Raw genomic sequence first — 69,997 nt, 5'->3', positions numbered from 1 at the left:
TAGGGTGTGGGCAGGCCCCTCCCTTCTGGGTGGGGCGAGAAGCAGGTGGCCAGAGTGGCCCCTTTGGCTGTGCTGGCTGAGGTCCAGGCATCCCTAGACGTGCTTTCCCCTTGGGGTCAGGGAATCCTCCCCAACTTCCTTCCAGGCAACGTCCAAACAGCTCAGGTTTCAAAGCCAAAAAAAAAAAAAAGGATTGAGAACTGAATACAACAATTCCACAAAATCTGCAGGAATGGAGGTCTCCCCCAAACCAAGTTCCTGACCCTGAGTTTGTGGGGCTGACGTGAGCCAATGCCCCCTCCCCGAAAACTAAACACGGGACCGAGCACCTCAGGAAGGAAAGGAAAGGTGGTCGTGAGGGTCCCGTGAACTCGGAGGTGCTGAAGACATTCACGGGACGGAGTCCCCTTCCTCCGGCTCACCCACTGAACCAGAATCGGGTACCCTCTGTCCCCCCTCCATGGGCTTTCCCTCCAGATCCCTCTGCAAGTCCGTCCCCGTGGCTGAGCCGAGGCCGGGACCCTCTCTGTGCAAAGCCTGTCGCGAGGGAACAGAGGCTTGTTGTCGCCCTGCGGCTTCCAGGGCTGAGCTGGCCTCACGCACCAAGTGGTCCTGCTCCACAGACCTTGGCCGCCTGGCCGCCGTCCAGCGGGGGACAGAGGGATCTGTGTTGGGTCAACAGCACAGCACAGCCACGGCGGGAAAGCGGGGCGGCCGTTCCCAAAGCCCTGGATTGTGTGAACGAGGTTTCTTTTTCCGAAGTCGCCAAAATGTCGGTCCACGCTGAAAGCTCACCGCCAGCCAGGGTCACTGCAGTTCCATCTAAAATAAAAATACTACAGAACCAGAAGCTGAGTAAATTCTTTTTTCTTACTCTCCTTCAACAAAGCTGAATGGAATAATTGAGATCAAATCCTCCCCTTCAAAATCACATTTGGCTGAGAACCATCTGTGCCAAGTGTCAGCCTGAAATAATCCTTTTGCTGACATTATAAACCCTGTGAAAGAGCGTGGACCACAGAGATGCTGACGCCACCAGAAGCGCGGCAGGACAGATGAGATGTGAGTTCTCTTCAATTTTATTCTTAAAGTGAAAGAGCTTGTGGGCAGAGCTGCATCTAAAATGAGTCATGAAAATGCTGTGAGCAGTCAAACAACCTACTGTCAGGATTTTACCCTCCAACGTAAAATAAAATTCAAGCGCGGAGATTAAAATTAAAAGTATTGAATATAAAAAGCCATAGTTTCATGATCAAAAGAAGAAAGCTCAAGACCTAAAACGTACATTCCTAGTTACATAAACGCCCGTGGGTGTCTCAGCGTCACACCCCCTCCTGGGTCCAGCCCCGTCTGCTTTCCTGAGCAGGACAGCAGCTGCCCCAGTGAGACTCCGACGGACCCCAGCCTCACGCTGCTCCCCTCACCATCTGCCTTTGTCCATTTACTGTTGGGGTCATTTACCGTTGCTTCAACTTTCAGGAGATGTCTCATCACCTTCCGCATCTACTTGTCAAAATCTGCTTATGTCTTAGGAGGAGACCGAGTCCCCACCCAAAGTGCTGCCTTAGGACACCCCCTGGAACTCTGTGCCTCTCTTCTTTGGTCTTAGGTTGTGATTGTTACCGTGCTTCTAAAAAGGAAAAACAATCCCCATTCACCGTGGTTCTCCGGCTCTGCCTTGTTACCCACCAGCACCCGGGGCTGCGTCTCCTTCTCGGTTACTAGCCGACTGCTCAGGGCTCCACACGTGACTCTGCTGACTTCTCTGAACACCTGCTCCCTGGATGGACACTCCAGTTCTCACAGTTCCACAATAAAGGGTCTTCTCAGCTGTGGGGCTTCTCTGGGGTGTATCCCTAGGGCTGTCGTTCCTGGGTCACAGGGAGTGTGCATCTTCACTCACTGGGCATTTGCGCACTGGTTCCCGGGCGGCCGCGCTCGCCTCGCGCCCCGGGTCCTGGCCGGTCCCCAGCACCGCCTCGCCAGCCCCTCTCATGCTGCATCTCCTTGGGTGCGTCTCCTGTGTGTCTGCAAGCTCAAGCACCTTCTTGTCCCTTCCTGCCCTGCGGGCTTCCTCTCTTGGGCGTTGCCTGTGCATAAGCTTTCCCCATTTGGGGTCATTTTCCTTTCTTAGAGCCATGTAGAATTTCTTTACATTATCAGACGATGCTGGTCCTTTTCCCATGATGCTCATCGTAACTATTTCTTGGCTGAGTTGTGGCTTTTATTTTCAGCTGGTTTACAGTGAGACTTTTACAATGTTATCGAAACGTGTTGGTGTCTCTCTGGCTTGTGCTTTTTGTGGACTCATTAGGAAATCCTTCCCTATCCAAAAGTCACAAAGATAGTCTCCAATTTTTTTGACTTTAAGGTTACACTTTGCACGATTAGCCACTCATTCACTTGTGGGTTTCGTTTTTGAATGTGGTAAAATAAACATAAAATAAAATTCACCATTTTAACCATTTTCAAGTGTATGGTTCAGTGGCATTTAGTGCATTCTCAATGCTATGCTACCATCACAGGCTCTTTCTTCACCCCGGACTCATTTGTCTTCTAAACCATTTATTCAACAGACCTTATCGAGCCTCTCATAAGGGCCGGCAAGATGCTGGAACAGTCAGTGAAGAAATTAACAAGCCTCCCTGTCCTCAGGGGGCTGACCCTGGGGGACACGCGTCAGTGACAAGGAGCCGGAGCAGGAGGGCCAGGACGGCTCTCCGGCTTTCCCGAGGGCCGAGATTTGTCCCCTCTGACCTGTGAGGTGACGCGTGGGGCCATCACCCCAGCCACGCGGGGCGGCCCGCATGCGCACCGGACGCGGCCGCATCTCAAGGAGCTTCCCCCAAAGAAAACCTGCTGAGAGCACCTGGTGGCAGAAACCAGCTCCCGGGCGCCGTTGACGAGGGTGCCTGTGGGCAGGAGATGACGCTCCTTCCGTGCAGGTTTCAGATCTTCTGGAGCAGAGATGGAACCAGATGAGCTGGTGAGAGGGACCCCTGGGGGGGCGGTGACGGCCACCGCCCCAGCTTTAAAGGGCTCATCCTGGAGGGAGGCAGACAGCTGCTCTGTCCTGTGCGGAGAGCAGCTTTCAGGGTGTGGTCGGCGTCCTGGCCCAGGGTCGGGCGGCAGGAGGGGTGGCTCCGAGAACAGCCCAGCCCTGGGGTCCCAAGGGGTGCGGGCTGCAGGGCTGGGGGGCCCAGGATGCCCCCGGCACCTTCTTCACGTGCAGCCGGCAGGGCCACAGCGCGGCCGCGGCTCCCCTGGGTTTGCCGACGGCACGTCTCCTTGGCACGGGCCTCGGCCACGTGTCCGGTGGGTAGCGGGAGGGTCGGCCTGCAGGGAAGCCGCCGGCTCGGGACGCGCCCTGGACAGAGGCACAGGGTCGGGGGATGGCTCAGGACCAGCTCAGGGTGCGGACAAGAGGCCCCGGCCGGGTCAGCCCCCTAGTCCGCAGCCAGGCTGGTCCTGACGGTGTCACTCCAGCCGCCCGAGGCGTCACCGATCTTAACACGTCTTCTCCTGAGCGGCGAGTTCCATCGGTAACAGAGCCACCAGGGAGCCGTCCCCAGAGCGGTGGCCGAGGCAGGCCACTGGGGTGCCCTTCACATGACGGCACTCAGGACTGGGGAAGAAGGTGACCGTTCTGTGCCTCACGGAGTCTGGAGCTTACACAACTGCAGGTGCTTTCTTTAAGGAAAAAAGTGTAAAATTACAATAATAGATTAGGATGACACTGGACACCTGTTTAGAATGAGAACAGAAATGGGCACATATCACAAACATTTTAAAGCTGCAGGACAAGGTCAGATGTGGGAGGAGTGCCCACCTTGGGGCCGCACCCTCTCCGCTCCCCAGCTGGTCCACACCTTGGACACAGGGAGTCCAGAGCCCAGCCAGCCAGGCCACACTTACTGACAGTTTAGGAAAGTTTCCTTCGGCTTTGCCCTGCGGAAGGGCTGCCCTTTTGAGGCAGGAAGGGGGCGGGGCACAGCCTTTAAAAGCACGACATAGCCCGAGGACACGACAGAAGCTGGTTGGAACAACTAGGTCCAAGATGGCTGACAAGCAGACCTCCCCCAGACCTCGAGCCTCAGTACTCGCTCATTGTAACACATCAGCTACGTGACTCACCCACAGGTGCCAGGAGAGCTCTGAGGGTGAGCATGGAAGGCCAAAAGCAGGCGAGGCCCAATTCCCAGAAACCTCCCACCCCTCCAGTCCTCCTACTCACGAGCCTATGAAATTACCCGGCCCTATAAAAGCTGACAACCCCGTACGCTGGCTCTTTTGGTTCCTTGCCTCTCTCACCTTCAGAGTGTGTTTCTCCCTGAATAAACCTTCTTTCTCTTTACTACGGCTCGCTCTTGAATTCCTTCCTGTGCGAAGCCAAGAATCCACACTCGGTGGCCGTCCCAGGGACTCAGATGTGACCCGGGAGGTGACCATCCTCTCACGCCTCACTCTCTTACCTGCAACACTTGGACCTCAGCTGTGCCAACTTCTTACCCTGCCTCAGCCTCCGGGGCTCGGCCAGGTCCTGGGTGCCCCAGGGGCAGCAGGGGTGTCCTGCTTGGCTCTTTCTCCTTGAGGGTCACAGAGGTCCACGTGGGCCATGGGCCCTGGGGGGTGGGGAGGTCACGTGGAAGCCAGGACCTCACCCAGGGGAGGGGGCACCCCCTAGGCCTCCCCCCACATCCCAGAGAACGCTCTGGAAGGGTCAGGAAAGAGGGGCCCTGATGCTTGAGGGTGACTGGGCCAGGGGGTTGTGGGTGAGGACGGACATCACGCTATGGCCAATGGGTAGAAGCACCTCCCGGGGATGCTGTGGCAGTGGGGTGGACACCTGGCAGAGGTCAGTCTCCTCGGGCCTGACCCCGCGGCTTCCTGGCAGAAAGAGGAAGGAAGAGGGTTTGCTTCTCCGACTTTGACACTTTCTCACTGTGTGGACGGTTAGAGCAGAGGCACCGGGCTCCGGCACTGCAATTGTCATAGTTGTCACCTGGGCCCCCTTGCTGTCCCCTCACCGTGCTCTGTGGCTCACTCCCCTCTGCTCATGGGGGACCTCGGGGCCCCCACGAGTGCTGTCACTTCCTTCCTCTCACCTCGATCCCCTCCAACCCAGCCCCCAAGGGAGTGCCCTCCTGGTCCAGTGCTGGGGGGTGACCCCACTGCCCCTCAGTCTCCCCCTCCTTCTTCCTCTCCGGGGCTGCGTCTCCTCCATGGACACCGCCGTCCACTCTGCCTCGTTCCCTCTGTGTCCTGGAGCCGCGCCAGACATCTGGGCATCCCTTCCACGCTTGGTGGAGAGGAAACAAATTGGCTTTGAGGATCTGAAAGGAACCGCTGCCAAAGTAAACCTTAGTGTCCCCAACAGTGACAAATACCACGGTTGGTTACTCAGACAACCGAGATTCTAACGTAAACGTGTGGGTCCCGAAGACGCCGTGGGGTGGTCCACAGTCAACCAAAGAAGAGCTTGCAACACCAAATGGTAACATGTCCACAGATTTTATTTTCTACTGAATCTCCCTCCTATTACTACAAACTTTCTTTACTACTGGGCTAAAAAAAAATTTTTTTTTTTAAGGATTAAGATAGAAAGATTTAAGTTGGAGCCTAAGAAACTTGTTACATACAGCTTGAGGGATTGACAGAAAAAGAAGAGGGAAATGGCAAGGATGTTACAAGGGTAAATCTGCAAGTCTGTTCTGCCTGCAGATTTTACTGAGAGCTTTATATCTCAAGGTAGAATACCATTCCAAGGAAAGAAATCATTTCTGGAAGGACCTTTTGAAAAATGTTTGACTAGTTCACATTCTCACAGTGTGTCTTTACATTTGGACTTTGGATAAACTAGAGGAGTGGCTGTGTAACGTACCTGTGTCCCCAAGGATCCCGTCACAGGCGTCACCTGACAAGGGACTCCACCTCCGAAACCCTCGGGGCGGGTCTGTCCTCTTCTCTCCAAGCCCTAACCCTGAAGACTTAATTGCTTAGACAGCAGGCCCAGCAAATACCTGCTTCGCATCATTGGAATTCAAATTCACTGGGCATTCTTTTGGTTTGCTTGTTTTGTTTTGGTTTTTTAAGTTGATATGTTGTATTTTCACTTTTATTCAGTTCAAGGAATTTTTTTTTTTTTTTTGGCCACACGGCCAAACCTAGTTTGGCCAACCAGGGATCGAACCCGCTCCCCCTGCAGTGGAAGCCTGGAGTCTTAACCACTGGACCGCCAGGGAAGTCCCTGGGCACCCTTTTTGGGTGTGGGGAGACCCATCCCATTGCCCAGTGTGGGAGCTGCAAGGAACTGCATTTTCACACTTCACGCCTGTGAAGTACGACCGTTGCTGCAGAAATAGCTGGGGGAGCAGACACAAGGGCTGCACGGGGTTCCTGTGTTTTTACCCGTGTTCGCTTCATAGGGTGGGTCTTGTCACCATCACACCTGTTGGGATCCTACAGGAATTCTTCGTGGTTGCTTAGCCACATGGGACGTATGTCCTTAACCCCGGGTCGTGCTGTGCACCCGCGATGCCCTCCCCCACCTCCGAAGAGGCGCTGGATGCCAGGAACGAGGAAGTGGCCCTAAACCATTTGGTTGAAGTCACTTCATGAATCATAATGACGGTTTAGAACAATAAGCCACATTGTGAACACTGCATGAGTTCACCTCAAATGTACCGTGCTGCTGTATGCAGCCTTTCCCCGGATTTCTTTTTAGAAAGGGAAGACAGAAGACCTTACTGCCCACCCACGTGTGATTCAATGTCCGTTTGTCTCGGTTGGTTTCATATGCGGAAGGTGGGTCCCTCTGGTCGTATTGGGGGCTCCGGACCCCACCCACCGTCCCCCCCAGCCCCTCCCCCAGCTCACTCCCCTTGGGACAGGACAGGCACGAGGCTGGACCATTTACTTAGTGATTACCTCCTTAACCCTCCTGACAACCATCAAAGAGGAAACAAGATCTGGACGCAGCCAGTCCCATGGACTCCAGTGAGAAAAGGGTGGAATTAGAATCCAGGCTTAGACGTGGCCTCCTTCAGCCCCTGTCAACTTCAATGTCTCACAAAAGCACAGCATGCCTGTGAGAGTCAAACGTATGAGTTAACAGTTTAAAATAAAAGTCCACATCACATTTAGAGACAGGAAACAACCTGCAATTTAAAATAATAATAATAATATGAATAATATTATAAGAAGACGACAGAGCATCGGCGCAGTTTGTTCCTGGGAGGCTGTGGTGTGGACGCAGACCCACGGTCACGAATGCTGAGCAGCACTTCACGTTTAGGGGTGGGAGCGGCTCACGCTCTTCATGCCGATGCTGACAGTGACCATTCGTTAAGAACTCCCTGCGAGCCCAGCTTTTGCTAAGGTTGGACATGAAGACGCTGTTTGCAGTGACCCTTGAGACACGCCGTCCCACTGACCCCCTTAACTTGTCCAAGGTTCCCCTCATGGCAAAGGCCACCCCGAACCCCACCTCTCGGGCAGCCCCTGGGGGGCAGCCTCTGTTCCGGTGCCCTTGGTCAGCAAGCGTGTTCATATGTCTAAGTCATGTCACTGTGCACACGTGCTGGGGATGTGTGTCCAGAAAAATGCGTGTGCGTTACACAGGAACAAACCCAAACTGTGAAAATGAAGAACGCAGGGCACATGGTCAGAGTAGGACCCATGTAGCCGCATGTGAATGTGGAGGAGGTCCTTTGTTCAGAGAGAAGGTGGGGAGATGCCCACGTCGGAACACGCCACCTCTCCTGTAAGAATCGGGACTCTCTACTAAACACACGAAGTTGGCAGTGCTTTCCCCCAGTAATCCAGTCAGCAGCAAAAATCACATCCAACTTTCCACAAAACCCCGTTTGCCGTCCAGGACCCAACTCTCAGAGAACTGGGACTGATTCCCTAACCTTCATGAAGCAGTGGACGCATTGTGTTTTCCCGGCCACATCAAAGCAAACTCTACCGAGAACTCAGGGACGTGCTCCTGTCCACCCCAAATTCCCGCCTCTCTGTGCAGACAGCACGGACTCTGGCGGACGAGCGCTGATGAGCACCATGGGGGCTTCAGAGCACAGGCCATGCCAGGCGCCCTTCCACGCCCTTCCGCGCCCTTCCACGCCCTTCCAGGCCCCTCCAGGCACCTCACCTACGCTCACTCGGGGCTTCACAAAAACCCTGCAGACAGGTTCAGCCCCATCCTTATTTTGCAGATGAGGAAGGAAAGTGAGGCAGACAGAGGTGGTCCCTCCCAAGGTCACGGCAGAACCCATGTTCCTGACCCCACTCTGCTGTCTTGCTGTGTCACAGAATGTAACTCCCATGACTAAAAAAGACTCGGGACTTGGGTCAACTTGTCCCAATGGTGAGATCACCATTGGTTACAAGGGGGTTTCCAAGATAACCCTTTAATTCTGAGCCCGGAGGAAAGGAGAATTGCTGAGACCATGGTCAGAAAACAACCCCGCTCATATCAGACAAGTTTGCCCTATCACGGGGATTGGCACAGCTGAACGGTATGAAAGTATTTCCTTTACAGCTTGAAGAATACAACTGCAGAAGAATTGGGTTCATTTTGGGTTTTCAATGCCTGTTCTAACTGGGGGTCATTTGGGACTTCCCTGGTGGTCCAGTGGTTAGGACTGTGCTTCCACTGTTGGGGGCGCAGATTCCATCCCTGGTCGGGGAACTAAGATCCCACATGCCACGTGGCAAGGCCAGAAAAATGGGGGTCATTCTAAAAACACACGATGAAGTGAAATATATGCTGTTCAACTCAGACTAAACACGCTTTCCGGGAACCAAGGGCTGCACGCCCAGTTCTGAGCGCAAAGTCCTGACTCAGGAGCCCTTCCTCAAACCCAGGAGCTACTTTCCACCCCTTGTCTTAAGAGATACACCCTCCTTATTGAGTCACTAAAATCAAGTGGCTTGTAAAAGCCCTATGCTCCAATACGAGTTCCCGGTCTTATCAATTTAAGTGCTGAAAATAGGCACAGGGCTCCTGTCATGACCGACACCGCAAGGTCAAGGAGCCAGATCACGTGATTCTCTGCAGCCTCTGGTCTCGGAAACCAAGTGCCCCTGCTCGGGATGACACCCCGTTTGCTGAAGCAAGAACCACTTGTACAAAGTGAGCCCCAGGGCTGCCGCAGCCGGGGTGCCAGTGCACTGTGGGGGACGGGAAGAGGACAGGTGTGCAGGCAGGGATGTGTGCAGGTGTGTGTGAACAGGTGCAGGTGTGATTGCAGGTACAGGCTGGGAGCAGCACACCCCGGGGTGCCCATGGCTCCACGGCCCAACCCATCCACACCTGCCATGCCTGCTCACTTCCAGGCGTGAGTGAGGGATGGGGCACCACCCGCCTGTGTAAAAGGTCTTGCTGGAGACCCGGTGCCCAGCCCTCGTGTCCCCAAGAGAGGACTTCAGGGAGGGAGGGGGCAGACCACCCCCCCCCGCCCCCCTGGCACCACATGCTGCAGACACCACGGGGCCCGGAGTGGCTGAGGTTCTCACCTCCTCACTCACTACTTTCCTCCTGGACCTCTTTCCAGACTTTCCCAAATGCCCTCTCCTCCTTGGAGACCTCCATGACCTTCCAGTAGGAGTTACTGCTCCCTTCCTCAAGCTTCTGGGCCTTTCCAGCCCCTCTTTTCCCCCAGGCACCTGCTGGGCCCACCTTTGCAGGTGTTATCCCCCAGCTCGGGGCAAACCCACATCCTTGCCCCAACCTCCCGGCCAGAGCTTAGGATGTACTAAGGGTTAGTCAATCATGAATATGAAGATTTAAGCCACTACACCCATCTAGAAGAAACTTTTTGCTTCTCCAAATGAGTCTATTCTCTCTCTCTCTCTTTTTCAAACAATAATGTTATACAACCAAAATGTCTCAGGAGCCTAGAGCGAAGGTGGCACCTTTGAGAAACATCTCCTGAATCCCTATGACGTTCTAGAGCTTTGAGGCGAATAAAAAGGTTCGGGAGATGTCAGACCACCAAGGGCAGGAGGCCCTCCTGACGGGAAAGCAGGGTGGGCTTTGAGGAGTGAAGTGGTGTGGGAATGGGTGGAGGGGGGCCAGGCCAAAAGGTCCTGTAGAAATTGGGATGAGAAACAACAAGGTTGAAGAGGAAGCGGGCGATAGGCGTATTCAGAGGGGCTTAAAGGGGCTTCCTAAATCTATTTCAGAGCACAAAGATCCATACCTAAGTCTATTTTGTCGATACAAAAAGATCAAAAACATATCTCCTTGGGCTTTGCTTAGGTTTTGTGGGGTTCTTTGTTTGTTTGTTTTGTCTTGTTTGTTCTGTTTTTGCTTGGGCTTTTTTCAGTCCAAGCATCCCTAGTGGCCTATATATTCATTAGGATTAAGTTTACTTGCAAGTAACAGAAAAACCCAAAACAATAACAACTTAAAGATAGAAGCTTACTTCTCACAACCATGAAGGCCAGCGGTAGCCACCCAGGGTTGGGAGCGTCCTCCACATGGTCTGGGACTTGGGTTCCTTCTCTCCTATTGGTCTGCTAGGATGCCTTCCACTCCCAAAGTTGTTTCATGGCTCAAGATGGATGCTGTAGCTCCAGCCATTACATTCCCCTTCCAGACAGCAGAAAGGCACCCTCTGCTTAAGGGAACTTCCCAGAAGTTCCACAAATCTTGTGCTTTTGTCCCATCTGCTACTGGAACTTAGTCATATGACCACAACTAACTGGCAGATTGGTTAGGAAATGCAGTCTTTATCCTGGGTGGCCGTGCTTCCCTGTGAAACGTGCGTATTCCATCACGAAGGAGGTGAGGATGGGGGTGGCCTGGCCTCTACCCCCTCCTCACAGTGAACCTCCTCCTTCAGGAATATGCCCTCTTCCGAAAAGTGAGGTCGCTGTTTGCAACTTTGTAAAAATAATTCGACACAGTATTTCTCAATGCCAACTGGAAACAATTACTGTAAGCAACTTTTTTCATAAAAGATCACTCCTTTGAGAATATATTTTCATATTTGTGCTTTCTTTTGACATTTTGGGAAGCAAAATTACATGCAAACATTTGTTCTGCAAACCCAATGTGTGAAGAAGCTGTGCCTCTGAGTTCCAAAATCTGTTTAGTTTGCACTGAGGCCCACGGAAGAGCATCATCTCAGCTCATGTTCCACCCCAAGGATCGTTTTCTTAATGCCACAGAAAATGGAACACTGCTAAGGGGACACTGCTAAGGGAGGGGCCGTGGGATGACGAGACTTTAAACCCTGGGGGCCCCTTACACCTGCATCTCTGTGTAAGTGGCTTCAGATCACCAGCGTTACCCCACGTGGGTTGTAAGTGCTTAACTGAATATTAAATGACAGTCAAAAATTACACATAAAATATAGAAAAATGTCAAGTATGTAGATCCTTACTTGATGTCCAATTTCTGTATCTTTGAGGAAAATGGTTTTGTCTGGAATCCAAGTGTTATAAAAATAGGACCTCTCTCTGGAAGGCCACCTGCAGAGATGGATGACCACAGGGCAAGTCCATCCTGACACGTGAGCTGAAAGAACGACGCCTGGAAACACGGCCGCGGCCTTCGCTGGTCCTGGCTTGGATCTTGACCTCAGTCTCTGCGCCTCCACTTTTCTATCTATAAAATGGCCCTACTTAGCCCGAGTGTGAGGGGAAGGAGGAGGGGAGGGAGGGAAAGAGAGGTCGGGAGAGAAGGGGGAGGCTGGGGAAGGTGCTGATGGGGGCGGATGAGGTCAGGGGAGCCGCCAGCCAAGGGAGAGCGGACAGAGACTCCAGGGGCGTCTGGGAGCCCGAACAGTGAGGTTGAGGAGGGGAGTGGTCAGTGGTGAGATGCCCTGGAGTGTCCAGACGCCGACGGACTGGGACCCAGCAGTGTGGGCCCCGGGACCGGCCGTGGGAAGGTGAGGAGCCCGGGGTGGCAGCGGGCTCAGGGCAGCCGGGGGTGTGGCCGCTCCAGCCCTCGGAGAGGACGGGCACCTCGGGCCCCTCTGCTGTCCTGCCACCTCCAGAGGGTTCTGGGCCCTCCCCGGTGCCAGAGAGCAGCCCGTGCTGAGGGCACCAAACCAACACAGGCGAGACAGGGACGCTGCTCAGGCCACCAGCTCCTGGGCAGCCCGGCTCCAGCCACGGCCCTGGGTGGAGCTGGATGCCGGCAACGAGACTTCCGCGGGCGCGTCCTCGCCTCTGCCAGGTCTGAAGAGGAGGAAGGGCTCTGAAATCCTCCAACGAGAGGCCAGACCTCACCTGTGTGTGCTGGTGGGTTAGCCCATGCTCACGGAGACACAGGAGTGAGCTCCACCCAGAACCTAGGAGACACCGACACAGCCAGGTTTTCTTTAAGGGACCGCGTAACGTAAATTCCTGAGCATGCAAAAGCAATATTTTCTTTGTGCTTCTATGCTGGATTGTGCACCTTGAATCTAAATTGAGTACAGAGAAAATGACGCTCTTCACTGTGTACTAGACAAACCCTGCGTAATAATGCTCACCTGGCTGACGTTCATCCACATTATATTTTGATAGGTTGAAGTCCCCAAATAGGTAATATTTTCTTTCTTTTTTTTCCTCCAAATTGCATCAGTGTTGGGTTGAATAAGAAAGCACGACGGGGGATACTTCACGGCCTTAGAAACGCGTTCACACACACAGTCCCCTTCTGTCCACGTCGACACCTGTCCCCTGCACTGGGGAGGGACCCGGGGGAAGGACACAGGCCCTGCAGCCCTGTCCCCACGGCTCACGGGGGCACTGCAGCCAGGACCCCTCCCCACCCAGAACCCTCCAAGGACTGGACGGGCAGCGGGTGCCCGGAGCAAGAGAATCCTCAGTGAACTGGGTGCTTGGGTATTTTATGGCCAAATGTGTATGGAAAACTTTCCCAAAGGGATCAGCAAGGAAATGTAACAAGGAGAGTGGCGGGCGTGCAGTGAGACGAGGCCCCAGTGCAAGTGGGGCCACCAGGCCCACAGAAGAACTTGCTCCAGGGCCGGTGCAGCTTGTGATTTCCTGAGCCATCCTTTGCAGACGCCGCCAGGTTGCTTCTGGATGTGGGCGTTTTGGCTGAGCTGCTTCCACCGAGGTGATAACCCCCAGCCCATGGGAAAGGGAGCCCTGAGCCCTGACCTCTATGGGGTGATGGAGGGGACAGAGGCTGTATTTTATCTTTAACATCTATTCACGGATTTTGCCAAAATTGCCCAAGATTAGCTGGCCATAGTGGGCTGGATCATGCCCCCCAAAAAAGATGTGTTTAAGTCCCGACCCCTGGTACCTGTGGAAAGAGCGTGACCTTATTTGGAAACAGTGTCTTTGCAGATATGATTAAAGTAAGACCTCCAGATGAGACCCTCCTGGATTTAGAGCAGGCCTTCCACCCAATGACTGGTGTCCTCCTAAGAGAAAGAAGAGGACGATTGGAGACCCACAGACACTGCCCTATAGCTATTAAAGAAACTGAATTTCAGTTAAAAACACTCCGAGAAAGAAAACTGCACACCCAGATGGCTTCATGGGAAATTCTACCAAATATTTAAAGAAGAGAAAGTGCCAGCTCCACACACACTCCTCCAGAAATTTCAAGAGAACTGAACAACTGCTTCTAAAGGCTAATATCACTCTCATTCCAAATCCAGACACGGATGTTATAGGAAAGGAAGCAACATCCTGCATGAATACAGAGGCAAATTTTCTTTTAAAATGTTTGCAAATAGAATCCAACAACGTAAACAAAGGATAATACATCATGCCTAAGTGGGAAAAGACAGGGGTGTCCACGGTCACCACTTCTATTCAAAAGTATACTCAAGACTCCAACCAGTAAGAAAGAAAGAAAAGACATCCAAATTAGAAAGGGAAGGAGTAAAACTGTCTTTATTTGCAGAGAACGTGACTTTCTATGGAGAAAATACAGATACTAGAACTTGCAAGTGAATCTAGTTCACGACATGAAATCTGTATTAGAAATAAATTGTATTCTTATATACTAGCAGTGAACAATCAAAAATGGACATTTTTCAACAAGGATTTACTCTATAGCACAGGGAACTATATTCAATATCTTGTAATAATCTATTGATACAATGAAAGAGAATCTGAAAATATATATTATATATACACACATAAGTGAATCACTTTGCTGTACACCTGAAACTAACACAATATTGTAAATCAACTATACTTCAATTAAAGAAAAAAATAAAAAGGGGCATTTTTAAAGTATTGTGTACAGTAGCACCAAAAATTTAAATACTTACTGATAAATCTGACAAAAGATGTACAAGATTATACACTGAAAACTACAAAACGTTGCTGAGAGAAATTAAAGCAAACCTAAATAAATTGAGAGATAAACCATGTTCATGGATCAAAAGACTCAATATTGTTAAGATGCTATTTCTCCCAAAACTGATGTATAAAAGCAACATAATCCTAACCAAAATGGCAGAAGGAATTTCCTGTGTAAATTCACAAACTGATTCTAAGATTCACATGGAAATGGAAAGGACCTAGAATAGCTGGAACAACTTCCAAAAAGAAAAACTAAGTTTGAGGACCAATGCTGACTGATGTCAAGACACATTATAAGGCTCTAGTAATCAACATGGTGTAGAATTGGCATCAAAATGGATAAATAGATCAATGGGCAGAATAGACAGTCCAGAAATAGAAGCACATATATGTGGTCAGTTAACTCCTGACAAAGGTACAAAGGCAATTCCGTGGTAAAAGGATGGTCTTTACAATAAATGGTCTGGAACCATGTATGCCATGGGCAAAATATTAAAAAGCCTTATATATATATATCTCACATCAAATAAAAAATTTGTTCACAATGGATTATATACCTAAATGTAAAATATGAAATTATAAAACTTCTTGAAGAAAACAGGAGAAAGTATTTATGACCTTGGCTTAAGCAAGAATATTTTTAGATATAACACTAAAAAGCAGGATTCACTTAAAAAATGATAGATTAAAAAACAACCATGAAAGACAGAACTCAAAATAAATATAAATATGATCAAGTGGGGGTTTATCCGGAAAAACAAGGTTGGTTTAAAATTGGAATATCAACCAATTTAATTCAACATATTAACAGGATTAAGGAGAAAAACTATATGATAGATCTTTGACAAAATGGCAAAAACTCTCAGCAAACTGGGAATAGAAAGGAACTTCCTCAACTTTATTCAAGGTGGCTATGAAAACCCACAGCTAAGGTGGAGACAGAATCCCTTCCCCTAAGATTGTTAACAAGGCACCACCTCTGCTCAGCATTGTGTACTGACGTCCTAACCAGTGAAATGAGAGAAAATAAGAACAATAGAAGACACACATGTTAAGGAGGAAAAAGTAAAACTACCTTTATTCACAGGTAGCATGACCGTGAATAGGGAAAAGCCTAAGAAATCTACAAACATGCTATCAGAACGAATAAATGAATTTAGCAAGGTTGAAGCATACAAAGTAAACACACAAAATTCAGTTGTATTTCTCTATACTAGAAACAAACCTCTAGAGACTGAAATTAAAAATCAGTCCCGGGACTTTCCTGGTGGCACAGTGGTTAAGAATCCGCCTGCCAATGCAGGCGACACAGGTTCAAGCCCTGGTCCGGGAAGATCCCACATGCCGTGGAGCAACTAAGCCCGAGAGCCACAACTACTGAGCCTGCACTCTAGAGCTCTCGAGCCACAACTTCTGAACCCATGTTCCACAATTACTGAAGCCCACGCACCTAGAGCCCATGCTCCGCAACAAGAGAAGCCACCGCAATGAGAAGCCCACACACAGCAACAAAGAGTAGTCCCCGCTCGCCGCAACTAGAGAAAGCCCACACGCAGCAACGAAGACCCAACACAACCATAAATAAATAAATAAATAAATAAAAACAGTCCCATCAGTGCCATTTGGGAATTCCCTGGCTGTCCAGTGGTTGGGACTCTGCGCTTTCACTGCCGGGTCTGTGCTTTCACTGCCAGGGCCCAGGTTCAATCCCTGGTCGGGGAACTAAGATCCCACAAGTCAAGAGGAAAAAAAAAAAAAACAGTCCCACTTACAACAGCATCAAAACATAAAACAATTAGGGGCAGAATTAGAAAAACGTAGGTAAGACCTATAAGTGATAAGCAAAATCATGAAACATTGCTGAGAAAAATTAACGAAAACCTAAATCAATGAGATATATACCATGCTCAGGGATAGATAACAATATTACTAAGATGTTGATTTTTCCAAATTAATCAGTAGATTCCACACAATGTCATTAAAAATCCCAGCAGATGTTTTTGAGATATTAACAAATTGATTCTAAAATTTATATGGGAAGTGAAAGGATCTGGAAGAGGAACAAAGTTGGAGGACTTACATTATCTAATTTCAAGGTTTAACACAAAGCTTCAGTAATCAAGGCGGTGTGATGTTAGCACAGGGGTCGATGTACAGATAAATGAAACACTACACAGGGTCCAGAAATGGACCCCATACTCATGTCACAAAGTTGCCAAGGTAAGTCAACGGGGCAAGGATGTTCTCGTCAATGATGGTGCTGGATATCCAGAGAGAAAACAATATAAGCCTCTGTCTCCACCCTCACCACAGGGCTTCACAAACATTAATTTGAGACGGAATCTAGACCTACAAGGTTAAAGCTAAAACTATAACACTTTTTTAAATTAATTAATTTATTTATTTGGCAGCATTGGGTCTTCGCTGCTGTGTGCGGGCTTTCTCTAGTTGTGGTGACCAAGGGCTACTCTTTGTTGCAGTGCCCGCCTTCTCATTGCAGTGGCTTCTCTTGTTGCGGAGCATGGGCTCTAGGTGCGCGGGCTTCAGTAGTTGTGGCACATAGGCTCAGTAGTTGTGGCGCACAGGCTTAGTTGCTCCATTGTATGTGGGATCTTCCCGGAACAGGGCTCGAACCCGTGTCCCCTGCATTAGCAGGCGGATTCTTAACACTGCACCACCAGGGAAGTCCCTAAAGCTAAAACTATAACACTTCTGAAATAAGAAAATCTTAATGACCTTGGTGTAGGTAAATACTTCTAAAGCAGGATATCAAAAGCATGATCCATCAAAGAAACATATAAATCGGTCTTCATCAAAATTTGAACCATCCGTTTTGAAAAATGCTGTTGATACTTACAAACCATGCCAACACTCAGGGACTGAAAAGCACATGATTCATTGTTTCTCATGATTCTGTGGTTTTCCTGGGAGGTTTGTTCTTTGCACATGCTGGGGTCCCTCATTCAGCCATGTCCACCTGGGGCTGCATCCACCCGGGGGCCCATCCACCTGGGACAGGAACCTCTTACAGGGCCTCTCCTCCCCTGTCTAACTTCACACAGTCTTGAAGAGCAACACAGTCAGTACTGTTCCTCCAGGTGAGTCAGGAACAATTAGAAAAAGTAATAAAAAACAAGATTCGTTTATTTTACTACTGTAAAATCACAACTTATCCAGGAATTAATCTAATAAAATGTGGAATCTTTATGTAGAAAAAATTTAAATGCTATCAAATTAAAAGAAGACCAAAATAAATGGAACATCATATTGGTGAAAAATGATGCTTAAAATTGCAAAGTATCTGTATCTTCTGTATTCATCATGTTTTTTATTTTCTATGTTTTCTGATACTTTGACATCTTGGGGTCTTGCTGACTCTGAGGGACAGCCCTTGGGGCTAATTCCCTGGGAGCTCACCCTTCAAATGCAAACCGGCCAATCCAGAGCCCACGTCCAACCCTCTCCCCTATGGGGCTCTCAGACTCACGGCCACTGGCACAATCAGGAACAGTCCCGACACTCTGGAACCCACTGAAGTTATTCACACTAGCCAATTCTAAGCCTGTTTGCTCTGTCCAGCCCATTCCCACCGGTGGAGACCACAGGGAAGGGTCCTGCCCACACTTCGTCCTCGCCCTCTGCCTCCTGACTAACCTGGTGCTTCCCAGGGGCCCCCAGTGGCTTGTCACCACTCCTGTCTCTAGGGTACTGTGAGCAAAACTTCTTCCTCTGTGACCATCTTCCTGGATCTGGGTGTCTTACCGCAAATTAAAACAAATTCCTCTTACCAAAGTAATCTATACACGTCATGCAATTCAAAACGAAACTGCCAGTGGGAATTTTGAGTGACTGCACAAACTGATTCTATAATTTGGAAGGAAAAATTAAGTTCTATGAATCATTAAGACAATTCTTTTTTTTTAATTTATTTTATTCTTGGCTGCATTGGGTCTTCCTTGCTGCGCGTGGGCTTTCTCTAGTTGTGGAGAGCGGGGGCTACTCTTTGTTGTGGTGCACGGGCTTCTCATTGCGGTGGCTTCTCTTGTTGCAGAGCATGGGCTCTAGGTGCGCGGGCTTCAGTAATTATGGCACATGGGCTTCAGTAGTTGTGGTTCGCAGGCTCTAGAGTGCAGGCTCAGTAGTTGTGGCGCACGGGCTTAGTTGCTCCGCGGCATGTGGGATCTTCCCGGAACAGGGCTCGAACCCGTGTCCCCTGCATTGGCAGGTGGATTCTTAACCACTGCACTACTGGGGAAGTCTGATTAAGACAATTCTTGAAGCGCCAACCGGAATTCATCCTACTGGTGACTAAGGCACATTAATCCAAAGGTATAGAGGTTAGCACCGTGTGGTACCAGCACAGGAGCACACAAACCAATGGAATAAAATAGAGCATCCAGAAATAGCTTTATAAACACTTCTCTTCATGCCCAAAGAGAGACCACAGGTGGAAGACACAGATTGATCAACGGTGTTGAAAATATCGGGTCACTGTGTAAGAAGAAAAATCTGTAGATGGGTTAGAAACAACCATGAAAGGCAGAACTAAAAATAAATATTAGAAGAAAATGAAAGAATGTCTCTTCCTCTCCTGTAATTAACTCTAGAATTCAAAAACTAAACAAACCAAAACTACCTCACCATCCAGGAAGAGGCAGGTACCTCCTGCGCTCCGTGCATCTGGAGCGCGGGAAGTGGTTCTCTCTACATCCACCTTCTCCAAACCGAGCACAGCAAGAGCGGGGAGCTGCAGGGACACAGCTGTGTCCCCAGAGCACAGCCAGCAGCTCCTGGGTCCCAGTGTCCAGGGTCCAAGGGTTCCTGGAGATTACAGGCGACGGGCTTTAGTGGTTAAAAGACCCACCTTGTGGTTTTTCCAAAACCGAGAAACAAAGGCCCAAAATGATTGAAAGCTTTCTTTCTCCTCTAGCAAAAGAAACTGCTTATAACTGCTTGCCCAAGACCAGCTTCTCCCAACCAAGCTTCCAGAGCCCTCTGGGACTTCCAGAACATTCCATCACACTATGAAAATTGAATCCTAGGTGCGAATGACCAGTGCGAGCCAACAAGCTTCCCAGCCCCTCTTCCGAGCCGGCAGCACCCTCCCCCCAGCCCCTACCCGGCGTTCTCAGTCCCCAAAACTGACTTCCCCCGGCAACTTCCCCCCACACGGAGGACCCTCATCCCCAGCGGGTAGCTGCCCTCCTTTCCAGCTGTAGCAGAGAGGGCTCCCCAGCCCGTCCCAGCCCGTCCTGTCCCTTCCCCTGATCCGGGATCCTTCAGGACTGAGATGGGGCCACAATGGGGGTTTCAACGTCCCCTGTAGGGCTGGCTTTTTGCCTCCTGCCCCCAGCCCTTCCCCAAAGAGACAGACCTGGATCCGAACCCCTCCCCTCCCCAGGCCTCCGCTTCCCTCCTGCTCCTCCATCACCCAGCTTGCCCCACGGCCCACTGCAGGCCGGTCTCCACCGTTGGCTACTGCTACTGAGTGCCCATCCCAGTTCTATCCTGGTCGGTCCTCCTGGGGGGGGCGACTCCAGAGAATCACACCTCTCTCCCCGGCCCCGCTCTCCTGGCTGTCTTCTGCCCTCCTCGGCCACTCGGGGCCCACCAGGCTTCTGCTTGTTGTCAATGAGTGGAGCATCCCTCCCTCACCCCTTTCCCCTCACACTGCCCAGCCCTCCGCACCGTCCCACCAGCTCTCCCAGACGTCAGAGCAACTGACCACCGAATGTCCAGGAGGTCAGCAGAGGGCCAATGGCTTCAGAGGCAAAGGAAATGGAGCCCACCAGTGTCCACCAGCAAACAAGGTCCATCATGACCCCCGGAGCTTTCGTGTGGTCACAGCATGGTGGACAAGGCAGGCACTGCTCGAGTTGCCTTTTACAGATGTGACAACAGAGGTTCTGAGGAGTGGTCACTTGCCCAGGTCGAGCATGAGGCTTTGAAGAAGTTTGGACCCAGCCTTGCACTTTCCCTTCTGTATTAACAATGCATGCAGGATGCTGGAGACGTCAGGGGGGACCACCGGCCTCCCTTTTGGCCCTCCTTCCCCCAACGACTCTCTCTCTCCATCAAAACACAGAAGGCCCCTCAGCATGGCAAGGCTTCACCACGTGATCCGTGAGGGTATTGGCTGGGTTATCAGAGGGCAGATCACTCCCTGACGTGCTGCCCAGGAGAACACAGATGCCCCAAGAGCCCAGGGCTTTGGAGAAGGTCAGCCGGGCAGCCGCAGAGCAATGCGGGAAGAGCTGGGGCTCCTTCCCAAGGTTTCGGGCGTCCTTCCTCACCCACCACCACTGCCTGGTCCTGCTCTTCTTCACCTGCCTGTCGGGGCCACAAGGAGAGACATGCGGAAATGTAGCTGTTCTTGACACGAAAGGTTTGCGGTGACTTTTTGAAATTTATAGACTTGGAACAGGGAGTTATTTTGCATTTGCCCTAGTTAGTACTGTGCCACAAATTAGGGATCGCCCGTGTACCCCCTTCACCCAAAAGAGTAATTCCAAGAACTAGAGTCCTTAGGGAATGAGAAAGATTCATCACCCCCTTCTCAAACCACTGGGTCCCTGGACCCTGTGGTCTGAGTGGACCCCGTGCGTCTGGGATGAGGCCTGCCCTCAGGGGCTCCTGGTGCAGCCCACAGCCAGGGCTGGCAGGACCAAGGAGCAGCGCAGCGTAGCCCATCTGAGGAGGACAGGTGAGGAGGAAGAAAAGTCAAGGGAGCTGGGTCTGGGACGGGGACCCAGTGGAACCTCTCACACGTGCTCCAGGCCAGGCGCTGCTCAATAGCGTCCCTCGGGATTTGGGCAGCTGGGGCTGCCTCCCGCGGGGACTGCTCTGGGGCTCTGCACCCACAGCCCGGGGTAGCGCGTGCCCGCCCCATCTCCACGTCGCTGCACTCCTTCCGCTCCACAGGCCGCGCCCCGGGTCGGCGCCCTGAGCGGCGTAAGGGGGGAACGTGGCGGGCCGCGCCGCGCTGGGGACTCGAGCTCCCCTTCTCCGGGACCAGGCCCGGCTCGTGAGTCCCTGTGGTCAGGCCACCGCGAGAGGCTCTCCGCCAGGGCCTCGGCGCCCCTCGGGACCCGCGCCCAACGGCTCCGGCCGGCACACCCGGGAGCAGCGCGCGGAGCCCTGGCCCGCCTGCGCGCGCTGGGGCGGTCTCTCCGGGCCCGCGGGGGGCGGGGCGAACAAGCACGCCCCGCCCCGCCCCGCCCCGCCCACCCCGCCGGCGCCCCCCGCCCGCCCCGCCCCGCCCACGTCATACAGCCTCCCCTCCCGCGCCTGCGCGGCCGCGCGCCTGGCCCGCTCCAGACGCCGCGCATCCTCTGCCCGCGCCCGGCGCCCCGCGCCCAGCTCTGCGTCCAGCTCCGCGACCCGCTCCTCGCCCGGCCCGGCGCCCCGCTCCCCTCGCCGCGGGCGGCGCGGCCATGAGGCTGCGGGGACGCGATCCCCGAGCCGCCCCCGCCTCCAGCGCGGGGGCCGGCGACGCTCGGCGGCTGGCGCCCCCGGGGCGGAACCCTTTCGTGCACGAGCTGCGTCTCAGCGCCCTGCAGAAGGCCCAGGTGGGTGTCCGTCGTGTGCCCAGCCCGCCTCGGGCCCGGGGCCGCGCCGAGGGTCGGGGATGCGCGGCCGGAGGGGGCCGGGAAGGGGACCTTGGGCGCGGCCCAGCCCCGCGGCGCCCCGGGGCCCGCGATCGCCACACTTCCCTGCGACCCGCAGCCTGCATCCCCCGCCGTCCTCACCCCATCCCCGGTTCCCGTCACCCTGGTTCCCACCGCCAGTGCCCTAAACCTGGGTCCGCATCCTCTTTCCCCAGGTCCCCGCTCCCGGCTCCATCCCCCTTTCCCTGATCCCTGAACCCCGCAGCCCTTTGCCCTGGCCCCTGCACCCCGATCTCGTACCCGCACCCCGGTCGGTCGGCGCCGCGCGCTCTCCTGGTCCCGGCGTCCACTGCCGCCGCGTGCAGGCCCCGCGCGGTACCGGAGCGGCTCCCCCTGGATGTGACTTCATCACTTGATGCGCTTCGTGTGTGGGGACCTCTTTGGTCACTTGAGTCAGTGCCGGCGTCAGTGGGGTGCGGACTGTGGGCTCCCCTGGAGCTGCCGGCAGGAGGGTTCTGTGTCTGCGGGTTTCCACGTTGTTTATGGGGGACTCCCTTGGGGGTTAGTCTGCGGCCAGAATCGGTCGCGTCCAGCCTGGTCCAGCCTGGGGTACAGCGCGCAGGCGGCCTGCTTCTGGCACGTTTTATCTGTGGGGTGGTCTGGTCCTGGCTGAGGGACGGCGGCTGCAGGAAGCAGGGCGGCCCCTACACTTGTCCCCTGCCTTCACGTGGCTCCCGACCTGGAGGGATACTTCTCTGACCTGGTGGGATCTCTGAGCCGACCGTGAGCTGTGTCCACATTGCTCACAGGAGGGCCTTTCTTTGACTCCAAAACTATGCATAGAAGCAGGGAAGTTTCGGTCTTAAGGGGTTGTCTAGCTGGTGGGGAGTACACCTCCAACTGGGACAACACTTTTTGTGGGAAGATCGGAGTTCTTTAAATGTGTAAAGTAACTCATCTGAAATAATAAAGTGAAAAGTTCTTGAAGTCAGTCTAAAACTGTCATTTCCCCAGACGCCTGCCTTTTCTCTAACCGCCCCTTTGGTGGGTCCAGAGCTTGTCAGTGGGAGCAGAAACGGGCAGAAGACTGAGGGTGGTGGGGGGGACGGAGAGCGGCAGCCCCCCTGGGGCCACGGAAGGACAGGGCTGTCCCACCCCGCCCGCCGTGGTCCCCTGGTGCCTCCCTCCGCGTCCTCACTGGCTCACACGCCCCCTTGTCTCCTCCAGGTGGGGCTCAGGTGGCTTCCTCCCAGCTCCTGAGTGAGCCCCCGGTCGCTACCACACCCCCGCCCCCTGCTTCCAGGGTCTCCCTCCCGCTGCTTAGAACCCTCGGGAGGGGGTTCCCTGGGATGGAGCCCGGAGTCCTTCGGGGGGTTTCCAGTGCCCCCCAGGCCTGTCACCTTGGCTCCCGCTGCTGCAGAGCTGTCCTCTCCTGGCCCCTCTGCTCCTCCCTCAGGTCTGGGGTGAAATACCTCCGCCAGCAGGAAGCCCCCTGCGCCCGGGAGGGCCTCCTCTGTGTCTGTGTCCCTGTCACACTGGCAGCCCACCTTACTGCGGGCGCACGGGGCGGGGGGGTCAGGTCTGTCCTGCCCGGGACTGTGCTCACTGGCCCAGGGGATGGAGGGTCCACACGGAGAGCCAGCTGGCTGTTGAGGGAATGAACAAGCGAAGGGACAGATGTCAGAGCAGAGTCTGAAACCCTGGCCCCCCTCAGGTGGGGGTCACAGGGTCACAGGGGTGGGAATTGGAGGATCCCAGCTGTGGGCTGTTGTTGCCTCAGCATCTGGATGAGTTCAGAAAAAGAATAGGTGTGTGGGGAAAAAAAAAAAGAACAGGTGGGTGGCATGTTTTCACCTGCCTCCAAGGGAGGGATACTTTGTTTGTACCTTGTTGCAGTGTTTCAGAGGCTGGGTCAGAATAATCTTGGTGTATTTGTAACAAAGTCCTGTTTCTGCCCAGGGGTCTGAGGCCCCAGGTGTAGTCTGTACTCTCCAATTTCCAAGTCCCGGTCTGCAGAAGCATTTTGCTTTTTACCAACAATGTTCTGCAAAGCTTTCCCCCTTTACCATACTTTGTTATGGTAAAGTTTGAGCAGAGTGCACTGGCCTATCCAAGCAAAGAAAGCCCACCTCCCGACATCAATACATAAATGGATCCTGCAATGTTCGAGACACCCGGGGGCCGCTCAGAAGCTCACCTAAATTCTGAGTTGAGATAGAACAGTAAGTGTGCCTATATTTACCTGCTGGCATTTGCTGTAGGGGAGGGGCTGCCGCGTGTCTGGGGATTAATGACCAGTTGGCCCATCTGTCATTTAACTGCAGCTTTAGTGAGGAGCTTAAGCATCTCTTTGGACAGAAAACAACATGTTAAGATCTGAAAAACTATGAATAGTGGAATATCATATCATCACCCTGTGATTTGGAGTCAGGCGGTGGTTCGATGTCACCGGGTGTTTGGGTACTTCCCGCTGGAAGCCGCGGGTGTGAGCACATCCCCTCCAGCTCTGGTGCTTCCCCATTTCTGAACCCCCTGAACCAGTGTCACCGAGAGTTTACTTCCTGGAGAGCAGCCTGGTTTCCCAAACACCTTGGAACTGAGCCCTCGGAGGGAGAGACCCTGCGTGCATCCCTCCCCCCGGTCCAATCCTCAGAGAGGATCACAGGAGGGGTGACTCCAGGCACAGACCTGTTCGGCAGCCTGCGTGGAGTCTAATTACCCAGAAGTGGGCGATCTTTTTCTCCCAGTTCTGATCCAAATGCCCGAGTCTGGGGCTCTGTCTGGATGCCGAGTTAGGGGCAGCCGCTCCGGGGCAGGGAGCCCGCGCCCTGCACGCTCCCCAGCCACTCAAGGGAAGGCTGCTGTTCACAGCCATCGTGGCCCCAGTGCCCCGCCCCCACGTGTGCACACACCAGGCCCACCTGCACGCCCTCACCACCCTGACGTCTGGGTGCTCCACGCGGGAGACTCCACAGTGAGCAACTCTTCATCCGACCCCTGCCACGGCACCAGCGCTGTGCCTGGTGGCGGGGGGTCGCGGGGGGACGGGTGAATGGGGAGGTGGCCCGGCCTGAAGCCCGTGTTCTTGAGGGGCTGGCGATTATAGAAACTGGGAACGGGAGTTGGAGGCCTTCCAGGAGAGCGTGTGTCCTGTGGCAGCAGCAGCAGGCTGTGTCCCTGGGGACCTGGGAGGCCAAGGCCCCAGAGTCCCCTTCTGAGGGCTACTGAGGACCCGGGAGCACAGCCCTGGAAGGCAGGCAGGTGGAGGGTGGGGGGCCGCGTCCTCATGTCCAGGTGAGGAGGCCGAGGCCCGGGTCCTGTGCTGTCCCCGGACTCCAGGCAGCACGGGCTGGCCCAGAGCAGATGTCTGACCCGCCGCTTTCTCTTCCAGCTCACCGGGAGCCTCCTGTAATCTGATTCTAATTTTCTGGAAGGATGCGCATGTGAAACTTAGTTGTGGTTAACGTTGAGGCCTGAGACGGGGGATTCAAGGGTGCAGGATTCCACTTTTCATTTGTTGCGTTCTCCTATCCTGAAGTGAGACACACACACACAAGCACGTACACACAGTTTTCTCTTACACTCGCTTTAATTTCTTAGTGCTGAGCAAAGCACAGTCTTACTTCTCATTTTTAAAAAGCAGGCTTTTGTCCCTGAGAGTGGGCCCGGCCCGCCCCGTGCCCGCAGGCCCGGCGACCGTCTGAGGAGGTGCCCTGTGGGCTCCTGTACCCAGCGAGTCTCAGCACGGCCTCCAGGAGCCCCTGTCACGAAGCCGGGCCCTGCCCACCTGCCCCCGGGCTGTCACCCACACAGCCAGGACAAGGGCCACCAGGACAAGGGCCACCATCCCCAGCGGGCGGGGCCCGAGCCCCGTTCTCGCGGGTTCGCTGCAAGTTAGGGTTGGTGTTTCCGTGTCCCGTAAACCTTTAGTCTTGCTGTGAGCTATTCTGAAATGAGCCCAGAGGAAAGCATGTGTTTGGAAATACCCTGTGGAAATGCGGTAGCAGGTTTGTCCTAAAGCCCAAGTCACCGCTCGGCCGTCAGTGCAAGGTTTGCAGTAATTTGCTCATTCGCACGTTCCTTGGTGTTTTGACCACGTTCCAGCCTTGTGGGCTGGGGTGTAACCGTGGCTGAATGCCCTTCGTCACCGCGCACACGGCTGCCGGCCTCCGGGCCCCCCTTGGGCACAGCATCCTCGGTGGCGCTCCACGGGGGTCCTGAATGGGGGCCGAGCCGAGGCGCCTGGGACTGCGGCCTGTGTACCCCTGACTCGTGTTTCCATGTTAGACCCAGAGGAGTGAGTTATTTTCCCTAAAAAGTTAGTTGCCACTTAAGAGCTTTTTAAACTACATCTTTCACGCTTTTAACCTTTCAGTCCCCTAGGATGGGAACACAGAGCTGGGCCTCACCTTGCAGGGTCGTGCTCGGGGTCCTGAGGTCCGGAGGGGGAGGACGGGCCACCCGGCGGGCCCTGCTGCTCCTTGCCACCCGAGGAGCCCAGGAGCACAGAGCGACCTCAGTGCCCGAGGCAGCGGGGATGCCGATGGGCTGGACCCGGCACTGAACACCCGCCCCAAGGCGGGGGTCTTTTCTACCGGTTCTGTTCGCTAGCCCTGGAGGGGTAACAGCCGTCCCACGTACAGAGCGAGTGACAGAACCTCCTTTCGGTAGCAGCAGATCTCTGTCACCAGGAGGCAGGAGCCAGTGGTGGCTTTTGTGCGTGTGACTCATGATCTGCACACCCTCACTGGGTCTCTCCAGCTGGACCCCCGTCCCCCACCCTGGCTCCCTTCCTTCTGCTGGTTGCTGGCCTGCAACCACCCGGCACGGAGGGGTTGATGTGGGATGCGGAGCCCCTCCTCCCTCCCCTCCGAGTAGCCGGGGCCACTTCTGCTTCCAGTCTCCCCCCCAGTGCAGTGGTCTCCCGGCTGCCTGCCCTGGCCCCGCCCTCTCCTTCCATCACTGCCTCACCTGTACCTGGTCCTCAGGAGCCTCGGACCCGTCACCTCCCCGCTTCCCCAGGGTGCTCAGAGGAGTGACTGCCTGGCGGGGGGACGGGCTGCCCAGGCTCCTCTCCACTCCTGCTCCCCTGAGCAGCCCCAGGACCCAGTGCCGGGCCCAGCCCAGCCCACGACGTAACTGGCGGGCCAGGGGCTACCTGCAACCGGCGGGGGGGTGGACAGAGCTGGGGTGTTCTGGGGGGCTGCCTGCTGCTGGGGGAGGTACAGAATGTACCCGTGGGTCGCCTTGCAACTAGAGGGCACGTCCCAAAGCTGGGATTAGAGCCAGGATGTGGTTGGGGGGAACCCTTGCAGTTGGGGGTGGCGCCAGGGTGTTCCCTGGGGCTCCCCACAGCCGCGGGCCTGGAGGCAGAATTTTGGTGAGGGGCCTCCAGCCGTTGCGCTGGGGTTGAGCCGGGATGTCCTGGGGGTGCTCTCGGTACCTGAGCGGGGGGTGAGTAGGAGGTGCCCAGCTGGGGGGCTGCCTGCAGCTGGGAGCCCCAGAGAGCCCGAGGCTGCCGGGGAGGCTCCCACAGCAGAGGGACGAGGGCACTCTGGCCAGGGCCCTGCCGCTTCCTGCAGGTATTTGCTGAACAGGTGGAAGCAGCGGGGAAATGCTGCAGGTCTGGAATTTCGAGATTCTCTTCTTCAAACCCTGCAGTAAGGGCCCTGGAGACAAGGGATTTCCTTGAGCCACAAGCCAGGGTGGGTCTGACGTCTGGGCGGCTCTGAGCTGAGTGAGCAGGGGGCAGCGAGGGGCTGGGTCTGAGCCTCTCAGGCCCGTTCTGTGCAGGGTGTGTCCTTTGTCATCGGGGTTCTCACAGCATCCTCCATCCCTGCCTTGGGGACCGCCGCAGGCCCCCCTTCCCATGTGTCCTGCCCCTGTTGGCCACCCGCCAGGCGTGGTAGAATGCTCCCGGCTTCAGACAGTGAAAACATGAGAAGGTGTGCAGTTAGGAGCCGGCCGCGAGAGCCCCGAGGGCAGGGACCGCTGTGTCCTGCGACACAGCCAGGGGTTCATAGCCACCTGTGGTGAGCCAGCCAGTCGGCAGACATTACCTCTGGGCCCTGGCACTCACTCGGGTGGCACCCTCCGGCCCAGTGTGTTGTTGTCTGTGGACACAGAGATGCCCCGCCTCAGCTGCCCCCTCCTCCCCCCTCCCGTGTTTCTCAGCCCCTCGGGGAGACATTCTCGAGGACCAGGCTGCTGGTAGCGCTGGTGGGGTGGGCCCTGCACCCCGGTGCCTGAGCCTCGGCACCTTTGTGTGGGACTTGCAGCCTCCTGGGTCCGCTTCTGCAAGTGGGGAGCTCGGTGCCTTGGAAGCTCCCTTTCTGCAGACACAGAATTACCGGGTGTCCTAGCCCCACGGGGGAGGTGCCTGGGGAAGGAGGTCCGGTGGCGCTGAGTTCCTGAACCAGCACCTGTTTTGCGATCTGAGCCTCGTGCTGGTGGAATGTCCGGCCCAGAAGGCTTACACCTTCCAGCCTTTCTGCCTCTGCCCATCGTCCTTCCCACAGAAGGGCTCCAGCCTGGGGTTTGCTTTACTGTGAATTTCACAGCCGGAGGCTGCAGGTCGCAATCACAGGGACCCCGGGACGGAGCTCTGGTCTCCAGCAGAGGGGTCCTGAAAACCCGGAGGAGATGAGATTTCGTACAAAACTTGAGTGAGTCGGAGGAGGAATGCGGAGGGCCAGGGAGGGTGCAGGCAAGACCCAGAGGCCAGCCCGGCGGGCGCCGGCGGCCAGGAGCAGGGACGGGGCACCGGCTGTGGGCGCCCCCCACGTGTCCGCCCTGCCCGCCCACTGGCCCGCCCGCTCCTCCAGGCCCAGCCTCCGCTCGCATCCGTGGGAAGCTCTCCCCCTGCTCCCCCTGCACTTCCTTCCGTCTTTGCTCAAATCCCACCAGTTATCATTCTAGGGGCTTTCTCAACTGCCCTGGAGACCCGGAGTCCACGTGGCAGGCGGCTCCCGGTGTCCCAAGCGTCCTCCCCTGGCCTCCCGGGCAGGCTCCTCTGCCGTCTGCTGGAATGTACTGAGGCCTCCAGCCAGGCCTGAGTGCCCTGCCCGGCCTCCTTCAGGCCCCCAGTGCTGCGATCTCTGCTGCACTGCCCCCGAGGCCCCCGAACTGCCCCTCTGTGCTGACCGCTGACCCTGGGGCTGCCTTCCCACCTCCTTTGCCTGCGGACCATGGGCCCCACCACCCCCGGCTGCCCACGGTGTCTGGGCACCAGGGACCGGCATGCCCCAGCCCCGTGAAAGGCCAGTGTGAGTGCCGCGGCCAGACGCGGGCCGAGCCGGGCAGGATCAGCTGATGCGAAGGCTTTGACCTGCCCCCCTGAAGCCCTCGGACCCTGGCTGGGAGGAGGAAGGGCCAGTGTGTGGTTCTCCTTGCCGCCTGGGCTGCAGGGCGTCACGCTTAGGGTTCCCTCCGACCAAGCGGCTCTGATCTCTCAAAGAGCTGCACAGGTGTTCACTGTGGCCTCACAAGATCACCCTGTCAGCTGTGGTTGAAAATGGTGAATATGGTCATCTAGGAAAATCGCTCTGCGTTGGACTGTGGGACAGATTTGTAAACTCGGTGAATTACCGAAAGATACGCATTTTGCAGAAGGCTCCAGATGAGGCAACACGCGCTAAAATTTGAGTTGAAAGCTCTTGAATAGAGATCACCGGGATGGTGGGGAAGTTGGGCCTGCTTGAGAGTTTGAAAGAAAAAAATAGCTCTTTAGAAAAGCTATATTTAATTTTAGATTTGAGTGGGAGAGCTAGGAAGAAATAGCTTCTATACACAGTAAGCATGGGCTCTGGAAGGAGAGTTTTCCCAAGTGGAGGCACAGATTATCCTAAGAGACACACAGGTAGATGGAGAGCCTCAGAGGTGAGGCAGTGCAGGCCTGAGGTCAAGAAGACAGTCACACCTTCGCAAGAAAAAGACAAATGAGTCCAGTGTGAATCTGGGCACGGGTTTTATGTAGATGGGCAAATCCCCAAAAGAAGCCCAGGTACCCAATAAACACGAAGTGCTCAATAAGCACAGGACAGGACCTGTGCCCCCACTAGCCATCCCCCCTCGCTGTTGACCCCTCGGATCTCTGGCCACACTTCGTGTTCTGTCTGAGGGTAAAGAGAAGCCTTTTCTGGAGAGCAGCTGTGGGTGTGACAAGGTCCAGTGAACAGCCACGGTGCAGAATGCCAGCTTTTTCTGTTTCGCTTTTGCTTTCAAGTATTTTAACTATTCGAATTAGTTGTGAAAAGGACTGTTTATTTCCTATTTGAAGGCAGCCTATGATTTGGACCGGAAGGCATTTTATGTTTAATAAAGGTGTTTTGCTGATGGGGGCAAGCAGAGGGGATGCGTTTCCAGGTTGATTTGCTGGCTTTGCATCTCAAGCATCGGGTCCAGAGCTGGTCCTGGACCAGCTGTGACCTCCAAGGGCCTGGGGCTTCACTGTGCCAGCTTGTAGGACTCTGTGGCAATAACTGTGCTTTTTCTAAGAAAAATAAAGTTAGATGTGTCTTTTTCTCTCTCGCCGCTGCGTCCAGCACATGGAGTGTTCCCTCGAGGCTCTGCCTGCTTCCTGCCCGAGCGAGGCTTGCCCAGGGCATCAGGTGTCACCTTGGCAGTTTTAGCATCTTCTGTCTACTCTAAAGCGGGATTCTCAAGAACAGCTGGCTTTATAGTTTGTTTGTTTGTTTTAATACATGTAAGTAACAGCAAAAACAAGATTGATTTCCTGGGTGAGACTTTCCTGTGTTTCTCCCACGTGCCTTGGAGATCTTTCTGCAGAATTTGAGAGTCTCGTCTCTAACTTGCTCCGCGTGGAATAGCTTGGAGGTGACCAGGACCAGGCTCCCAGGAGAGCACAAGACCGGCCCCAGAACGCACCGCTCCCTCCCCTTCTGCCCCAGCTGTGCTTGTCTCCAGAGGTGGGCTCTGTGCCCCATCGGGACTGCAGCTGGCCTGTCTCTGGAGGCTCCTCCGGGTCGGGGCCGGGGCGCCTGTCTGACTCCCTCACTCCTCGCCCTCTGGCCCTCATCTGTGGCCGAGGGGTTAGAGGGTTCTGGAGCTGGCCCTGCAGCTTGGAGAAGGACCCCCGGGGAGGGAGGTACAGGCGAGGTGGAAGAAGGAGGCCAGTGTGTCCAGCAGCGCCCGCGGGGGAACCTGGGGTCGAAGGTGACTCTGCAGCCATGCAGAGCTCTGAGCCCCAGTCTGTTTTGGAGGCGGAGCCAGTAGGAGCGGGTAAGAAAGAGAGGTGGTGAGTGTGACTCCCAGGTGTGTGTCCGGGAGCAGGCGGGTGGGCGGGGCCAGCTTGGGTGTCGGTTTGGGGGCTGTTGCCAGTTTTCCCGTGATGCCTCTGGAGCCCTGGGCAGCTGGGACGTCAGTGTAGGGGCCTCGTCCCCATCAGGCCAGGGTCCAAGAACGTGAGGGTACTCACGGGAGGGAGGGGGTCCCAGGCCTGGGCTCCCCCCGCCCCCTCCGCCGCCAGGGCCGCCCCTTCTCGTCCAGGCTGCTCCTCGAAACTTGGCTTTGCTCCCACTGGCCGGCTGACCTTGGGAAGCCGCCCCGCCTCCTGGCCGGGCCTCAGTGTCCCCGCCCGTCTGAGCCCATGCACTGTGGGTGCGTTCTCTCTCTGGGGGGTGGCCTGCACCCTGCCTTCCCTGGAAAGATCATCGCTGACGCCCCCTCTGGCGGCCTGTGTGCTGGGCGGGTGGCCAGGCCCTGCCTGCCTGCATCCTGCACGGGGTGCCCACGCTGTTTGGGAGGGTGAACTGATCTGGGGGGAGTTGGCGGTCGTGCTCCTGGAGCTGCTCCCTTGCATCCTGTGAGCTGGTGAGCCGTCCCCATGGCTCCCTGCACCCGTGCCGGGTCTCCTGGCTGGGAGCCGTGTGGGGTCTCCTGGCTGGGAGCCGTGTGGGGTCTCCTGGCTGGGAGCTGTGTGGGGTCTCCTGGCCTCTGGCACTTCCTGCGGCCACCAGTCAGCCCCGCGCCTCTGTCCTGGGGTCCCATCCTCATGGGTCTGGGGAGACCCACAGGGCAGGACGCCTTTTGTCCTTCACACCTTGGATCTGGGCACCCTGGACGCTGGCTCCGTGCGCCCCCGGCCCCTGTGCTGGCAGTGCGTGTAGCACCCCCGTTAAGTCAGGCTTCACCTGCCCCTCAACCCCACCACCGTGAGTGATTGGCCTACTTTCTTTGTGCTCACCGAGGTCCGCCATCCTTGAAAACACTTCATTCCAGGTTGTGAAGTCATCTAATTGGCTTGCACAGGTCGGTCCCGTCTTGTTTCTTACCTTTCTTACCGACTGTCGCCCTGGGATGTGTCCTTTGTGTCCTGTGTAATTCATCGCTCCTCCCCTGGCTGGCCCCTGGCGTCTGTCACACAGGTGACCTTCAGCGCACCTGTCCCCCGGTGGCGCCCTGGGTGGCATCCCGCTCCGCTGCTACCAGCAGCACGCCCATGTGAGCAGCCCCCGGGGAGCTGGGCCTGGGCCTGCCAGCTGGCCAGGTGCCCATGCACAGCTCCCCACCCCTGACCCCGAGTTCCACCTGCAGCACAGAGGCTCCAGCACCGTCCTCACGGCCTGGGGACCAGCTCTGAGCTGTGGTTATTCCCAGAACCTCAGGAGCACGTGGACCCCGGCAGAACCAGCGGGCCCTGGGCTCTGCACTCAGTGTCCTTGTGAGCAGTGGTGCAGAGCTCTTGGCCACGTCACGTCAGGGGCCAATGCGTCTGATGGTCCACACCTGTTCTATCAGTTCACGGATCTTACCCACTGCCCGAGGATGGTTTGTGGTGACTGCGGTAGATCGAGCAGCCAGCGCGTGAGGGCAAAGTCAATTCCTTTTTTTTTTTTTTTAAGTCCTGCTAAGATTTTTTTTTTTTTAATTTATTTTATTTATATATTTTTGGCTGTGTTGGGTCTTCTTTGCTGTGTGCAGGCTTCCTCTAGTTGCGGCGAGCGGGGGATACTCTTCATTGTGGTGCGTGGGCTTCTCATTGCGGTGGCTTCTCTTGTTGCAGAGCGTGGGCTCTAGGCGTGTGGGCTTCAGTAGTTGTGGCACATGGGCTCAGTAGTTGTGGCGCACGGGCTTAGTTGCTCCGCAGCATGTGGGATCTTCTCGGACCAGGGCTCAAACCCGTGTCCACTGCATTGGCAGGCGGATTCTTAACCACTGCGCCACCAGGGAAATCCCTCCTTCTATTTCTATCAGCATGATTTTCAGGAACTTTCTGAGAAGAGGGATAATGGCCGAGGATGTGGGCTCAGCGCTGGGTTTGTGTGGCCAGCTGGCCCTGTGTGTGCTTGCTTATTACATTTTCTTTTATCATAGGAGGGAGTGAATTTCCCTCCAGCCTCCTGGTGAATGCGGTTCCTTTGGAATGGTGGGATTTCTTCCCGTGATGAAAGCACTGGCATTGGAAGGCGCCTTCGGGAGAGTCTTCCTGTGCCTGCCGGTCAACGTGCTGACGGTCCTGATGTGCTGGCGCCCAGCATCTGGAACGTCTGCTCTGCCTGTAACGCGGTCGCTGTGTTCTCCAAGCTGCTGGCACCGATTCCCTGGTGCCGTCCTGGCCGCACGTGTCGTGTCAGGGTCTCGCACGGCTGACTGAGGTCCTTCAGCAGGCGTGTGCTCGAGGGCACAGGCATCGCAGCGCCCTGGGGCCTGTCCTCCCTGGGCGAGGGCCTGTGTCTCTCTAGAGGTCTTGTCTCTTAAGTAACGCATTGTGTTTCCTCGTTGGTTGTGAAACATAAGGCACTTGGACCAACTTGCACGTGGGTGATGCCAACGGCCTGGGTGGCCTTGGCAGGGAGGAGGAGTGATTGCCAGGCTGGTCTGAGCCGGGCATTGGAACCTCAGGGGCTGCACCTGGAGAGTTCTGGACCCGTGGATCCGATGAATTCAGTGTGAACTGGAGACTGTTTTACATCCGAAACGAGAATTGTCACTTTCACAGTTCTTATCACAGGAAGTGTCAAAAATACAGCAAATGTTTTTGCTTAGTGAGCCGTAACAAAGCACCACAGAGGGGCCGGCTTAAACAACAGGAATTTATTCCTCCCAGTTCTCAAGGCTGGAAGCTGAGATCCGGTGTCACAGGGCTGGTTCCTCCTGAGGCCTCTCTCCCTGACGTGTAGACGGCCGTCTTCTCCGTGCCCTCATGTGGTCCTCCCTCTATGCATGTCTGTGTCCTGATCTCCTCTTCTTATGAGGACCCCGGTCGCATGGGATTAGGGCCCACCTTAATGACCTCATGTACCTTAATCACTTCTTTAAAGGATGGATCTCCAGAGACAGTCACATTTTGAGGTGCTGGGGGTTAGGACTCCAATACATGAATTTGGGGGACACGGTTCAGCCCCTAACACCAAAGCAGAGAAAACGTAACGAGCCGCCCCCTCTCCCCACCTCAGCAATCCCCCCTTTCAGCCCCTCTGGGCCCACTGACACCCCCTCTTCTCCCACCAGTGATTTGGAAGCAGAGCCCAGACTTCATCATTTCACCAGTAACAATCCTGTGGGTATCTGCATCTCAAGGACAAAGACGGCTGGCAGCTGCTGTGCAGGCCATTGTCACCCCAAAGGCACCGGCGGCTCCAGGGCAGGGGCAGGTTCTTGGCTACAACTGCGCCAGCCCACACACCCCCCCGCCCCCCCCCCCACCCCGGGCACACACTCTGATCAGAGGGTCCCCTTCCAGCTTGTCGTCTTGATTTTTTTCCTACGGTATATTTGGTGCATCTGTGTCTCCTGGTCTTCCTTTTGCCGACTGTGTGCTGGTTGTCCGTGTCTTCTGGAAGCTGGGGCTTGATCCAGAACTAGAGAGATCCCATTCCTGTCGGGCTGTTGTGTGGCCCCCTCACGCCCAGCCCGGCCCACCTGCTGGTCTGCGTCCGGGCAGGACCCTCTGTCACGCACACATGCCTGGATGGTGGGTTCTGGACGCCTGTGCGAGCCCTTCGTGGACGCCTCCACGGACACGCCCCCTCCACCCCTTGGCTGTCCCGAGGGACAGTCTCACAGGACAGGCAGCACGAAGCTTGACGTTGCCCCTAGGCCAGTGTCACGATCGGGAGATGGATTCGTAGGGTCGTCCAAAGGCAACCAGAGAGGCTGGGGCGCGTATGTGGCATGTATAAGTAGATGTGTGAGGGTGAGGGTGTGCGTGTACGTGGACGTGAGCGTGTGCCCGTGAGGCGTGCGGTGTGAGGTTCCCATCACGCGTGGACTCTTTCTGTCTGTGTTCCAGTCCTCCGTCTGCTTGGGGCCCTGGGTCCTTCGGGCGGGAAATGGTGCCCTGGGCCGGGATGGATCACCGCCTGGACCCACTCTGCTAGGGGCTTGTGGTGAAGTGTGCGGGGCGAGAGTGGGCAGCGCACTTTCAGATCCGGGTTAAGCTGGCTGCCCGGCGACACGAATGTGCAGAGGACACGCATGTCTGCGTCTGTGCCTGTAAACCCCTTTTTCATGGGACAGTTTCTCGTAGACAGCTTCTAATGAACTACTTCTTAATCGAAGTAGCTCAGCTGGGCACTCATTGCACGTCACCCTCAAGGATTGTGTTACAGGCCCTCGTGTGGCCCTCGAGAAGGGTGACCATACAGTTGACCTGGCACTTTTGAGGGTGACGGGCCCCTGATGATGGCCCAGGGCCGAAGCTGTGGGCAGCATCTCAGGAAACCGGTCCCCCCTGCCCCCCGTGGCCTCCCGAAGGGACCCGCCTCCTCCAAGCAATTTCCATGGCCCCCGCGTGCTTCCTGCCCGCCCCGACCCCGGCCCCAGCAGAGCCTGGGCGGGTCCATGGCTCAGGCCGCGATCCGTCGGCACCTGCCCATCTCGTCTGTGGGAGGCCTGCCTGTTTGCCGAGGGTCGAGGCTGTGTGGTCACTCACACGTCCTTTCCCCGCTGGCTGCAAAACTCAGACAGCAGGGCCGTCTCCCCGCCGCACACAGAGCGGGCACAGAGATGCGTCCTCCGAGAGGCAAATGTGGTCACGTGTTCTGTCCACGGGGAGCGGCCGGTGAGCCGGCTTGCGGGCGCCGTCCGCTCATCAGCCAGCAGTTTGAACGGTGGCACTTGCCGCGACTCCAGGGTCACCCCTTCAGGCCTCGTCATCACCCCAGTTGGTCCAGACAGGCTGGGGTGCTGCCTCCCCGGGGCCTCAGAAGCCCTGGGGAAACCGGGAGCTCTTTCTGGAACCCTGAGATCTGCTGTTCTCTTCCGTTACGTGCAGTAGCAGCCGTGCTGGCCGTGGAGTGTGGCTGCGCAGTCGGGGTGTGTCCGCGACCCATGAGTGCTCTGAGCGTGCCGGCCCCGGAGCTCCTATCCGGCGCTCTGCTGCCCGTTCATTCTGTCTCTGGCACAGGCACCGGCTTTCGGGTCCATTTATGGGGACACACCGCAAACTCTCCGGTGACCCAGCTGCCCTGCCACCTGGAGGGGCAGCGGCCACGGGTCATAGGATGAACGGGTACGCGGGGCTCCCAGCACAGGCGCCGGAGCCGGAGCCCTGGGCCGTCAAGGTGACAGGCAGCCCGAGAGGCAGGGCCCCGCCAGCGAGGAGGCAGGGCGTCTCCGCCCTCCCTCTGCAGCAAAGTTACAACAGCAAGGATGGAAAAGGATACGTTTTGAAATGAAGGAAAGGCTACATTTTAAAACTTGTGGGATTGGATTAAAGTACTTAGAGAAAGCTGCGTTCTCCATGTGCATTTGGGGGAAATAAGGTATTTCTGAAAATGTGCTCCAGGCTGTTCCCTCAAGAAGTTAGAAAGAACATTAGTGTACACTCAGAGTAGAAGAGAGAGGCCCCTGTAAGATACAAAATTAATGTGACCGAATAGGTCACAGCAGGGATAAGGAACAAATGCACAAGTGGTTCTGTAAACAGATTAGTGAAGGGGAGGACTGTCTATCGGCACAGGCTGACGAGTCTCAGAAGCACAAACGATATGAACAACGACGCCGTAGATCAGGGCAGGGTTGATGTAACTTCAGGGCAGCGGCTCCGCACGATTATCCTGAAAATGCACGACGGGGAATCGGGTGGGAGGAGAAGCCTGCTGAGGACGCCCAGAGATTTCCTCCCTGACAGAAACACTGAAATAACTCCAGAAAATAGGAAATCTAGATAAACAATGAAAAGCATTGGAACAGCCATCGGAAAGCTCCGTAGGAATTCCTCCAACGAGGTGGGCTGGTGTCTGGCGTGGTGACCGCAGGACCCGAGGACAGCGGTGCCCGAGGACGGCGGTGCGGGGGACGTGACCAGGCTCGCCTTCCAGACGCGTGCTGGCAAACAAACCTGGCGAGGCCTTAAGAGAGGTGGCTTCCCAGCGCTGGAACCGGGGTTGCGACACCAGAGAAGCCATGGCCGCTGTGGGTCACGTGGATAGGGTGACAGATGAGCACGTAATCATCCCACAGGGAAGACGTGTGGTGACATTCACCCCGTTCATGCTGACCTCGAAACGAGACGCTTAGGAAAGCCGGGGTGGGAGGCACGTTCCCGCCAGCACGTTCCTGCGCCGTCTGACCCCCTGGAGCAGACCCCCCCCCCCACCGTTTAAGGAAGCATTGTCACCAGTGGCAGCCACGACAGATCCGGGGTCACCGGCCCTGTCCCACCTTGTGCTGAAGCCAGAGGTTCAGCCAGGGGACCCCAGCCCTGAAGGCAGGGGGGGAGAGGCCGTTCAAAGTCAGCATCGTCACAGCACACGGAGATCTGGACCCACACCGGCCGCGGGCGGCACAGGCCACATGTGGCTGTGGGGCACCTAGAGTGTGGCGCGTGTGAATGAACTGTGCTGTGAGCACAGAACACACCGGATTCCCTGGGCGTGACGAGGACAGTGTGAACTGCCTTGTACGATGTACGTGCGGAAATGGTGGTGCTTTAGGCGTGTTGGGTTAGATAAGCTGCATGTTGAATTGATTTCATCACCTTTGTGGGGTTTATTTTGTTTTTTTGTTTTTTTTGTTTTTTTTAATTAATGTATTTATTTATTTATTTATGGCTGTGTTGGGTCTTTGTTTCTGTGCAAGGGCTTTCTCTAGTTGCAGCGAGCGGGGGCCACTCTTCATCGCGGTGCACGGGCCTCTCACTATTGCGGCCTCTCTTGTTGCGGAGCACAGGCTCCAGACGCGCAGGCTCAGTAATTGTGGCTCATGAGCCCAGTTGCTCCATGGCATGTGGGATCCCCCCAGACCAGGGCTCGAACCCGTGTCCCCTGCATTGGCAGGCAGATTCTCAACCACTGCGCCACCAGGGAAGCCCACCTTTGTGTTTTTAAACACAGCTGCTAGAAAATGTAAAATGGCACCAGTGACCTGCGTTGTATTCCTGTCGGGCAGCGCTGGCCCTGATGGAGACCCCAGAGAATCAGGGAATGGCCGGCATGCAGGCCTGCAGGTGGCAGAGACGGGCGCGGTGGGCGGTGGTGGTGAGCAGCTGGGACACGGTACCACGGACCTGGGTCTCTTCCCGTCTTTTCTGTCTCCTGTGCACCCAACCTACGTATTTCAAGTGTATTATCTTGCAAATAATCAAAAACTGCATCTGTTGGTTGTAAGGCTCCGTGAGTTTTGTTTTGTCATCCCTCCGCTCCCCTATTTTCTAATCGACCGCCTGAGATCAAGTTCATCGCAAAACACGCTGTTCCTGAATGTCCCCCACCCCCAGTGTGGAAGCAGACCATCACTTTGTACGTAGAAGTGCTGGTACCTCAGTCACAGCTGCCCGGCCACCGGGGCCCCTCCCTGACTCGGCCACTACTGAACCCGTGTGTCCCCCCTCGCCTGCAGGGCCTCCCCTCCCCATGGGGCCCTAGCCTGCCTTCCCCGCGTCCACCGGAGCAGAGCCGTGGCTTTGGATGCCCCCTCCCTCCCCGCTGGGCCCGCATCCCGTCTGGGACTTCCTGGGGGTGGAGAGTCCCTGAGTCCCCAGCTTCCTTGTGGTCCAGCCCTGCCAGCTCTGTGCCCGTGGCCCCGTGAAAGCATCCTTGTGTGCAGGGGCTGCTGGGGGCACTGAGGAGGGGGGCTCGGGGGCAGGGCTGCCTGCTGGGGGTGCTGGGAGTGGGCGGAGCGCCGTCGGCCAGGAGAGCACCCCGACCCCCAGGCGTCCCCCCGGTGGCTGTGGGAGGGACTGGGAAGGGACTGGGCCACAGCGTCCGCGGGAGGCTGGTGCCTGGGGCAGGGCAGGCCCGGTGGGAGGAGCCCAGAGGACAGTCCCCCGAGTGACCGTGCCCTGTCCCCCCAGGTCGCCGTCATGACGCTGACGCTCTTCCCCATCCGGCTGCTGGTTGCCGCCGTCATGATGCTGCTCGCCTGGCCCCTGGCGCTTGTGGCCTCGCTGGGATCCGCTGAGCGGGAACCAGAGCAACCCCTGGCCTTGTGGCGGAGGTGAGTGCACGTCTGTGGGGGCCCTGGGGGGTGTCGCAGGGCCCGCTCCCCCTGCCAGCATCCTGCCCTGAGGCTCCTTCCAGGGCTCCGCGAGCCGCGTGGCCGCTGTGTTGCGTCCTGAGCACCGGGGTCCCGCGCTTCCCCGTCCCCACCCCCGAGGCCGCGTGTCAGCCTGCTGCCGCTGGTGTGGTCTCTGCCTCGTTTAGGTGGACGTGTGAATCCGTCTTAAGTGAAGATCCAACAGGGGCCTCACAAAAGGACGTGAAATCACAGCATTTTCTTGTGTATTTAAACACCTAAAGCTGTTCCTTAGCTCACACTATATGCCGTTTCTAGTGAAGGGAAACGTTGAGCTATCGGAAGGGTTTTGGTGAGTATTTTCGGTGTGTTAGAAGATACCGTTCCTGTCGTAAAACCAAGCTGCTCACCACCTGTGTCTGCATCTCCGATCAATCCTAAGGGTGCTTGGACCGTTTATTCAGAACAGAAGTGTTCTTATTTTCGCGCAGGGGCGGTGGTCGGCAAAAGGGCCCACAGGCCAAACCCGGCTGTAGCCTGTTTTTGTGAATGAGGTTTTACTGGGACGCAGCCCTGCCCATTCATTTGTACACCGTCCAGGGCTGCTGTCCTGGAGGGCAGGGGTCGTTGTGGCCAAGGCCACAGGCCCACAAAGCCTAAACTACCTGCTGCCCGGCCCGCAAGGTTTATGGACCAGCTCAGGCCCCTCGTTTCTCTCCCAGTGTCTGAGCTGCTGGAATGTTGATGCCCTGAGAGGCTGTGGAAACTGGCACCCATCCTGGACCTTGGTTCCCCGCTGCCCATGTGCCGTGGTCAGAACAGCAGTTACATGCAGGGCAGAGACGGCCAGTTAAGGTTCAAGGGTTTTCTGAGCCGTTCATGAGCGTGGCGCCTGGGGACCCCTCGCCCTCCTCGTGGCAATATTTCACATCCTCAGACCATCCCCAGTTTCAAGTGAACCATGGTCTCTCCCCCTCGCTAGAAGCCAGAAGGTAGACGTGGCTGTCTCCGTGGGTGTGTCCCCAGCACGGAGCCTGGCCTGAAGGACAGGAAAGTCTCTCCCAAATGACTGAACGAATGAATGGGTCAGTGAATGACTGAATGAAAGAGTGAAGGAGTGAATAGAGAGCTGGGTTTTCTGATCTCTTTGGAAATCATGCTTTACCTTGAGGTTTTTAGGGTTTTTTAATGTTTTAACTGTAAAATATGAATTTGGTATCAAATATATAATCAAGCAAAATAAATCCAGACCAAACAGGAATCAGAATTTCAGTTTTCACTAGGTTGAGAACCCATAGCTAGAAAGCAGAGATTTTGTAGATTTTTACAAATTACGAATGATTTGATCAAAAGTGTCTTAATTCCCTGTTCCCCCTGCTTTGTTCTGGGGCTGGGCTCCCCGCCCTCCCCGCTGTCCTCTCCCACGAAGGAGGAGACCTCGCACAACCTCGGCGTCTGTCTTTTCAAAACAGGTGGCTCTGGGCTGTTTCCATTTCCCTGTTTTGACTCCATGTAGCTTTTCTTGTCTGCAGTAATGTACTTGGTCTCATCGGGTGATAAATGGGCCACAGCAAACTTTAGTTCCAACAGCCCACTCGCTTCACAGACGCACCATGTGTGTGTACGACATGCACACCTGATGTGCCCCTCGTGGGGAGATGTGGGGTTAAGGTTCACAGGAGCGCTGGGTGCTCAGGTACACAGAGACTGAGCATCGTTCTGAGTATATGTGTATATGTGCGTGTCTGCGTGTATATGTGTGTATGTATATGCGTGTGTGTTTGTGTACGGGTGAGTGTGTGCATAAGTGTGTATGCTCATATGTGTGTGTTTATATGTGTACTGGCATGTACCCCAGCTGCACATGCCGCCCACATTGAATTCCCACCCTCTGCAGCCCTCGGGGTCTCCACACAGCAGTGTTTCTCGGGAACTCGGTGCACAGCCCTGGGCTCCATGGAAACAAGAACAAACACCCGGCCCCAAGCTCCTCAAAGGAAACAGTGACAGAAGATCCTGAGTTTGGGACACGGGGAGTTAGGAGGAAACAAGTTTGAAATAACAGGACTCAGAGTAGAGGACATCACGTCATCAGCCAGGGCGGTGGGTTGGTTCACGCCAGGCACAGCTGTGCAGTTTTGAGCAGATTTTTGTTTGATCAGGGAGGATTTTTGCTGAATGTAAGTTAGTGTCAGTCAGACCTTCCTAAAATAAAATTTTGGGTTTTCAGTGAAGGGAGGAACGACACAATTTCGCATAAGACTCTGTGTTTCGAAACACAGAGTGTTGTAAAAACTATAGTATTTATCCCTTACAGGACCCAACCAGGCAGGGCAGGAGACACTGCTGGCCAGTCCTGCAGGCACTGGCCCTTGGCCGACTCAGGGTTCAGGAGGGTCAGCTCAGCCGTCACAACCGGGTACCACGGCGGGGCTCAGACAGCAGGATTCGTTTCTCACGGTTTTAGAGGCTGAAGTGGGAGGTCAGGGTCGGCAGCCGTGGCTCGTGGCGGGACCTCCGTCCACCTGCAGATGCCGCGTCCTTGCAGGCGAGACCCCTTCCTCTCCTGTAAGGACACCGGTCCCCTGGGTCAGAGTCCCACCCCAGGACCTCACTGGACCTTAGCTCCAGATACAGTCATGTTGAGGGTCAGGGCTTTAGCGTAGGAATGTGGGGGGACATGAGTCGGTCCATCGCAGAGGATGCCCTTTCCTGAGTGCCCCGTGTGGGGACGTCCATCCTTGGGTCATCTCCATGACGCCTCTGAGTCGCCACGTGTATGCTGGTGGCGTTTCTCACTTTTGTTGGAGTAACGCGAGTTGGCGGTTACAGCAAAGTGGTGGGGAAGAGTGGGTGGCCGAGGGCAGGCCTGCAATCCCTCCTCCCAGCCCCATGCAGACGCCCTCCGCACGTGTGTGTGGCTTTTCTGACGTTGCCTCTGTCACCCTGGGGAAGGAGCCATGAGCTCTGGGCCTGTCGGGGTCGGACCCCAACCGCGAGGGGCACCGGGCAGCCCGCGCATCTGCACACGTGGGGCCCCAGGGTGGGTGAAGGGGTGGTCCCCAGGGTGGTCAGCATCACCATGTGCTTCTCTCTCACACGGTTTCTCAAAGTCACCTGCACATCTGCCTGCTTTGTGAAGTAAAGTCTGAACTTTACTTCTTGTATTGTTTTTTCCATTTTACAGAATTTCCGATTTTATTTTGCCTGTTAACCAAGAGAATAATGAGCCCTGAGTGTAGCCTCAAAATTCTCCACCCCCAAAGTCCTGCGGCCGCTGCCTGGGATTGATTCTCCTCCCAGAGGGTCCGGGGCCCTGACCCCTGCGTGGCGCGTGTTTCTCTTTTGCTGTACTCTCAGGCATGATCTGCATTTCCTGGGCCTGTTTTCTTTGTCTTTGTTTTTTGTTCCAAGATTTTCTGGAGTATTGGGTTCTCAGAAGGAAGATGTGCAGGAGGAACTCATTCACATCTTGTGTCTGGAAATGTCTTTATTCTCTCCTCTGTGTTGGTGGGTAGTTTGACTGGGTATAGAATTGCAGGTTTCACGTCACGTGTCCCCAGAGCTTTGGAGATGCGCAGCTGACACCTGCAGCTTTGATGCTAGACACCCGTTTGTTCCTCTCTGGGAGGTTTTAAAGTCTTCTCTTTGTCGTTGGAAATTTGAAAAATTCTCAAAGGAAATAATATGAGTTTTCTTCATAAAATTCATTCTGCTCAGCACCTTGAGATGGTGCTGAAGATCTGGGTCTTTCTTCAACTCTGAGAAACTATTTTCTTTATGTCTTATAGTTCCGTCCTTTTCTTTTTCCTGCATGTTCTGGGAGGTCCCCTTCTCCACGTTTTTGAGCCTTTTTAGGGAACTGGTATTTCTGCATGAGACTTTTGATTTCCAAGAATATTTTCTTTTTCTTGTCCTCTGGACCTTTTCAGAGCACCCTGCTCTTCTGGCACTGTAATGTCCTGACACGTGTGGGTTTTTACACGTCTCTTCTGATGCCTGCCCTGTGGGTCTCCTCAGGGTCATACTCTTATCCATCATGTAGCTGGTTCTGCCCACACGTCCAAGTCTGAGGTGTCCACCTGTGTGATGAACGACAGATGGAGTCGGGGTGCAGGTCCCTGCCCTTGAGCATGTAGATCTGTCTCCCGATTCCCTTCCCCCGGAGAAGCTCTGGCATCTCTGGTGTCACTGGTGCCCTTGCCTTGGGGACCGCGGTGCTGGCCCTGCACTGGGCAGTGGCCGGGGCTCTTCTCTGAGGCCGGTACCCACACCCATAGGCATCTCTTCCCCACAGGCAGCTTGGGGACAGAATTCCTCCAAGACCTTAGAGAATTATCAGATTTGGTTTTTCCTGTCCCAGTACATCGCTGTCACTGTTTGACCTTTGGACCCGAGAGGTGGTGGGTGTGTCTCCGATGGAGGGGCTGAGATTTGACCCCCCTTTTCACCAGCTCTCCTCCTGGACCTGCCTTCCTGGGACCGGCTGCGCTCCCACTGCAGCCTCCCCCGCAGTCTCGTTTCTTTATCCTTGTGCATCAATCGACATCCATGGGCTTTTATTTTTGTAAATGACTTTATCGTGAAAAATAACATGCATGCAGAGAAGTGCATTTAAAAATGTGCAGTAGAACAAGCGACTGGAAGTGTGTGCTTTGTAGTCACCTAGCTCTAGACGCAGCGCCCAGCGTGGCCTCCGCGTTGCGTGGGTGACTGTGCAGGACCTGCCCGTGGTTAGAGGAGGTCGTTTCCAGGCGGCTCCTTGCAGGCGCGGTGCAGCTTCAGAGACCTGCTCAGATCTGTCGGGGCTCATCTTGGGAATTCTCTTGAGAGAGTTGTTAAGCCCCTTGGGAAATCAATCCAATAAGGATTTAGGCTCTTGTGCGTCTATGCAGTGATTTTTACCCAATTTGATCACCCACGTAGCACAGCAGCACAGCGAGACATGGGTCCTTCTGAAGATGGCCCTTCGCCCAGGGACTCAGGTGTGTGGTCTGTAGTCATTTGCCCGCCGGGCCATCACTCACCGTAGTTTCAGTGACATGAACAGTGATCTGGTTTGTCGTATCAGAGATTCCTGTGGAAGGGAATGTGCAGATTTAGATGCTTACGTTCTCATATGTTTAAAAAAGAATGAATATGAAGCAAATTCAGTTCATCTAGCCTGATTTTTACTTTCTTTTCCAAATTTATTGTCCATCTAATTTCATCCAGAAAAGGCTGGTTTCTGGAAGGTAACAGCTGCGTCCCAGAGCCTGAGGCCACCTGTGGGAGGCGGGGGAGAGGTTTACCCGGCACGTCTCTGCTCCCGACCTCAGCTCTGCTGCCTCTCCACCTTTCAGTGTGCGTTTTAGGTGCCAATGATTTCTTTTCATTGAAAACTTATATCCTTAGAATGCTGACAGATCACCCGACGTGTCTGTGTCTCTAGTTTTGTCCTGTGGGCCTCGCTCCTCCCATTCTGCTGTCCTTGTAACGTGGCTGAGGGGGCTTCCGTTTTCTTGAGTGAATGGACGAGACAGACGTTCTGCTGCTCATGTACACAGTCGCAGGGAAGAAAGCACAGCCTCTTTCCCTTCCCTCCTCGGACGTTTCAGTGACCGTGGCGGCAGGTCTCCCGGGATCGGCATAGTCCCTGGGACTGGGGTGCGGGCAGTGGGGCTGCGGGCAGTGGGGCTGCGTCCCCCGCCGGGCCTGGGTCTGACGGCTGCGCTCCTGTTGCAGGGTCGTGGATGTCCTGCTCAAGGCCATCATGCGCACCATGTGGTTTGCCGGCGGCTTCCACCGCGTGGCTGTGAAGGGGCGGCAGGCGCTGCCCACCGAGGCCACCATCCTCACCCTGGCACCACACTCCTCCTACTTCGATGCCATCCCCGTCACCATGACGATGTCCTCCATCGTGATGAAGGCGGAGAGCAGAGACATCCCGATATGGGGAAGTGAGTGAGCCCCCCACCCTGCTGGGAGTGAAACCCCCAGTGCTGGCCAGTCCAGGTCACGGTGACAGCACAGCCACGCCCACACGACATAGGCACCGGGCCTTGCATCCCTGTTTTCTTTGTTGTGATTTCTTCTGTGATATTGTTGTGATTTTCATTTTTTATTAACACGCAAGTGCCCTTGGCTATAAGGTGTTGAAGTGCTCCTGGAAGTTCTAACAAGAACGTGTTACCCTCGCCACACAGAAGCTCTAGAAGTTGGGGACAACTCAGTAACTGTCCCATTGGGTTAGTTTCTGTACCATAAACCCAGGTGTATGAGCGTCCTGAGACCTCGTAACCTGTCACCAAAGCTGAGGGCTTAAAATCACCGGAATTCATCCTCTCCCAGCTCCAGGGCCAGAAGCCTGCCATCAAGGTGCCCCAGGGCCCCGCTCCCTCCGGAGGCTCCAAGGGAGGCTCCTTCCTGCCTCTCCCATGCATTTACCGACCGCTTCAAATGTCTCGACCACAGAGCTGCCCGCGGCCTTTCAGCGAAGCAGGCATCGGGCCCTTGTTGTCCGGGCTTGGGGCTCGCGGGACAGAGACTGCATTTCCCTTCCGTCCTCAGAAGCGTGCAGTTCTCGGGTGGGACTCGGGTGGGGTCCCCACAGACACGCACAGCCGGGGACCCCTGCCGTCCTGAGTCCAGAGAGCCCGCTGGGTTCCCCGCCTTGGGCCTCGGGTCGGTCCAGGAATTGGGAAAAGCCTCCTCATCCGCTTTCTTCTCTTTGCCGTGTAGACAGAGTAGCTCTGACCGGTAAAACCCACCCCCCTGCCAGGTGAGCAGGCCTCCTTTCCCCTCGCCCTCTGGGAAGCGGCACCATGCTCGGGCAAGATGGTCGCTGGGCTCACCTGTTTCTCTGCGCCCTGTCCTTCTGGGTGATTCCACCAAACCTCCCTTTCCTTCTCATGGTCATTTTTTAGCAGCATCAGGAGAAATCGGTGAGGAGGGATAAAATAGTTCCAATTTGGTGAAGAAGCAAAATGTTTCAAGACAGACACGGGAAAAACTATCACTGAGATCCACTTAGATTTTATGCGTGCCATGGACCCAGCTAGATAGAATTTTATTCTTTTTTAAAATGTTTTTTCTTTGCTTTTTGGAAGACCTTCAAGAAATAAAAGTCATGAAATATTACTCTTTACAAGTAACAGAAATGCTCAGAAAAGAAGCTTAGAGCTCATCTTGGGCCCAGTGAGGTGTGGCCCTGGGGCACAGCAGGTGGGGACGTGGCCTCACCGGCCCAGGAGGGTGACCGACTGCCATGGCCTCTGCCTTCCATCAGTTCAAAGTTTTCTAAGAAGTATCTTCCCACCTTTACATCCTCGTTCGAGAGGACCAGTGTGCTGGGTGTAGCCATCAGCCTCGGTCAGGGAGCCCTGACCTCACACACTTGCTGGGGGGCCGTGTGTGTGGTGCTGGAATGGGGTCTGTGTGAGTGTCCTGGGGCAGCCGTGACAAAGCACCACAGACCACACAGCTCAAAACTACAGAAGTGTATATTCTCTCACTGTTCCGGGGGCCAGAAGTCCAAAATCAAGGTGTCGGCAGGTTGGTCCCAAGGGAGAGTCCATCCCAGGCCGCCCTCCAGTGTCCAGTGGTCCCGGCTCTCCTGGGCCTCCCCCGGCCATGGCCACGTCACCCCGTCCTTGCCTCTGTCATCACGTGGCGATCTCTCCCTCTCTCCTCCTTACGGGGACACCAGTGACTGATCAGGGCCCACCCCGGCGCAGTGTGACCTCCTCTGAACTTGACTGCATCTGCAGAGACCCTGTTTCCAAACGAAGTCAGTCACAGGCACCTAGGCTAGGACGTCAGCCTGTCTCTGAGGGACACAGTTCAGCCCGCAGCGAGGCTGGTGGGGTCCGAGCCACGTGCCCCAGGCCCTTCTGGCTCTGGGGCCTCCCCACTTCCCCCCCCAGCCCCCCACCGGTGACACGGGTGACCAAAGGCTCTCCACTCCCCATGGGGTCAGCCCCATCTGTCTCTTTCTCCTGATTTGTCATCTGTGGACGCTTGGAGCTGTTACTGATGGCCCCGCAGGCTGCAGGGCTTCTGGCCATCCTCTAAGTCCGCTGAGGCTTCAGTGCCCCCCCCCATCCCTCGTGGTCCGCGCTGCCTGCCCCGCGGCACAGCCCTCGGGGCACCTCTGGGGGGCTCACCTCTCACCGGGCGCTCTGGGCAGCCACCCCAACACGAGCACCGCCCCCCTCTCTTTCAGCTCTGATAAAGTACATCCGGCCAGTGTTCGTGTCCCGGATGGACCAGGATTCTCGCAGGAAGACGGTGGAAGTGATCAAGAGGCGGGCGCAGTCCAGTGGGAAGTGGCCGCAGGTGTGCAGCGCTGCTTGCGTTCTCAGCGGTTATTCCAAAAGAGGCGACCTTAGGGATTGGAGGGGAAAGAGAAACACGAGGGCCAGAGCTTGCTTTCCCTGGAGGCTGGGTTCCTTGTGTTTCGTTTTATTTTTGATGAGTGCAAATCCAAGAATGTGCCGAATATCAGGTATTTTGGGTTCTGGCGTTTTAAAAATAAAAGAAATAGGGGAAAACAATTCTCACTTGCATCTCAAGTTCCCGAATCATCTTTTAAGTTCTGTGTCGGAAAGAGCTGGCTGCCCTGGCCCTGGGGTCAGCGTGGTCTCATGTTTGAATACTGCGTTAGGCTGCAAGGTGTACCCCATTGCTTCTAAAAGTTCCGGGCTTGTCTGGCATGTGTCTGGTTCCCTCGGGGCATTGGGAAGGCTGCCCCGGGCCGGGGGGCAGGGGCCTCGGCCAGTGTTATCTGTGGGTGCGTTTGACCTATGCTGTATATGTATAGTTTTTCTTTTCACTTGAGCCGACCCTGAGAAGCTGGAAATCCCACAGGACTCTCTGGGTTCTGGCTGCTCAGAAGACATTGAAGGCCTTGCTTGTGGCACCCATGCCCGAGGACAGGCAGCCCTCTGGGGGCTGTGCTTCCAGGGTCTCCAGCTGCCGCCCACACAAGAATAGGTTGACCCCCTCCGCCATTCAGCTCACCTGCCTGACCCTCAGGCGTGCTGGGCTCGGTCCCATGCTGACTCAGTGCCCCTTGGACATGCTCTTTCTCCAGGGCCCAGGATTGAAGGCAACCTCACGGGCTGTATTTTCCACCACGCAGGGGAAAGTTAGCTTACGTTATGTTGCTGGAAGTCAGTAGGAATTGGAGTGATTGGAGGTCCTGGTGAGGCGGCTGATGCTGTGGGTGTTTGCGTCGCTGGCCCGGCCCCCGCCTCTCCCTCCAACCCCCGCGAGGCCCTGTACTCAGCCACGGGCTCTCCATCCCGGCGCCTCTGTCCTGCTTGGTGCTCGTGGCTGCCTCTCCAGGCAGTGGGGTCTTGTCTGCACAGCAGCTGCAGGTGGGCACTACGGCCACCTGTTCACATATCCCGCCGCCCAAGAAGGCACATGCTGTTTGTGTACCTGCGTTGCTTCCAGATTTTAGTCAAACCAGCGGTTAGAAGGGAAATTAATGAAGGCTTCCATATGCATCTTAACTTTTTCAACTGAATATAATTAAAGTACCTAAATCACATCAGGACTAGAGGAAATAGGCTGTGAAATTGGCCCCTGTGAACTCTGAACTGTCCCTTTGATGCTGATTTTTTTTTTCCATTTCAAGATAATGATTTTCCCAGAAGGCACTTGTACCAACAGGACCTGCCTAATTACCTTCAAGCCTGGTAAGTAGTTTTCTTAATTATTTCTTTTTCGCCTTGAGAAGGCGAGGGAGACCCTCACTCCCACCAAAGTGCCTCAGCCCGGAGATGCTCTTGTGCCTGTTTCCTGTGACCCTGGGGTTTTCTCTGAGTGTCCACGGCTGGCACAGATGTTGAGGAAACCTGCCCAGCACTGAATGACTGCTGACCGGGAAGGCCTGGCAGAGAAGCCCAGTTTGTTCTGAGCCCCACACGGGAAGTGTGGGCGGGGGACTTGCTGCCACGGAGGTAAGAGGTGTCCCTTTCTCCCTCTGCAGGTGCGTTCATCCCAGGCGTCCCTGTCCAGCCGGTGGTTCTGCGCTACCCAAACAAACTGGTGAGTGTCTTTTCCTGACACGAATGTCCAGTGAATTTCCTGGGCCTGGGAATCGCCCGGTATCTCAGGACATTGTCTCCATCTACCCTGGCATTCTGGAACATTCCCCAGCACTAGCTCACGAAGTCCCGCTTTCGTGGATCACAAAGCCCTGGCCCTTCCTCGAGCCTGCCATGTAGGTGTGAGACCCCCGTGTCCTCAGTGGCTCTTGCCTCCCAGTTCGCACTCTGGGACATTTTAAAACTGAGAATATTTAAGTCCCAAAGGCTGGCGAGCAGGAAGGAAAGGGGTTAAGTGCCTCCATGGTCCCTCTGCCAGGTGCAGAAGGGTGGTCTTGACGGACCCCAGCTTAGCCCGCAGGGTGGGGGGCCTGGGCAAGGTTCTGGTGCCTGTGGGCACTCCTCCGGGGCCGCCCCGTCTGTAACCCCCATGTGACACCTGTGGGCCCCAGGGGCTTTCCGCCCACCCTCTTCCGGGCCAGGGCCCTGGGGTCCAAGGTCAGTGCACTGACCCTGTGCCCGTGGGTGTGGACGGGCCCCGTGTGTGAGTGCCAGTCAGAAGCAGCAGCCACACGGGCCGGCAGACACAGCGGTTCTTACAGCTCTGAAGAGGTGCGTTCGCTAGCCAGTTTCTGAGAATGAGAATCCATCACCAGTGTGTAGAATTCTAGATTTTCCCCTTTTAAGTTTGCTCCATCGGCTTATTTGAAGCACGGCACTGGGTTCTTCTGGGAGCGTTCAGCTCGGTTGCCGGGGAGCTGTGACCTCTGCCGTGCGCTCATGGTCTATGCCACGTGCTCTTTGGCTGTCTAAGGTTTGAGCACAGACCCGCATGGAGGGGGCTGGGCTGGGGACTGTGTGTGGGACGCCCCGTGGCAGGTGGGTTTCCAGGAGCCATGAGGATGCGGGTGGGTGTCAGGCCTGCGAGAGAAGGAAGCCCTGGTGGGTGACCGGTGTCAGGGTAGAAGCAGGACGTGTGTCACCCACCGTCCTCACCTAGGCGGCTGAGGATGGAGAGCGTCTGAAATGTCCCCGTGGGACCCCGGGCAGGCACGGGGTGGGGGAGATGCAGCCCTGTGGCTTTGTTCTGCGCTCCCTGCCCCCGCCCGGGGCTGACCGTCGGGGGCGCGTCTCTGACCGAGAGTCCAGGCGAGGACCCTGGGGGCTCAGGTGGGTGTGGAGCTGGAACGAGGCTGCCAACAGCATCACCTGGCTAGGTGGTGGTGATGGGCAGGGCAGGGCCTGCAGAGCACAGAGCAGGTCCGGGCGTGGACTGAAGTTGCCCCGGGCGCCCGGAGAAGGAGGAGGCAGAAGGGGGGCAGGACGGGGTCTTGGGCGGACGCTGGGATGGGTGACCCCGGGGCCGTGGGAGGAGAGGTGAGCGAGTCTGGGGGGACCTGCGGTGGTGGACTCCCCCTTCTCCCATGCCCCAGAGGGGACGTGGGTGGTAGGGAAGACAGCGCCTCTGGGGTCCCAGGTGGCCAGGGCGAGGGCCGGGGCGAGGGCCGGGGCGAGGCGGGCATGCCCGTGGGCGGGGAGGAGGGGCGTGGCACACACGGGGCTTCCTTCCTGACTCATCGCTCCTCTCCTGCCCCCAGGACACCATCACCTGGACGTGGCAAGGCCCCGGAGCGTAAGTCAGACCCCGCCCTGTCTTGTTTGTCCTGTCCTCCCGGGAAAGCAGGCCTGCTCCAGTGCCCGCCATGCTGCTTACTTTAGCAAAGGCAGAAACGGAGCGCAGGGCCACTGCTGCTGGACAGCAGTTCGGTTCGGCCCAGGGAGGCTAGCTGCACGAGGCTGGCCTTCTTCACACTCCTGGATTCCAGGACTGGAGTTAAGTGTCCTAGGCCCTGGCGGGAAGGTAACCGAGACCCTCTCTTCCTGCCTGTCCGCTTGGCGATCAGCTGCACACGGTCGGCCCCGGAGAGGAGAGTGGAGCACGCGGCCTCCTCCCGCGCGGCTGCTGGGGGCGTACGGGGGTCCAGGCGCCGGCATGTGGGCTGGCGTTCGGAGGCGGAGGGCTGGGTGGTGAGGCCACGCAGAGCCCTCCGAGGCCCCTGGCGCGTCCGAGTGGCGGGGGTGGCATTGCTGAGGCTGGAGGGCGGAGAGGGCGGAAGCTGGGGAATGTCTGGGAAGGGGATCCTTCGGGGTCCCGGTGGCCTGGGCTTGGGGCTGGCAGTGATGAGGTGGAAGTCGGGGGTGGACGGAGAGCTGAGGCCGGGCATGGGGATGGCATGATGTAGGGCCTGGGACAGCCAGGAGGGGACGGGGTCAGGTAGACGAGACTTCCTGAGCGGGAGGACGGACAGGGCACAGCGACTTCCAGGGCACAGGCAGGCGGCTGTGCGTGTGTGTAATAAGCTACAGCCAGGCGGGTGTGCGTGTGTGTAATAAGCTCAGTGGAGACTTCTGTTTAATCAAAGTAGCCTTGTCACTGGGCGGTGTGTTTAAGGTTCAGATTTAGGCTGAGGAAGGCTCAGCCTCCCCTCCTGAAGGAGAATTGCCTGCTCGGTGGTGCCCTCTGCAGGGGAGCGGGGTCTGGAGACTTTGCTCCAGAACTAGAAGTAGTTTAACTAAAAGGAATTGAGAATCTTTTAACCAGTGCTGTAAATCTGTTCATTTTTAAGGTTGAAAATCCTGTGGCTCACATTGTGTCAGTTTCACAATCAAGTGGAAATTGAGGTTTGTATAGATACAGTGTTACACAATATTGTTACACAATGTTGTATGTATCTGTATACAGATGCGTTGTTATACAATGTTATATTGTCTGTATTGTTATAATGTTATATTGTGGTCTCTATAGATACAGTGTTACACAATGTTATTTTGATGTCTCTATACATATAATGTTATATGGATACAATGATATATAGGGGTATCTGTAGATATAATATTATACAATGTCATGTTGGTATCTGTACAGATACAAAGTTATATGTCATCTGTCTTGCTTTGAACTTTTTCCATTTCTCATGACTCCTTAAAGGTGCTTCCCAGGGGTTTTGCATCAACTTTGTGTCTCTTGCATGACTTTTTATCCATTCAGATAGGATTTTAAAAATCAACAGGAAGCTAAGCCCATCATTCTTTTATTATGGTTAGCATAGCTTAAGGGCATATACAATTGGCATACCTGCAATTAATGATTCTTTTGGCTTATATTTTTACCCAGTACTAACACTGCTGATATCATACTGCTGAACTTATCATACTGTTATCCTGTTTAATACTTGGTCAGACCAGGTAGACTGCCTCCCAGTATTCAGCCCATTTCCAAAGTCACAATACCTGTCCTCTCTACTCAAATAAATATGGTCACATTCATGCAGCCTGTAAATTTAATTGAGTGGATGAGGAATAGAGTTTATTTTCTTAAAAGGGGAATTAACTTGCTACTCCTACACTTGAAAATGAGAGATGAGTCTTACACAACTTAAAGCATTTCATTTGCTACCTTCTGATAAATACTGCAGAGTAATACTGAATTTACAAATGATCCCGGCTTTCAGCCAGGTTTTTCACTTCAGTAGAACATAAGCCACTTAATTATAAAGGACTGGGCTGAAAGGGCCATGGCCCGAGTCCAAGGGTGGCTGGCCTGCAACCCAGGATATTTTATGTGGCTCGTTTGCTGGGGGCCGAGAGGCAGCAGCGGGGTGAGACTCCAAGGAAGATGCTCTATTTCAGACTGGTTTCTAATTTTTTAAGAGTTGGAAAGAAACTGTATGGCTTTGTGAAATCACTCTAAACTCTTTCTTTGTGTCACTCCTACAAGATGCCAGTGCTAATATGAGGAACTGTTGCAACTTACAAAGTTTTTAAAAAGGTAGCAGTAAGTGAAAGACTAGAATTATATGATGAGAATTGATAGGATTTGGGGATGTTCCTGTATTCTTGAATATCCATACTAAAGAAAAGGGCTCAGTGATGGTCTTTTTCCTTTTCTACAATGGGGGGTTGGCACAGGGTGTGAGACGTACTTATTTAAAACACGCAGAGACACACGTTCCTGGCACAGTTTATTATATTCTCCAAATGCAGTAGTTGTCAAAAAGCTAATAATAGTCTTTCATGTGGAAATAATTTGTCGTGTTACCCACAACACAAAACTGAGACTTTAGAAGTGGAAGCACACGTGCGATCCTTTTGATTCTAAAGACTAAGCCCCTGTGTGAAGGCATAAGCACGACTCACTGGCTTCCGTGTCGGGGGAGTGGTGCTCCTGGTGAGGAAAGGTGGCTTGTGAGTTTGTGCACGCGCGTGCGTGCATGGGCAGCAGTGACGACTCCAAAGACGATCCCAGCGGAGGGACAGGTCTTGATTTGCCTGGGAGGAGGTCATCGTCGTGGCGGTGGTGGGGCGAGGGCGGTGTCTCGCGCTCACGCGGGTAACCAGCGTCTCTGTGTGTGCAGTTCCTTCCCGTGTACACCCCCTCAGAGGAGGAGAAGGAGGACCCCACTCTGTACGCCAGCAACGTGCGGCACGTGATGGCAGAGTGAGTGAGCGCCCCTTCCGCGGCGGGGTGGCGGGCTCTGCGGGAAGCCCCGGTGCCCTTGGCCTCCCTGAGCGTTCATTACTCAGTGTCCTCGTCTGCCAGTGTCGTGGCCCTGCTGTAAAACCAGTCAGCGGCATCGGGGCGACGGTTGGATCCAGCCTAGGCTGAGCATCGGCCAGACTGTGCTTGGCTGCATGCTTTGTCTCCTGATTCTGTTGGAGGACATTTCTGCTTGTTCAACATTTGGAGGATGGTTCATTGCCACTTAATTCTGCACATTGCAAACGTCCGCATTAGCCAGCCGTCCCCAGGGGGGCTGCGTCTGTGCGCGTCCCTTGGAGACAGGCAGTGGGGCCACGGGTGAGAGCACTGGCCTGGGTCGGTGCGTCCTCGACACTTGCCATCTACCCAGACAGCGTTACTAAGGTTCTTACTCTGTCCCGCCGAGCTAAGTGTGGTATTTGTGCACTTAATCTTGTGCTGCTCGTACAACAGTGTGTGTGTAGCTAGGAATATTCTCACCTCCTATTTCCCTGCATTCCCCTGCATTCCCCGCTTGTTTCAGGCCCTGGCAGCCTCAGCCCAGACCCCAGGTGCCTTCACCCCTCCTCTCAGTCCCAGCCTCTCCCGGGCAGGGGCTGCCTCTGAGTTCGGCCACTGCAGTGCCTGGAGGGGTGCTCGGATGGTGTCACCTGTGGGGAGGTGCACACAGCTGCCCTGGTGCGACTTAGGTTCTAAAGGAAAGTCCATCTCCTCACTACGGATGCGTCGTCCCCGCTTTAGTGCATTCTGTGAGACACACTGAGCAAAATCGTGCGTTTAGCCTCAGCACATGTGAATTAACCTCAGCCAGGCGTTCAGTCTGCCCAGGCGCCCTCAGAGTGTTAGGCGCTGGGAGCGGAGTCCAGCAAAACGCGCCCGCTCCCCTCAGGCCCCCCTTCTCCGAATCCCACATGCGGACACAGCTGCCGGGATGCGGGAGGTGCTCAACTCCCAACTTTTGGGAAGTCAGGGCAGTGAGTGACACCCTTGATCAACCTCTAGATAAGAAAATAATATCCACAGAGTCGCAGTCCTGACAGGTTATGTGTAATTTTCTTTTTTTTTTAGTTCATGTTCAGACAAATTAACTATTAAATATTTTAAATATGTATCCTAAAGAAACTTTTATGGCGTCGTGTGATCTGTGTTAACAGAGACGCGTCACGTTCAGTGGAAAAGGGCAGAAACCCATCGGGTCTCCCCTTGCCTCACAGCCAGAACCACGGGGCTGGGCCGTCAGTCACCTCCCTGGTCTTTAGTCACACCGGGGCTGCACCTGGGAAGGGCCAAGGTCCCGACAAGCTTTGCAGGCGGCCCCTGGGCCAGCCTCGTCCCCCTCCCTGTGGATAGCCCGGGAGCTCCTGGGGCAGTTCTGGCGTCTGTCCCCACGCAACCAGGCCTAAGTGCTCTTAAGGGGAATTCAGCAGCCTCAGAAAGAAGCCTTCAAAGTCACTGTTTCCTTATTACCTGACTGCACACAGCATTGCCATGGCAACAAAGAACTATAGCTGTGCCCCAGTACCCGCCAGGGACTGGTTCCAGGACCCTCGGAGACCAAAATCCAAGGATGCTCGAGTCCCTTATGTGAGACAGTCTAGTGCATCTGCCCTCTGTGTCCTTGGATGTGGAACCGTGGATCTGGAGGGCTGACTGTCCCATCGAAATGAGTAAACACCCTTTCAGTTACGGAGGCGGGGTTGGGGGGCAGTTTTCTATATGTGGTAAATTTCCTACCATGAATGCGCTTTCCATAATAGTCAGGAGAAGGCTATTTTTCTTGAAATCTGACGCCGCTCTGTGGAATGACTGGGTTCTGACTCTCCCTCTGACTTCAGGGTGGTGCCAGCACAGATAGCAGCGGCCCCTGCTGCCTGCAAAGATGACTTGAGCTGAATTGAGCACCGCTGCGGGCAGCGTCATCCTCTTTAAGGCGCTAGATGCGCGCTAGTTCCCTAGTGGGCGGAAACCACAGTGATGCCAGGCTAACCACGAAGCTGGGGCAGCCCCGGGTTCCAAGTAATTGAGGTTTGGGGTCAGCTATTCGGCCTTTATGTTTAGTGCTGAATATGGTCTTTATTTTGTTTATTTATTTGTTTGTTTGTTTCTATTTTGGCCACACCTCGAGGCATGTAGGGTTGTTCCCCGACCAGGGATGGAACCCGGGCCGCTGCAGTGAAAGCGCCAAATCCTAACCACTAGGCCACCAGGGGACTCCCTGAACGTGGCCTTTAAGCATCACCCTTCCGCCCACCTCAGCGTCCAGAGCACTGGCTCTGCTGCCCCGAGGGGCCGGAGGGGGCGGCTGATGGCAGTGCCCTCCTCTCTCGCAGGGCCCTGGGCGTCTCCGTAACTGACTACACGTTTGAGGACTGCCAGCTGGCCCTGGCGGAAGGTCAGCTTCGTCTCCCCGCGGACACGTGCCTTCTAGAGTTTGCCAGGCTGGTGAGGGGCCTGGGGTGAGTTTCCTGGTCCTTTCTCTTGAGCACCTAGTTGGAGGCAGTGCTCCTGTGGGCGCCTGTGACACCGCAGTGAGATGGTTCACAGAGGGGAGAGGCTCTGTGCCAGCCCAGACACCCACCAGGACGCCACAGGGGCTCCGCCTGGGCACTTGGTGACCGAGCTGGAGGTCACGGGTGGCGGGCAATCGAGTTAATTAATGGTGCTTTTTCTGAGGTTTGGGGTTTTTTTTTTTTCTCTTTTTTTCAAATACCAGCTTCATTCCACACAGAAGTAAGTGTCTTAAACCCTGAATGGTCGGCCCTGGCTGTCTCTTTATGGACGCCCCCCCCCCCATCCGCCATCCCCTGAGGACCTGCCCAAGGGTGGGGTCCCTACACCCACAGGGGTGTCAGTGCTTGTGCGGATGTTCACACAGGGCACACTCGTGCCTTCAAGCTCCTGGAAGAGCCTCTTTTCTCGAGGACTGACTGCTGCCTGGTCTATGAATCGTTTTAATGTTTTGTTGGGTCTTAATACGTAACAGTAAATCTGCCATTTTCAGCATTCTGTAATTTTATTGAAAAAAAATGTTCCCCTCATTTTTTGTTTAGGCTAAAACCAGAAAAACTCGAACGCGATCTGGACAGACATGCAGAAAGCGCCAGGATGAAGCGGGGCGGGAGCTTGACTCTGCCCAAGTTCGCGGCGCAGCTGGAGGTCCCCGAGTCCCAGGCGCTAGAGGACCTGTTTGCCCTGTTTGATGAGGTAAGGCCTTGTGGGGGGGGGGGGGCAGCTGTTTCCCTTGTGATAGAAATGTTCTTCAGACAATTTTGGAAGCAGAGAAGGGGAAACCAGCCCTTGTTGCCCATCCTCTCAGCCACCCAGTCTTTGGGGGTATTTTCTCCCCAAAAGATGCTGTCAAATGCACATAGAAATTTGGCTTTAAATCAACGTTTGCTGATAAACACGCCTGTAGTTTGGGGTTTTTTTAAGCGGGTTGCCAAAAGGCCTGTGACGTCACACCCATGCTCGGGAGGGGGCAGGGCTGTCTCCTGAAAGCGTCTCTTCCCAGAGAGGCGGCGGGGAGATGGACATGCGGGAGTACGTGGTCGCCTTGTCCGTCGTCTGCCGGCCGTCCCAGACCCTGGACACCATCCAGCTGGCGTTCAAGGTAAGCATGGCGTTCACGTGACTTTTAAGCTGTGGGGTCAGTGAGACCTGGGTCACGTGAGACCTGTGATACTTTTTATAGTCCCTTCTGACTTTGGTAAACTTACTGTTTGCCTGCTCTACTCACATAAGCCTGTACTAGCCGTCATTTGTAAAAAGGCCCGCAAACCTCCTCTACTTGATTTCTCCCTGGAATCAGAGTCCTCACTTATAAGAAGAGTGTGGAGAAGGGTCTTCCTGAGTCCTGGATGCTTGAGCAGGACCAATGGGTCCTGTCTCCCAACATGGCCTCCCCATCAGCCTGTTGACCAGAGGAAAGCAGGGCTTCGGGACTAAGGAGCCACCTGCCCCGGCGTAGCCCAGAGCCAGGCCGTTCACCATGGGTGCAGTGAGTCTGGGAGACTGGGGAAGGCCCATGATGGGGTCCCGGCCCGCCCGCAGATCCACCTGTCTGCCCTCAAGCATGGCCTCACCTGGTCAGTCTCCTAGGATGGAGCTGGGCACGCTTTGCCACCTAGAGACATTCTGTCTGTGTCTCACAGGTGCAACTCACATTAGCCAGACTCACGAAAACATGACGTATAGCTCAGGAAGCCGCTGTCACTCACTGCTGGGAGAACCCCTTCTCTCCCTTCTGACCCCAGCAGACCCTCTCCATGGCACACTGGGAGAGTCCCCCACGGTGCAGGGCGGCTTCTGCGGGTCAGGCCAGGGGGTTAATCAGGTGGCGGCAGTGGTCCTTGGTAGCGCCCTGTCTCAGAAAGCCTGTCCCCTCCTCCGGCCTTGGCGGGCACCTCCCAGGGTTGCCCTTGGGCTTGTCGCCCCGTGCCGGTGCTGCCTTGGCCACGCCCCATCTGGTGGCCCTGCAGCAGCTTCTCTGACGTCTCCCGTGGACTCTGCTGCCACGACAGTGGCTGGCAGGGAGGTGGCCAGCTTGTTTCTCGGTGAGACAGCTGAGCATGAGCAGGACCACCTTCTAGCAGCGCTACCAGGGCCCCCGCCTGAGGGCAGGTGCAAGGGCTGCGGGGAGGACGGCACCGCTTGTGCCGCCTTGTGGGTCCCGGCACTTCTCCACGACGACCTTCCCTGCAGTGCCCACCCCTCACGGGCCCCCTGGCAAGGCAGACAGCCCCGTGCCCGGGCATCCCCATGGTGGTGCCGGTGTGTCCTCATATGGACATCCCGCCGCGGGAAGCCCGCCTCTAGGCAGGAGGGCAGAGTGAACGCTCCAAAAAGTCTGGGGGGTTGGGGAGCAGGTAGGTCAGGGGGCCCCCAGCGTGGGGAGGAGAGCCCGCAGACAGCGCAGGGGTGACAGCCCCCAGCTCTCCTGCAGCCCCTGGTCAGGCTGGGGGGAGGCAGGGGCCACTCCTCCAAAACTGGGGCAGGAGGAGGAGGACGTCAGGAGTTTACGGCGCAGGATGGAATGCGGTCGTGTGCTGGTCTCAGCCCGTCGGTAGCCAGGGTTGTGGCTGGACCGGCCCCTGGGGTTCTCAGTGTGACTGCAGTATGCCCTCGGCGACAACCATCAGGGAACTTTGAAAAGACAGGTCTATTACTCACAGGTCCTGGAGGGCACACGGCGCGCCCTGGGTGCAGCGAGGTCACAGGTCACGGGGAGAGAGTGTGGATCTGCGGCTCTGCCTTTGTCGGGGTTGAGGGTAGGGGCCTAGGGTTTGGGGGGTTCACTCTTTCTTGGCGAATTTAAAGCGTAAGAGTGGGAATTAGGGCACGGGAAAGGAGAAGCAGGGTCACTGAGGTGGTCAGTTATGTGGGTCACCCAGGGCCTTCTGGAAGGGGGACTTCACGGGCAGCGGGGCGGCCTGGCTCCTTTCCTGGCAGTTTCACTGGTCACCGCGACTCACAGCCGCAGTGTGTTCATTCAGGTGGGCATCCGTGAAGTGGGCACCTCGCAGCCAAAGGCTGAATGCCAGGTCCTCACATTGCAGTGTATATACCACCCTTTCCTGGTGGATTTAAAACACAAGAGCAGGGAACTGAAGGCTCCCGGCTGCCACCCTGCCCGAGGTGCTCAGTGCTCCCGAGGGCTCAGTTGTGCAGCTGAGTTCCGGCCATTCTGACCCTGTGGTATCTGGGCCGGCCGGAGAGCTGGGAACGCCAAGGAGGAGAAGCAGCTGCCCTGGACAGTCGGGCTGGTGGGGCCACGGGGTGACGCCTGCCCCTGCCTTGCAGATGTACGGGTCGCAGGAGGATGGCAGCATAGACGAGCACGCCCTGTCCAGCATCCTCAAGACCGCCTTGGGTGTGGCTGAACTGACCGTGACCGACCTCTTCCGGGCGATCGACCAAGAGGAGAAGGGCAGGATCACGTTCGGTGAGTGGCTGGGAGCTGGGGAGGACGCCCCTAGTGCGAGGTGGGGGAGGCGCTGCCCCCTGCACTCTCGCCAGGCTCTCCTGAAACCTGGCAGGGCTGGGGTGGGAGCTTCCAGTCTCGCTTCTGCAGGCCATTAACAGAAGCACGTTCCCAGCCCAGCTGTAAAGTAGGCGCCATCCCCAGGGCTGCAGCCGGGCTGAGATCAGGGTCCCCGGTGCGGGGAGGGACTCCGTACCCGGCCCGTCAGGACCGACTCCTGGGGCATCTCCTCTCCCGGGGTTTTGGCTGCGTCACCTGTCGCCACACAAAGCGGGACAGCCGAGCTCCTCGGGAGCTGGGACCGGAACCCGCCTGGGGACCGAGGCCAGGGCGGTGGGAGCAGCAGGGGCCCCAGAAGGCGGCTGCGCAGCACGCCGGCCCGCGTGCGCATCTGAGGCTGGGCCCGTAATCTCCCTAAAGGAAGAGGAGACGTTTGCTCAGGAAAGGTCATTGTGCGCGTTGTGTTTGGATGGGTTTTTAAATCGCATCCAAATGTCAGGCAGGAGCCGCGGCGCGCTGGTCTGGGTGTGCGCGCATGTCTGCGCGAAAGGGGGCCGTGCCTCCCGGTGAGCGGGTGCTACTGCTGAGCCCTGACCGACCACAGACTCCCGTGGAGGCGGCTCCGCTCCCAGCGGGAGCACGGCGTTTCCCTGCAGCCGCTGGAGCTTGTGGTGCCCTGGGCCCGGGCCTCTGAGCATCGCCGAGCCCCCAGGGTGCCCCAGCGCCAGCCCGAGGGCGCTCCCCACCCCGACGCCGGGACCCAGGGCCACCGGGAGACACACAGCCGCGCAGGCCCCACGATGGCTCGGGGTGGCTCTCTGTGCACCTGGTGTCCCCAGGGCCTAGCTGTGTCCATCGAGGCTCCTGCCTCGGGGGTATCAGGCCGCTGCCAGGATGCTGAGCACCCAAAGCAGGAGTAGCCGAGAGGACGTGAGAGCCACCCTGGTCTTCACGGGGAATGGGGCACACAGAGAAAACTGAGGTGCGGTGCCTCGTGGCCTCCCGAGGGTCCACGTAGATGCCACGACGCCCCCAGGGTGTGAGTGGGGCGCCAGGGAGAGACCCCGGACTCTAGACCTTTGTCCCCGCAGGCCGGTAACCGAGGTGCCTTTGTCTTTCCAGCCGACTTCGAGAGGTTTGCCGAAGCGTACCCCGACTTCGCGGAGGAGTACCTGTACCCCGAGCAGACGCGCTCCCAGAGCTGCGCACAGACGCCCCCGGCTCCCACCCCCAACGGCTTCTGCGCCGACTTCAGCCCCGAAAACTTGGCCGCTGGGACGGAGGCTTTTCGTAAGAAGCTGGACTAGGACGTAAGGTTCTGGAGAGACGAGGCCACTCCCCAGCCGCCGCCCCGTTTGCTGTGACAGCATGCGGGCTCCATGCTCCCACACGTGCTGTCCCTTTCCCGCCCTCGGGCCCGAGTCCTAGAGCAGCGCAGGCCTGAGGCCGTGGCCGTGCGTGCCCTGACACGGGCGGTGAGCTCGTGGGGGCGGCTCCCGGGGCTCCCTTCCAGGCGGCACTCGGGGGCCGGCCCGGGCGTTGCTCTCTTTTCACCTCGAGCCTCCCGTTTTGTTTCCATCCTCTCCCACCGTCCCTGCTGGTCCGTTCCAGGCCGCACAGGCCGGCGGCTGCTACAGGCACCTGAAAGCGGGACGTGTCACCCGCGTTTCGATTCCGGCACAAAGTCTCTGCCGACCTCGGTGGAATCGGTGGGCAGAACCACCATCTGATTTTTCAACGTTTCTATATTTGCAGGAGCTCATGAGTATTTTATAAACTTCATTTAGATACTTCGGGAAACACTCAGCATTTTTTTACGAAAGAGAATTGCTTTTCTACTTCATCTTCCTTTGAGGGTCAGGGGATGTTTATTTATAGGCCCTTTTCCTGACAGACCCCGAGGCTGTCTGGGGCTTAGAGCTAACTCTCCTTCCGGCCTCTCTCGACCAGGGAACTCCTCTCCATTGAGGCACCCGGCCCGGAACCACTTTTTTGCCTCCTCGGTCCTTTACAAACCCCCTCTTTTTATACCAGCTTGGGGTTTCTGTTTCCATGTGACATGATCTACTTCACCAAAGTGTCAACTCCGATCAGAGCATTGAATGTTGGGGAGATGAGGTGGGCCGAGGTGGACATGGGGGGGAAGTTCCTGTCTCCCGGGCCGGGTGCCCCAGGGGATGGTGATGCTCTGGAAGGCCCCGCCTGCGCTGACTGTCTCCCCATTCGCACCAGGGTTCTCGGGGCATCTGGAGCCGGATGAGCCTCGGGGAAGGAGGGGGTGGGGAGCAGCAGTGACAGGCAGTTGGGGCGCCCGGGAGGCCTGGGGGACTCCAGTCCCTCTCTGTGTCCGGGGGCGTCGGTGGGAGGCAGTGCCACCGGGCTCGGGGAGGGGTTCCAGGTGCTGCCTTCACTCTCACGAAACCACCTTGATCCATCTCCTTGTGACATGACTAGAAACCTGTCCTCAAAGCACAATGACAACCACACACTGAGTTTGTTCCCTGAAGCAAAGCCTCTGGGTCTGTTTGGGAATTTTTTTTTGAGTTTCTAAGATGATTGGATTTTCTCTTGGGGGCATCTCCATAGGAAGTGACCACCAGAGCCAGAAGTACAGGGAAAATGTTTACTAACTTCCTGAGGCTTGGAGATGCGCGTGTCTACAGTTAGACGTCAGAAAAGGAAACACCCTTAACTTCCGTTCATTCCGAAGCCCCTCCTGCCCCACGCAGGGTGCGGGGTGACTGACATCATTCCAGGGCGCTCGCCCGTCAGGCACAGAGCTTCCCGCACGGCCTTGGTAGCGAACAGGACTGATTTCATGATCGTGGGATGCGTGGAGTTTCATTTTTAAAAGAGAAAAACCCACACCTGGCAATGAAGGAGGTGAACAAGCTGAGATGTTCTGAGGAAGGGCCTCGGCCCCACGTCTGTGGATGAAGGGTTTTTGAATGAAATGCCGCTGTGCGTTTTCAGGAAAAAGTCTCTGATAAACAGACACTGAATGGATGTTTGTTCCTCCTGATCTTGTTTTCTCTTTCGCAGCGACTTAGGGTTGCGGGCATCCAGAACTGTGAATGTACAGAGCTCGGGACTGAGTCCCCTTGTGTGGGACCAGGAGCCACAGAGGCGCCCGCCGCCTGCATAGGCCCTGCCGGGCGCGAGGTGGGTGGGACGGGTGCCTCCAAACGAACTCGGGGTTTTCAATGGAACGAATAAAACGCAAAGTCTTACGTACTTGAGGACGTATTTGTTATGTGCGGTTTTTTTCATCAGAAAGACAACAGCAGACGTGACGCAGGGTGTGACAGGAGAACCAGTCCTGCTGGGATTTCTTAGTGCTTTTCCAGGATGTTGGGGAAGCATCGTAATTCAACTTCTGTAGAAAAAGCTTTCTGGATGGCAAAGGGAGGGTCGGAGGTTTCACTGGCACGCAGACAGCGGCTGATGTCTCACAGAACTCAGCCTCGTAGGCTGTTTGCCGACCTGCTGAGTTGGTTTCTATAATTTCTCTGCGAAACACGCACCTTCTACATACGCTTTGTCGAGCAGAGAGAGACAGGAATCTTGAATTCGTCCTATTAAATCAGTGAAGGATTTAGAAATAGAAGTGAAAGAAAGAGCTGATGTACTGCAGTCCCAAAAACTATATAGGAGAAAATTGAGGTTCTGTAGCCAGCGGCTTCCGGATGGAATGACACTTAGCATCGTGTTCATGTCGTAAGTCAGGGAAGCTGGAGAGGGAGCCCGTGGTCTGACCCCATCGGGGCGGCGGCGGAGGAAATGCACCAGAATGACATTCATGCACCAACAGGGGTAGGCATTGGCCCTTCCTAACATAACAAATGGGTGTTGCCTTTGAAATTGGTTAAAATTTGCTCAAGTCTTTAAGTAAAAATAAGGGCCAAAGCAAGCCAGGGTCTGAACGTTTCACATTCAAAGCTGGACGCAGCTTCCCAGTCGAAGGAAGGAGACAAGCAGCCTCTGGGAGCTGGGGGTGGGGGGCGGGAGGGGAGGGCACACTGCCCTGGGACCTGCCGCGGCTTCTGGGGGTTCCCAGCGCCCCAGAGGGGACGGGTGTTAAGGAGCGGTGGGCGCTCAAGGTGTTCCTGGTGGCGATTCCTACAGAAGCATAAGGTTCACCTCTGCCCAGCCCCCTGCCCCCATTTGCTGATCCAACCGGAAGCCTTCCAGCCAGTGGTGCAGTGGCAGCCCCCGGCCCCCTCCTGGGGCAGAGCTCCGCACGCGGGGGTGCCGCCGAGAGCAGCAGGTGGCCAGTGGCCCGACAGCCCATCCCTCCAGCCACGCAGTGCCCAGTCTCACTCCTTCCCGCGAGGGAGTGACGCACGGGATGTCATGGTCACTTCTGCAAGCACAGAGGCTCCACGTCCTCCCAGAAAGTAAGATCCAGGGAACCCTCGCGTCCATCCCGGTGATGTTCATTCTTCTGGTGCTGGCAGACACCCCTCGATGCTCTGTCACACGGAAAACTAGGTTTTCCCTAGCTCCCAAAGTTCCCGCTCCTCACCACTGCCGTTCCCTGTGTAAACTGAGGGCACACACACACACACACACACACACACACACACGCACATGCACGCACACACACCAGGCAGGAAGGCAGCTGCAAGGGCGCTGCTGTCCTCACTTCCGGGGCCGGTTGTGTGGCTGAGGCCAATATTTACGACTTCCTTCCTCCCTCCCCCATCCCCCCTCCCCCGTCCCCCGTCCCCCGTCCCCTGTCCTCCCTCCTCCCTCCCCCATCCCCCGTCCCCCTTCCCCCATCCCCATCCCCCATCCTCCTTCCTCCCTCCCCCATCCCCCATCCCCCGTCCCCCATCCCCCGTCCTGTGGCCCCCACCGCACCTTGGACGGTTGGGTCTTTGCCCAATGAGACGACTCACATTTTCCCTCCAACGTATCCGGAGCCTGTGGTCCTGCCTCTGCTACTCACAGGGTTTGTCCTGAAAGTGCCGAGAAGCAGCCAGAGGAGCCCCGGGCCCCTTCCCCTGCCGGCGTTAGCACCCGTGACACCCCCGGTCCTGTCTCGTCGCTGGCAGGAGGAGCCCAACAGCTGGTGACCATCTGAACTTTCAGCGCGGAGGCTCCACAGTGCCCCGAGTAGGAGTGTCTCATCCAGCGGAACGGAGAAGCGGGCAAGCCCAGAGCTGCAGAGAAGAGAACAGAAGCATGTGGCTGGTTCTCGGGCCAAGATTCAGGGCGGCGACAGGTTACCCCTCGCTCACCTGTCCCGGGGCGGCTCCGCCCGCCTGTCCCCGCGCATCCCCGTCTGCCAGCGCAGCCTCTCTCCCGGGTCCCGCCAGGCGGACGCACAGGGAAGGGAAGAGCCTGACGCTTCTGCGCGGAAATAAATCCCGAGCCCTGCTCCCCGGCCGGAGCGCAGCACGTGGCGCCCGAGTGCCACAGGCTAGGGCATCCCGCAGGCGCAGAATCACGCAGGCCACACCCCGCGGTCACCGGGTGCGAGGGTGAGAAGAGCATTCCCACAGCCCCCCGGTGTCGCGGACGTGCGTTGTGCCGCAACCAGCTCGAAGCACGCCCTGCGTGCCCGGGGGCACCCCATTAGGACGGACCCCGGTCACTGAAGCGTCAGGAGTCGTTTCTCCTCCCGTCAGGCCGGCGGCTTCTGGTGGGGGCTTGCTCAGAGCCGCCAGGCTTCCCTTGCGGTAAGAGAAACCCCTTCCTGACGTAACACGAGGTGGGCGGCGGGGAGTCAGCCGCCAGTGAAGTCCGCAGACCTGCTGCCAGAGCCGCAGGGGCGGGAAGGAAGTCCACCCCCGGCACAGGTGTATCAGGATGAGGACGAGCATTTCCCCTCGAGGACGGGGCTCCGGTGCGAGCAAGCTGACGCCCAGAGAAGGGGCCGCGCTGGGAGCTAAGTCCTGGGCCCGTGTCTGACGAGGCGGGGTCCGGCCCGGCCACACCGGCCGGGGCTGCTCCTGGTCACTCAGCTCCGCGTGGGGATCCGCGCTTCGCCCAGCCCCTCCGTCCCCTGCCGTGCTGTACTCACTGGGTCGGCTGGGAAGAGAGGCAGGCCCGTAGCCACCACCCGCATCCCGCCCTGGGCAGGGGCACCCGAGATACACACTACAGAGAAAACACCATGAGCCCGTCGTGTAGCAACGTGTGGGCCCAATGGAGCACAGACTGGGAAGAAAGCCGACCGAAAGCAACACCAAGGGTCCTATCACAGGTGACGGGAGGCCCAGGGAAGGGGAGGTTAGGACAGAAAAAACTATTGGACAGAGTAACGGCCAGAGTTTTCCCAAATCTAACAGCTCAGATATCCAAGAAGCTCAACTCGCCACAAGCAGAAGAAATATAACAAAAATACAGCAAGGCACTTTACAAAAAATTCTGGAAGCCACTGGTAAAGAGGTAATCTTAAAAGCAGCCAAAGTAAAAGAAAATATTATCATGGAACAAAGGTAAGAGTGACATGCATGTGGAAACCTGGCTCTGCAGAAAGAATAAGTGTTATTTAAAGAGAGACCGTGAAAACTTAAAAACGTATTGCAAGCCTTCAGAGAAAACAAAAACATAGAGGTATTATTAGTTAATAAGCCTATAGTAGAAATAAAATGGGATAGTTTAAAATAATAATTTCACCCAAACTAAGCAGGAAAGTAAGAAGAAAAAAATAAAGAACAAAGGGCAGATAATACAAATAGAAAACAAACAGCAAGTGGTAAACTTAAATCCAACCGTACTAGTAATTACATTAAATATAGACTAAAAACTCCTAAATGACAGTTTCTAGACCAAATTAAAAATCAAACAAAAAACCCTAACTATATGCTGTTTAAACACATATTGAAAGTTTAAAAAAAAACAAAAAATGGAAATATATGTAACGTGCAAACATAACCACAAGACAGCTGATGTAGCAGGATTAATAATATCACACTAAGTGACCTTTAAGACGAGGAGGATTACGGTGCCAAAGACAAACATTGCAGAGCCATAAAGGGTTCAGTTCACCCGAGGACACAGTCATCCTAAAGGTGTACATCCCCAGTGACATACCTTGAAATATACTAAGCAAACATAGACAGAATGAAAAGAGAAAATAAATAAATCAGCAAACGTAGTTGGAGATTTTCACACAATTCTCTCAGTAGTCTATAGAACCACCAGGGAAAGAAACACTATTTTGTAGAAAATTTGAAAAACCCCGTTTACCAAATTGACTTAATTGCCATTAAAAATGCACATGAAGCAGTTGACAAAATAGACTCTATGCTTGGCTCGAGAGTAAATCTCAAAATATTTAAATCGTACAGTGTATGTTCTCTCATCCAAAGGAAGCCGCCCATACTCCAAGGGCAGAACCGACCTCCATGGCCCCCCAACCACACGAGAGTCTGGCAGGGGTCTACCACAGGATTGTCAAGAGCTGCTCGGGCTCTGATTAGTTCTTTTAAACTTAGTAAACGTTAATGAGTCCACAATTTTGCGTCTAGTCAAGTGGAGGGGCAGAGGCTGCCATCCTGGAAGGGGTGCTCAGGTGGAAACTCAGATGGGTTTTGCCTGAGTCGTGAAGAAATCGTAACCCCCTCGGCAAAACTCAACTCTGGTCTTGCCACACAAAGCTTAAAAGCAAGACCTGAAAGAATGACCAAACTCTTTGTAAGTAGCTTACCTGCAGCCCAAAGTTCGAGAATATTCAGAGCAATATACAACTACCCAGCATCCAAAGGGTCAAATTCACAATGACTTGCATCCCATCAGAGGTCACCTAGATGCAAAAAGGCAGGAAAGATGATCTATAATCAACGAAAACAGACCCAGAAGTGACTCAGGTGACAGAATTAGAAGATGAAGGCATTGACAATCATCATGCAAAATCACTGGATTCCGTGTTCAAAAGCTAGCTGGAAGCAAGACTAACCATGTGTAGTTAAGACATGACAGGTGTCTTTTAAAAGACACAAATCTAAATTCTACAGATAAGAACTACGATGTTTGTGACGCAAGATACCCTGGTTGGGATTAAGGGTGGCCTTGACATCACAGAGGAGACGGCAAGTGAACTTGAAGAGTAGCAGTACGAACTATTCAAAACAAAATAGAGAAAAAAGACAAAAATTGAACCGAGCACCAGTGAGTGTGAGACTTCAAGTCGCCTGATATATATACCACTGGAGTCCCAAGGGCAAACAAAAATATTTGAAGAAATACTTTCCCAAATTCAGTACAGACTATAAACCTCTGGGTCCAAGGAGCTTAATGAATTCCAAGCACAAGCGCCATGGAGGAAACACACCAGGAGCATCGTAATCGAATGCTTAAAATAGATGATAAAGAGAAGGTCAGCCACCAGAGGAAAAGGACACAGAGCAACAAGCATGTGCACAGAGCACATTCCTCATCAGAACAACAGAAGCCAGGGAAGCAACGTCCATAAAATACGCAAAGAAAACACGGTCAACCCAGAATTCTTCACTCGGCAAAAATGTCGTTCACAACAGAGAAATAAAAATGTTTTTAGACACAAAAGCTAAAAAGATTTGTCACTGGCTGGCAGACCTCACTACACAGTGTGTGAAAGTAAGTCCTTACAGCAGAAGGAAAGTGATTTCATTCTGAAATCTGGATCCACACAGAGGCCTGAGGAGGCTCAGAAGCTGTAATCATGTGGGTAAATAGAAACACTTGTTTCTCGTCATTTAAATCTCTGTAAAGGATGATTGAGTATCTAAAGTAACACTGATGATGCATTCTGGGGTTCACAACACATAGGTGACAATGGCACAGAGGCCGGGAGGGGTGACTAGAAGTGGCCCCAGGTCCGTCCTAATGACACGTACAGCAGTGTGATGCCACTTGAAGGTGACACCAAAATGACACAGCAAAGAGATACAGCTAAGAGTCCAACAGGGGAAGCAGAACATGGGACTTGAAAACTACTCAGTCTGAAGGACAGCAGGAGTGGTGGTAAAGGGGGACAGAGGGCACAGTGTAGCAGATGGTAGATTTAACCCAACTGTATCAGCACTACATTAAATGTAAACGGTCAAACACCCCCATCAATTAGCAGAAATCGTCAGATTGGATGTAAAAGCAAGAACCAACCACAAGATGCCTGCCAGAAGCACACTTTACCCAGCCACCAATGGGCCAAAAGGAAAAGGACAGTGCCAACTCCATTAAAAGAAGGTAGGGTGAATGTTGATCTCAGAGCCCAAGTGGTCAGCGGGTGTAAGAAAGGTCATTTCACAGTAAGGATTCAGCTCCCAGGGGGACGTGGCCACCCTAAGATATGCGCCTGACAAGAGAGCTTCCATGTGAACCATGCAAAGATGGCAGAACCACAAGGACTATAAAACCAGTCCACATGGCTGTGCCTCAAGGTTTCAACACTTCTCTCCCAATGACCCATAGGACAAGGGTACGAAACTGATCTATACCTTACACCATGGTAATTTAAAATGGATCTTATACATAAGGGTAGAACCTAAAATTTTAAAACTCTTAGAGGAAAACTTAGGAGAAAATTTTTGTGATCTTGGGTTAAGTAAAAATTTCTCAGATATGGCACTAAAAGGATTCATTTAAAAATTTGATAAGTTGGGCTTCATCAAAACTAATAATTTCTGTTCTTCAAAAGACTCTATTAAGAGAATGAAATGGCAATCCAAGATTGGGAAAGCTATTGACAAAGCACCTGATAAAGGACTTGTATCCAGAATATGTAAAGAACTCTCAAAACTCAATAATAATATAACAATATAATATAACAAACAAACAACCTAAATGTGCAGAAGATTTGAACATCCACTTGACAAGAAGTGATACTGATGGCAACCACACACATGAAGGACTGCTAAAACACTTCAGTCATTAGAGAAATGCCAATTTAAACGGTAATGAGATACTACTGCACACTTATTAGAATGGCTAAAATTTAAAAGACCGGCCATTCTAAGTGTTGACAAGGACGTGGAGCAACGGAAACTCTTGCACTGTTCATGGAAATGTCAAACAGTATCACCACTTTGCAAAACAACTTGACAGTTTTTAAAAACAGTTAAACACACATCAACCAAATGACCCAGCCATTCCACAACTAAGCACTTAACTCAAGAGAGATGAAAGCACATGTCCACACAGA

General features: G+C 55.2%; 1 protein-coding gene across 1 annotated transcript; it reads left to right on the top strand.

Moving 5' to 3' along the window:
- The first annotated feature begins 21,604 nt into the window (after positions 1–21,604).
- Positions 21,605–63,104, top strand: LPCAT1 (lysophosphatidylcholine acyltransferase 1). The gene is made up of 14 exons (XM_061189104.1): positions 21,605–21,854; positions 39,151–39,293; positions 45,036–45,250; positions 47,515–47,627; positions 48,934–48,994; positions 49,288–49,346; positions 50,944–50,978; positions 51,973–52,027; positions 53,761–53,843; positions 56,216–56,341; positions 56,936–57,089; positions 57,397–57,495; positions 59,685–59,826; positions 60,988–63,104. Exons 1-14 carry the CDS (start codon positions 21,720–21,722, stop codon positions 61,170–61,172), a joined length of 1,605 nt encoding a protein of 534 aa, XP_061045087.1. The 5' UTR covers positions 21,605–21,719; the 3' UTR covers positions 61,173–63,104.
- The last annotated feature ends 6,893 nt before the right edge of the window (positions 63,105–69,997 follow it).

This window comes from Eubalaena glacialis, chromosome 4 (assembly GCF_028564815.1).
Source record: "Eubalaena glacialis isolate mEubGla1 chromosome 4, mEubGla1.1.hap2.+ XY, whole genome shotgun sequence".
Lineage (NCBI taxonomy): Eukaryota > Metazoa > Chordata > Mammalia > Artiodactyla > Balaenidae > Eubalaena > Eubalaena glacialis.
The sequence above is the reverse complement of the archived record's forward strand: the minus strand, read 5'-3'. Positions and strand labels throughout refer to the sequence as shown.

Bases quoted from the DNA above. Each gene is read 5' to 3' on its own strand.
- LPCAT1 (XM_061189104.1), top strand. From the start codon at position 21,720: ATGAGGCTGCGGGGACGCGATCCCCGAGCCGCCCCCGCCTCCAGCGCG. The intron at 45,251-47,514 runs GTGAGTGAGCCC...CCTCTCTTTCAG, and splicing joins AGACATCCCGATATGGGGAA to CTCTGATAAAGTACATCCGG. The intron at 59,827-60,987 runs GTGAGTGGCTGG...TTGTCTTTCCAG, and splicing joins GAAGGGCAGGATCACGTTCG to CCGACTTCGAGAGGTTTGCC.